Below are 65,856 nucleotides of genomic sequence, written 5' to 3'. Positions count from 1 at the left end.
TCATTGCTTTCTGCGGGAGGGCTTCTCCTTCAGATCCCCTGCGATATCAGTAGCCTCCTCCTGGTTCTCCGCAGTCATTTGCCTGCCCCTGTTTTGAGAAACGGCATTCCTGTTGAGATCCGACAGGCGCCCACTAACTTAAATTGTGGTTTTTTAATATGTGTGTGTGTGTGTAATTTTATTCACGCAGGTAAGACATATTAACCAAGAAAGCTATCTAAAGCCTTCATATGTTACCAAGTATTGTACAGGAATAATAACCCTTACAAAGTTTACGAAGAATATAATTGCAGGTTCTGACAGGAAAAAGACACTCCTCGCTGCTGCTGACAATTCCCTCCAAAGAAAGCGAGAGCCCCTAGACAACATTTTATAGGTGCAACGGGCTCAAATCTCAAGAAAGAGAAAGTTGGTAACAATATCCAGCTTAAAGAACAGAAGTAAACATGGGTTTATCTCTTCGTTTCTGGGTGTTCTAAGACCATTTTTGAAGAGAGGACACTTTGCATGCAGCGCACTGACAGGATGGACAGGAATAACAAGATCTTCTGTTCATAGACCTAAAAGAACAGTTGCCTCACCCTGCTGCCTATTATCAGACTCAAGTGCCTCAAAAAAGAGAGGTAGTGTGTGGTCATACAACAATGGAATTTCACATTAGAGTCCACTAACACACTAGCATAAATCCAGATGTGGTGACTAGAAATCTATAAAAAAAACCAGAATAATTTGATAACATTCAGTAAATGCAAACAAACAGTCAGATAAGAGCAAAACAACACAGAGAATTTATTGTTCTGTACTACACACACACACACACTTACACACTTAGTTTAGGGACATCTTTTTACAATATCTGTTTCCTTGTGATAGCCTTATGGAGAAGGTGTTGTTTCCACAATATCTGTCTGCAAATACACATTGGGTGGGGGGGGTGGACTGGACACCTAGCACTAGCTTGTGAAGCAGAATTGGCTTTTTCAAAAGAAACAGCATACCGGTACTTCTTTGAACCCTGCCAGTGTCTTCTTTGTGAGCCAACTGCAGAATTCTGTTTCTCTTTTGCCTGCTACTTTCAAGAATGTCAGCCTATTTCCTTCAGCATTACCACCCCTCCCTGCCCCAATAGGTGAGATGTATCTAATATAGCAAGTAGTCATCAAGGCAATCAATAAAGTGTCTCTATGTGAACAACAGAGGATGATATTCTACATTTTCCCTCTATGAATGTCCCCAAGAAATAAAACTCTCTTCAACAAAGACTGCTGCTTCTATATTTGATCACAATTCCAAAGACTAAATGTTTGTCGGAAGGGCTTCATCAATTAATGTTCTAAAAGCAGGAAGTGATATTTTACTCCTACCACATGGTTCCCATTTAATGCCCACATTTCTCTGAAACTCTAGCTACTGGAAATATAGCAACCACAAACAGTTGGTAGACGTAGGAAAATATCTGCACACACAAAATTGCTTTTCTTGTGGTATATAGAAAACAAATTACACCAGTTGTTATATTTATTTCAGATGAGGGGAATAAAAAAAATATGTACATAATTCAAGAAGTAAAGGAATCTTTTCATGCAGCAGAACATGTTTTATGACAATAGAGATGCAAAATTCAAGGGGAAGACAATGTCACTTTGATTCACAGAGTGGAATCCACCCCCTTTCTATAAAGAGCCTGGTATTCAAACAACCCCCTGCTGTTAGTGATAGCAAGACAGAGCTTGATAGAGACCCCAAAGGGGTTAACAGGACTCCACTTTCTGTCAACATCTGTGCATACCATGCGCTGGTCTCAACTGCCCTAGGTTAGATTAGGATATTAATTGGCCTTGACAGAGACAACAACACCAGCTTATGGATTGCTTTCATGTCCCCCCCCCCCTTTGATGTTATTTGTCCTCTCCTGTAATTAATTATTGAAACCAATTCAAATTGTTTGTATGATATATAACTCATTCCCAGGCTGAATAAAAGTTCAAAAATAAGGTACAGTTCAAGTAATTTTAAACCACTCTGTAATGACTTAACTAATCAAGAGGTATGTTTAAAAGGGTTCTGAATACATATTCTAGGAATAAAAACATGCAAACCATGCCACAGAAGACTTCACGAGAAGGAAAGCCTCTACGGTAGGTTCCAGTGTACATTCTTCAAAGTGTCTGCAGAGCTGTATGATGCTCAGTGTTGAACACTAAAATAAATGCCTCCAAGTCTCCAAATGGCTATCAATAACCCATAAAATCAGTGCAATAAGATTCTATTCATCAAATCAAGTCTATTCATTTTCTCAGTGGAATGAGTAAGGTTGAGTAAATTAAAGTTCAATTAACATCTCTTTAACATGATTAACTTAAGTACATAGGGCTTCATTCACAGATAATTAAAACATCATAAAGGAGTGTCCTTAAATATTGCCCCAAATCTATGGTTGTAGATTTTCTGGCACTTTGTCGTTCCAAAACATTACATACCATACTTCACATTTCAATAAAGCTCTTAGCAGCCTGCATGCCTTTACTCACAAAGTTTGTCAGTTTGTCCATGCAAACCATGTCCCTTGTCTCTTAACAACCAATACATAACTGAGGGAAGATTCAGCATTTTCCAGTTATAGATTATAGCTATTTTAGCTGCTGTTGAAAAGAAAGATAACCAATTCCATGTCCTTGAACAAATCTATCTTAGGTTTTAGATAAATTTCTCAAATCTGTTTCTAAAAACTTCACTTTTTTGACATTTGAAAGATACCTGCTCCAGAGTTTCTATGTCTTCAGCAAACATTGTTGAACCCCCTACAGTACATAATCTATCTGGTAAGGTATATATGTTTTAGGTAACATGAATAGCTGGAAATCTCTTTTGCACATAAGCAGGAAAAGCCACATCAACATTATCATTACAATGATGTATGTTTATCAGTTTAGGCAGGAAAATCAGACCTGTGACAATCCATCCCATTTGCAGCCCAGGCATCCTTGCACATTACCTTGAGGAAAAAGGGGTTAGTTAAAACACTTTCATGCTTCATGCTTCACATTTGGTTGACGCCTAATCTTCACTGGGATAATTTCCAGAAGGTTGCATTACACTGACAAAGTCGGCATGAAACCTGAATAAGCCACTTAAAACCGACCTATACATTTGGGGAAAGCATATAGTACCATCATCTCCAGGCAGTGGCAGTTCAAAATGAAGCATGACTGAATGGTTTGCCATGTAAAAATAAATCATTGTCCACCAGAAAATACTAGACTAGGCTCTTTTTCCATGATGCAGTTTTCGATAAACAGCGAACTACTAGAAGACCAGCAATATACCACCCCAACCTATAATCTGGCATGGTAGAGAAGGAGTGGTGCACCTTTTGAGTGGGGCCAGAAGCAAAAGTGGGTGAATCAATGGATGTACCTTTTGCCTTTGTACAGTAGGCTAGTTTACAAACACAAACACACACACACACTCCTCTGTCCTCCATTCAGGCAAGCAAGAGGCACCACCAGAGTTCAAGGACATATTCCAGTCAGGCAAAAGCACACTCAAATCCTGGAAAGCCATATTTGGCCCTGAACCTGAGGTCCCCCCCCCCATAGTACATTATCAGAAAGACTAGGTCTTGTGCTTTAAAAAAAAAAAAACCACACATGTAGATTGGCCCCTAATCTAAGATGGTAACATGCTCAATAAATACCTTAATGAGCTAACTATGGCCCAGTTTGCATGCAGTGGTAAACAACAGTTAGAAGCAAACAATGGCTTACTGCGAATGAAGGTATGGTGCATGCTGCTCGGTTGCACTTAATCTGTCTTGCCCGCTTCCAGGAGAAGGACTGTGAACTTGGCTTAGCGTTACATGCAAACCACCACTCACAGCTTGGTTCTCTCCAAACCATAAGCGGCAGCCATGTTTGTCTGGAGAGCTACAAACCACAAGTGCTAGTCTACATGTAACACTAAACCTATTGTCATGGTTTTCTTCCAGAGGAAGCAGGGCAGAACGAGTGTGATGAAGCAGCAAGCACCACACCCTGCTCATTCACAGCAAGTCATAATTAGTTTCTGACTATGGTTTGCCATCACGCACGAACAAGGCCATTAACGGCTCTTACCCATTTCAATCTCGTCCATACATTCTCAATGTTTTCTTAAGGTTTACATTTCATTTCAATTTTGATAGCTGTTCTTTTTTCCCCTCCTACCTGATCTTTGTTGTTCTTCATTCCATATTAGAGTCTTCTTAGCAAGATCTCATGCTTATGAAACAAGAGACAAGAGCCTTGGCTGGAGCAGACGAAAACTCTATTAGCCTGGATTTCTGTACCAACCATGGACCACCAGACACCTCTGTGAAGTCCACAAGCATGACATGAAGCAAAAGCCCTAACGCTGCTGTATTGCAGCTACTCAATTGCCTTTGAACTAATATTAAGTAGCATGTTGCATACAAACCATTAGAGCAAGCAGCCATAGAATAACTGTAATGAGTCTCCTCAATATAATCTCCATACCACTCTTGCTCCTCTCATTCTCTTCTGTAAGTGATTAGCCAACAGTAGGTCCCCACTATCTCTTAAAATATTATCTTCATTATTGTCCATGGCTTCAGGTCCTTAAGACTAGAATCAGCTAAGGAAATACAGTGGTACCTTGGTTGTCAAACGGCTTGGCTCCCGAACAAATCGGCTCCCAAATGCCACAAACCCGGAAGTGAGTGTTCTGGTTGCCGAATGTCCAACGTGGCTTCTGCAGCTTCCTATTGAGTGCAAGAAGGTCCTGCAGCCAATCTGAAGCCGCGCCTTGGTTTTCAAACGGTTCCAGGAGTCGAACGAACTCCCGGAATGGATTGAGTTTGACAACCAAGGTACCACTGTATTGGCACTGAATCTGCATTCTGTTAAAATAAACAATAAAGGCATTTATTTGCATTTAATAATTTATTAATCTTTCCTCTTAAATGATACATTCTTTAGCATGACTTTCAAATAGTTTTCTTGTACTTTTAGAATTACAGTATCTGAGTTCTGCAAAACATAGAAATGGTTACAGACTAAAATGCACAACTTACATAAACATTTAAATAGAACATTTGTATTCAAAAGGCATTCTACACACTACATTTTCATAAAAATATAAAAAATAGTTCAATAGTTAATTCATATTTTAACTAGACTAGGATATTTAAGATCTTCCCCCACATGTTCCCTCTTAAAAAGACTCCCATCAATAAGAAACTAAAAGGAGACTGTATCACAAATTAAGTGACTACTGCCGATTGCTAAAATTTATCACAATAGCAAGTTAGTGCACTTCTGTAACTAGCAAGAAATGTACTGCAATATGATTTTTGCTATTATGTACCCTCCATTTCAAAGTTCATACAATTATATATAACTTGTGCTATGCAAAAAAGAAATAATTCTAAATAAGTGATTGTAAATTAGAATACAATGAAAGTTGCTATATGACCAAAATTAATCAAATTTATCTTACAGTTAAGAATTACTATGCAAAAATAGCACAAGGGGAAATATTTAAAGATACTTCCTTTTTTTTTAAATCGAGCTCCAATGAAAATAAATGTTTTTTTCTTTTTTCCTCATTGAAAATACAACATTTGTATGTTATTACAATTTCTCTAGCCTCCCAAATTACCGTAGATTATGGAAGATAAAACGAAGACTTAAAACTCTGCTCATTTTAACACCCTCATCGGGGAACATTTAATTTTATGAAAAGGCACAAAGATGAAACACTTCAGTTGCAACAGTTAACACTACTCTCCATGCACAGTGCAAATGCAGCTTAAGGGATGGCCTTTAAGCTCTGAACGGGTCTTGTTAAAAAAAAAAATTAAAGCATTTGACCCTGGTCCAGAAATTGTGGTACATGCTGGAGAGAGGCATGTATGTAGTTGCATGGAAGGATCTCCACTGATAAACAGATGGTAGGCATTGTTAGCATTTGACAGTGCTGTTTACTGGGGGGGGGGGTGAAGCAGAGTGGTTTCTGGAAATTATTTCCCCTCTAACCCAGATGGAGTGACTGCGGCTTTTCTATACTGAGAATATGAACCAACCCCTTTGGATGGGGGAGAGAGATCCTTAAGCGTAGTACCTGTGTGCTGCCCACTACCATGTTAGGGTCACTGCATATCATTTTGCATATGCAGGACCACGTTCAGAAGGGCAATCTATGCACAGAAGCCTCTTTTCAACAGGCTGAAGCAATCCCGCTGGACTGGCATGAATGTATGGTCCTGATCTCCAAAATTCAGCAATACGATATTGCAACAAATACTTGAGCAGCAACTGGCAGAAAGGGGAAATGTGTTCCACTTGTGCTGAAGGCAGTATCACCCACCCATCCCTTTTAACTGTTAGTGGAGATTGAATATGGCTTTGACATATCAGCCAACTGAAATAGAAACTTTGCACCCTTTATCTTCCTATCTTGCTTTTCACATGAAGTACATTGGTATGGACATTGGTTGCTTATAACATAACAGGATGGTTCAAATAAATGTGTTTTGCTTGCTGGCATGTAAACATCAGGGTGACTGGACCTTAGCTCATATAAACATTTGATAGATTTCTTTAAAAACTAAGGGGGGGAAAGTAGCATTTCCTATTAAACAATAATCCACAAAAATACTCTTTCAATAAGCGTTACTTGCCATTTAACGGTTTATGTCCTATCAACTACTATGTAAAACACAAAAAAAAGAAATCAATTGTAAAAATCGACCTGTTAGTTTCGTTTGGCCATTAAGCATTTCAGATGCTAATCGTTCATCAACACCAGAGTCCTAACACTGCACCAGATTACTTTTCTTCTTCTTTTTCTTTGGCGGCTCATCATCCGTGCTGCTGTCTGTGCTGCTGCTGCTGCTACTGCTGGAGGAACTAGAATCTGTCTCAAAGTCAGAAGAACTGGAAGAACTACTTGAAGAGGGGGATGATGAGGAAGAGGAAGTGCTTTCATCACTGTCACTGTCATCCGAAGAGGAGGATGAGGAATCTTCGCTCTCAGATGATGACTCACTGGCTGAGCTGGCGCTGCTGCTGCTGCTGGAACTTGTGACACTTTTAGACCTGCACAAGAGTTTTAAGATGACCAGCAGATATTATTCAATGGCACTGTGCGATTCGGTGACTAGCAAAGCCTTGTAAAGCAATCTCAATCATAGAACAGCATTCATGTGTTTCCCAAAATATTCTTAGGATGAAATATTTTTTTTTCTTATTTTGTATAGCAAGGATGGGGGGGGGGTTGGTTCTCTATTTATAGATGTTTGGCTGCTATTTAAAGTAGCTGAAAACAAACACAAGGGAATATGGTATACAAGTTACCATGAATATTAAAATTAAGTGTTAGGTGAGCATTAGTCCCCAACAATTATCAAAAGCAGTGCTTTGTTTCTAAAAAAATAAATGATTAGGGATACTCTCATTTTGACTCAAGAAAATCCCCATTTTATAGTTCAAATATGGAAAAATAAATACAGTAAATGGACTAAAGTACAAAGATTCACAAAATGTTTAGGGGCATGCATACCCCTGCGTCCCCACAGGAAAAAAAAGGACTGATAAAAACCATTCCTAGTTTTGAATTCTGTAGTTGTGACACTATCAACAAAACATTATTTTAACAAAAATATTAATATAATCAATTATCTCTCTGACTGGGTTCTAGGTTCAAAAACCCAATCCCAATTGAGGGAATGGCAAGGCTATGGTTTCCTGCTATATGGATGAGCTGCAATAAGCCTTGGGCCCATATGCTACTCCTATATTTAAAGCTCCCAGGGATAAGAGTGGAAGATTTTGCTTCCACAGTTTCTGGGTATGCCAGAATGGGAAAGTGTGGTTTATTCCACCCAGAAGCAAAAGAAGCAGGGGGCGTTATTTTGAAGCCTCCACAAAGTTCTTAAAATTACATTATTTTTGTAAAAATTGGTAGCATTAAAAAAAGGATTTTATCATTAGTTGAATTCTGTATTTCCTTCAGCACAAAGGAAAAGCTGTGTGAAACAGTTTTCCAAAGTACATTGAAGTTTATTTCGTCAATGTTTATCTGTTTGTTTCTAGAGAATCCAATAACCAGCAGATATATGGCAGAGGGCCACTTACAACCTCAAGAGGCCTATGGTATTCAGAGAGGCTTGGAAATTAAAATATTGGATATAGCTTAGTATGTGAAACTACTACAGGCTAGGAAGCACATTTTTGCAGTTGAAACTCTGTAGGGAAACATTTTTTCCTTCTATCCCTTGATTTTGACAGCTACTTTTAATAAAACTATCTCACATTATCTGTCAAGTGATGCACCTCTGCTTACCACTAAAAATAGGAAGAGGTAGAGCAAAGGGAACAAAAAATAAACTGGAATAGAACACACTATGCATTATATTAAAGTAAATTAAGTAAATCCCGAATTGGAAAGTAGGTCCCACAGACACTTACTTCTCCATGTTCATAATTAGCACTGCAGCCAACAACATGCATGTCTAGTTCATTAGCCAAGATACATCATTTATCACAGAATATAGGCATTAGTGACATGGGTGGCGCTGTGATCTAAACCACTGAGCCACTTGGGCTTGCTGATCAGAAGTTCGGCGGTTTGAATCCCCACGATGGGGTGAGCTCCCGTTGCTTGGTCCCAGCTCCTGCCAACCTAGCAGTTCGAAAGCACGCCAAAAAGTGCAAGTAGATAAATAGGTACCGCTCCGGCAGGAAGGTAAACAGTGTTTCTGTGCGCTGCTCTGGTTTCACCAGTAGCGGCTTAGTCATGCTGGCCACATGACCCGGAAAAACTGTCTGCAGACAAACGGCAGCTCCCTCAGCCTATAGAGCGAGATGAGCGTCACAACCCCAGAGTCATTCGTGACTGGACTTTAATTGTCAGGGGTCCTTTACCTTTACCGTATGGGCATTAGACAGGGGCAATTGGTTGAGTTTCAGTTTTTCTCACATACCTCTTCTTCTTGCTCTTCCTGTCTGTAGTGCATTCTCCAGAGCTGGTTGAAAGTAAGGGCAGGAGAAGAGAAAGAATTGTTTTAATTAATATGCTGGATTTAAAATAATAATATATATATATTTGCAGTGTTAGAAGGGGGTGGAGAATCAAGCTCCCTAGACAAAATAAGATGAGCAAAAGGGGTAAGTGGCAATGATACAGGTATTTAAAAATTACTTTATTGAATGCTAGTGGCAGAGGTGTTTATGCAAACTGCCCAGGGAAGACATTGAAAGCCAATATATATATTAGTGAAATCCAACATTGTGCAAACAGAGAAAAAGGACTTCCCTTCCCTTCGCTTCCCTTTCCTCTCCCATCTGCCCATTGCACCCATACCTCCCCTATCTCTTGCACAGCCCCGCCTCCACTTTCTAGAGCAGATTTGGGGGTGCAGGGAGTGTTGCCGCAAGGCAAAGTTTTATTTCACAAGGATGGAAGTCCATTCCGCTCACACATGGAAAGAACTGCATACAAGCATTGGTACACAAACTAAAAATGGGGTAGCATGATTGCTGATTGGAGCCAGGGCCTTGTCCACATATACCAACTGTGCTCAGAGATATGCGCTGGTTACCAATTTGCTACCAGGCCAAGTTTAAGATGTCACAACTTGGGACCAGTTTACCTATGAGACCACCTTACCCCACCTGTGCCCTTCGGTTGGCAGAAGTGGAATTACAGGTGCCACATAATACACATTCCGTATTGGTAAGCACTCAATCATTTAGTGTGGCCCCACCTGCCCTTTGGAACTCGCTGCCTACTGAGATCAAGCAGGTGCCTTCATTGTTCTCTTTTCAGTGCCTGCTAAAAACATTATTGTTTAGGTAAGCCTATCCAGATGCTTTAAAAGTTTAGGTAATTTTAATCTGTTTTAGTATTTTTACTTTAGTATGTTTTAAAGTAGGGTTGTGAATCTTTCCTGATTTTCCTTATTTTCTTGCTTTAAGTTGCTCTGAGGTTTCTTACAATCAAGCGGCGCAAAATTTTTATGGAAATAAATAAATAAGAAGCAAAACTGAGAAAAAACCATTTGCTGGCCCCTCTCTCAAGTTGTCCCACTTAAAGGAAATAAGAAACCCGGTAGCCTGGTAACAGCAAGACTCGTCAAATTTGCTAAAAAGAACAGGGATGTAAGTGGGTATAATATATGTAGTGTAATTTGCCCGAGCTTTTATGGTGAATTTGTAATACCAGACAACGGATGCATAGACAAAGCGAAAGCGTGGGCAGTTGTTTTGAAACTGTATCAGCTAGCTGTAGCGAACCTACTTATACATGTATCTCAGTCTCAAGAGTCTGCGGTTTATTGTATACAGTACATCCATTCTAATTTGATTTGATGTTGTTTAAAAAGAGGGCGAATTTGCAGTCTTGGTTTTTACACAGTTAAACTGCTTTGAAAATATAAGCATGGAAAAATAGTTGGTTCAGTCATTTATCAGAATTACACAAGAATAATAATTTTCAGGCATGAATGTTTAGGAAATTATTCAGAGTTAAGCAATACTGCAGGAATAGCTAGTATATTAAAATGCCAGTGCTGTCAAAACATCATGCAGCTAAGATGCCACCTGTTTAAGTAAATAGCAGCACTAGTAATTCTAGGAGAATATAATATGGATGGCTGCTTTGCTGCTCTTGCCTAACATTTGTATCTTCAACAGAAAACGGCGAGGCTGTATCTTTACTATAAACAGGAAATCAGCATCATCTTCATCACCCCCATTGTAGTTTAATACATGTTTCACTGCATTTATTCTTATTATGATACTATAGCTCCTATTTCTTAGTTTACACATGATGCAGTGAAATGGCTAAGAATGTAAGCTGGATACCCCTTGGCTCAAGTATCACTTCGTCTGCAAACTCACTTGTTGGCCTCGGAAAGCTACTATTGCCTCAAACTCAGCAAATTATCTTTAGTGTAGAGATAATGACTTGCTTTACAAGGCTGTTTTAAGCAGTACTGAAATACTCTAAAATTTGCTGGGAGAGTGGGAAAATATGCACTAAACATAATGATATGAGGAAATGTTATGTTGAGAGTTAAGTGTGTGCATGCAAAAAAAAAAAAACTCTTACGAAAGTAGTATGGCAAGGTTTAGCCAATAAGAAAGTATCAATATGACAAAGGCAACAAGAAACAAAGTACTGTACAGTGGTACCTCGGTTCAATCTATTCTGGAAGACCGTTTGAGTTTCCAAAACGTTTGAAAACCGAGGTGTAAAGAGCTGTCTGCAAATTCAATTGAGAAAATTGAAAAACATGCAGCAGAAGCTGTACCACTTCCGAGGCATGTTCGAAAATGGAAGCAATGACTTCCAGCTTTTCGGTGTTCGGGTTCCGAAATGTTTGTCAATGGAGATGTTCAAGAACCGAGGTACCACTATAAAAAGACGCAAGCAAAAATGAAAGACAGGAGGGAGGGCATAAATATTATTAGGTTGGGGGCAAGGAGTAATAAAAAAATGAAAGGGAGTGTAATGAAAAGAGAAGCTTGGTCAACATGAGATGCAGAAAGGGGCAAATCCTAAACTAGCAGCAGAGTTAAGACTGGAGGAAAGATGAAGCTGTAGGAGAGGCAAACCAGAAAGAAGAACACTACAATGTTTAAGCCAGGGGGGTGGGGGGAATAAGAGAACAATTCATCCCATGTCAAGTTGCAGGATAACACCACAGTTGCATTACATGTGCAGTAGCCATTGTTCCCAGAACATGATTATCTTTCCCACTGAAATCAACAGTCAACCAATGGATTCAAGTTACAAGAAATGACATTCTGACTAAGCATCAGGAAGAACTTTCAGTGAAATAGACTCGCATGAGAGGTGGTGGACCCTCCTTCCTGTGAGGTTTTTGAGCAGAGGTTGGATGGCCATCTGCCATGGATGCTTTAGTTGAGATTCCTGCATTGCTTCCAACTCTACAATTGTATGATTCAAGGGCTCTTAAACTACAGCTTGATCACATGCACTTTTCGACAAATGGTGTACAGTCTCCTTCTCCTGTGATCTTACCTCTGTTGTAATAGTTGCTTCTCTTTTTCCTGAAGTGCTTTTTTAAACTCTGTTGTCCTTGATGGTCTATGCAGATATTTTCTTTTCCCTGTACATTCATAGGTCCAGTGTCCAAATTCCAAACACTTCTGACATCTCACATGCTGCTTGTTTGCTTCCCTATGGAAATATCCAAGAGTATTTGAAACCATATGTCTTTGATTTAAAAGCTGACTATTAACCACAGCTAAGATCAACATTCTAGAAAATAGATGGCAGTTCCAACATAAAAAACTACCAACTTTGGGCCCCTAGTAGGGGATTATATTTGTAATTCGATGAGAACAGACTGTGGCTGAACAAGAAGCTTATGACAACTGTGTAGTATAATCCACTGATAACATTACAAGTTAGAGGCTGGGTTCAACTTCCAGCAAAAATATCTCCTAAGATTCCCCTCACATCACAGCTAAGGTCATTCTAGTTAACTTGTTCCCTTATTTCCCTTACCAGCCCAAATCCTGTACTCAAGCCTTGTGCTCCTTTGATTTGCTCTGGTGTGTGCTTTGATTTTTAAAAGTCACAAATGAAATTAGATCCAATTTAGAATGAGCATGCACTAATCTCTCTGCTTCAGTTCCTGGGTGGGCACAATGCCATCTAAATGCAAGCAACACTGAAGTCCCACTGTTTCCCATGGGCAGCTCTTACTTCCACCCCAGGGGAAAGGGGGAAAATATAGAGTTTAAAGGAATCAGAAAGTTTCATTTCCAGACAATAAGGTGGCAAGGTGTCACAAGGAGCTAGCTACTGAATTGAACCAATCTACTGAGGAGGGTAATTTTAATACTTCCCAGCTTATGATCTCTGTCCTTAAATATTCATGAGTGTGCCATCCCTGTTTACTCCAAAAAAGCAGTAAATTAGTAAAAGGGGGGAAGTGCAAAGGAGGTTGAAAGCCCAATATAGACATTCCACACCTGCTACAGAAATCCTTTCATCTCTTCCCCCAACCCAGCATGAGACACAGATGTGTTACCAGCAGGAGCAGCTGTAACAAGAAAAAGGAACAGCTAGAACTACAGCATGTTCCAAAATTTGAATATTCTTCCCATTGTCATAGCAAAGATGGGTGAAAACTGATTCTAGATAGAAATGTATTTCAGTCCAATGTAGGCTGAAGGTACTCCAGGTTACACACAATTATTTAATAGAAAAAAAATGTTTACATAGTTTTACAACACAAGAAAAATGAAAAATCAATGAACAGCTGTCAAACCCTCTTTCAGTTTCCTTGAAACATTAAGGTGGTATAACATTCTGAAGTACATTCTTGAAAATAAGTTAATACGCCCAAAAGCAAACTGGACAGCAAAGGTCAAGTGTATTTACACAAGATCAAATGACAGATCGTTGCTAGATCCTAATTTTAATTTTCCTGTTCAATTTATTACACCATGTTAAACTCCTCCTTACCCTCTGCCTGCCAATTGATTTGGGGGATGGTATGAAATACAGGTTCAATACTGATGTGGATTCATAGCTTCATCTGCATTACAGGTCTCACTGGACCATGCTGGATATATAAGCTGGAGACTTGCCATGTTTGCACGGTTATCATAAGGCAAACCAAGATAGACAAGGTGCATAAAATTATAGTTGTTTCCCATTGTAGTTGGTGGGATTTGGGGTGTGCTTCTGACTGCTAAGGAGACATTGCCTACATCTTTAACTCATGCTACTCAGTTGTGTCTAGAGAGAACTGGAGGGAACTTTCAAAGGTAGTATGCCCCTGAATACCAGGTGCTGGGAATCACAGGTGGGCAAAGTGCTGTTGTGCAGTTTGCAGGCTTCCTACAGGAATTTGGTCAGCCATTGCAAGAACAGACTGTTGGACTAGATGGGCCACTGGCCTGATCCAGTAGGCTTGTCTTACATTCTTAAGATGCCCTGCTTCCCAGGAGAGAAAGAGGCGTGGGCTAGGTGCTCCCTCATATCCACAATAGTAATCACCTACTGTCTTGAGAATTGTCCTTGTCTCAAGGTCAGAGGAAATGGAGAGGTAGTGACAACAGCTCTGGTTCTGGAGGCAGGAGCTCCAAAGGCAGGGAGAGAGAACGTTTTCGGGTGCTACACTACAAAGAAAACCCACTGCCTTTGGTTGGTGGCTGTCATGATATACCTTTGATATACCTATTTCATGATACTCTGCACAACTTGTGCTTTGCTTCGTTTAAGCAGCAATCGCACTGAAAGGTGCAGTGAATGTTGCAATGACCTCATCCCTAGGCATGAAGGAATTTGGATTTGGCATAAGTGTTGGTGCTATATCTGAATTTTAAAGACCATCTCATTTCAACATTGCAGACATCCAACTGCGGGAGATGATAACAGTATCTTGAGGTTTATTTGATGTTATTCAAGTTAGTAAAGGAAATATGCTTAAGCTAAAATTATAGCTTCACTTAATGTATGCTTTGCTACTCATGCCAATGACCTAACTGGAATTTAGGTGACTGATCCACAAGCCAGTTGAACCAGAGTACATGGATTACATCAATTCTCCAACACAATCTAACTCCATTAAAAACATTTTTAAAATGATTGCGGTTTTACCATTGCCTCCAATGGTTGCTGCATTACTAACTTTTCCTCCCTTGGGACAAGGATGACTTACATTTAAGTACTCTTGTTTAGCTGGCCTGGGGATTAATCTTCTAGAACTAAAGCAAGTGTTTTTGTTGTTGTTGTTGTTTCAGAATCAACGCACAAACTTTTGACAAATTTAATTCCCATATGGGAAAGTAGTAAATATGGTTTCAAACTGTCCTTTTAGAATGCAAATAAGTGCAAGAAAGCATAAGGAACTGTTACTATGACAAAAAAAAATACCAGACAAAAGTAGGGGAAAATGTAGCCAAGAGCTATTTTCACCTCACTAGCTGTGGAGCTAGCAGTTATTGATTTTCTCCTTCCCCACCACTACACACACACCTGCCTATCACATGCAATTCACAGGACTGGTGATAATATCCAAACTGGAATAATAACTAAATACTAGTACATTTATTCACAGACTATTATTTGGTGATAATGATTACAGCTGCAAAGCAGCAACTGTATAAAGTGGAGCAAATGTATTAAAAATATAAGCTCTTCATCATGAGCAGCAAGTTGAAAGTATTTCTGAAGATAAAAATTGAGAATTCATCTGAAAAACAAATACATTTTACCCGGCCTGAGATTGTTCCTAGAAGGCACAGAGTATCTTTTTGGCTTTTTAAAAACTAAAAGCAGATTCAGGAATCTGGGCTGTGGTCCAGAAACTATTTACATGAGTGTATCTTTTCTGACTTCAAATTGATTTCAATATTATAGCAATAGGCTCCACCCCTTGATGCCTCGCAGATCTACAAAAACTGAACCAGTGAATATCTGATATTCTACTACATTTCTATTGCTGAAACTAAGCATGGATGTCACACATCTACCGGGGAATAAATAAAAACAGAACACTTAAATTGTTTCTAACTAGACAAATTTTGATGGTCTGTTATTGCAAGAAAAACCGCTAAAGGTTAAAAAAGAGAAATGAGTGAACTGAAGAGAGGTGTGCTAACTGAGGCTTTAGTTTTGTTTTCATTATGTAAATTTTAATGTTCTCAATTCCTGGAGTTGATTTACATAACATTAATTCTGTTGTAAGCAGTTATGAGCCATTAGAAAAAGTCAAGATATTTACATTCTAAATGAGTAAGTAAAAGCTACTATCATCTTTTGATATTTAGAATATTTCCACACTATCCTTCAATTTAAATTTTTTGTGCATCTAATGGTAAAAAGTTTCTAAAACACAATGGAGAACAAAGGTCAGAACGTCAACAAATTCAGCAAAACAGATGAAACTACATCTAGAACCAATTTACATTATATGTAGGAATACCATGAAACATTTGTGCTCACTCGGTGTCAGAATGACAATAGCTGGCACCATGCAAGGTTTGATAATGAGGCATTCCATAAACTATATCTCAAATATATCCCGATAAAAACTTGAAGGGCCAATCACTATACCCACACTGACGTCCTATGCACGGAAAGCTGTAACACGACTGCATTGCTGGGGGAGTGAGGCCTTGTCAACATCTAACACCTGTGCTCAGAGTCTGCACTGGTTGCCCATCTGCTGACGGGCCAAGTTCAAGGTGTTACTATTAATATATAAAGCCCTTAACAACTTGGGACCAGTTAACCTAGGAGATTGCTGTATCAGCAGAATTGGCACTTTTACCAATGCCATATAACCCACACTACTTCTGCAAGAACTTGATCATTTAGTGTAGCAGCACCAACACAAAAACTAAAAATTGCTCAGGAATGTAGAGAATATTCAACTTAAAAAGCAGAAAAGTATCCCATAGTTAACAGGTGCACTGCAGACATTTCTGCATGTTTGAAACTCTCTGCTTATTTATATCAGGCAGGCACTTTCTGTGTATTCCTTTCAGTGCCTGCTGAATACATTCTTATTTAGATAAGCCTACCCAGATGTTTAGAAAGTTTGTAGGAGTTTTGATTTGTATAGTCTAGTTTACTGCAGCTTTAACTTTCTGTGTGTTTTAAATTACAGACAATTTTTTAAAGTAATAATTTTATTGGGATTGTGTGTGGTTTTTTTTGTAAACCACTTTGAAGTCTTTTCTACAGTCAAGTGGTACATAAATTTTCTTAAATAAATAATTATTTGAGTGTGGCTTCCACATGGATAAAAGTGAGGCTCCCTACAGGACAAATACACCAAGAAGACCTCTTCCCTTTGCAGGAGTAGTGGACAAATGAGAATGGTCCATCTTGGAAACAGAGTGAGCCGCGTTTCCTGACAATGTTTGGGACCTATTTAGGAAGGGCTGGTGCTCATGTCAAAGTCATAGCAGCTTTGTATGCTGCTTTGAACATCATCACTCCAAAATGCCCATACTTATTAAACAGAGCACATTTAGCTCTCTGTTATACTAGTGAACTGGGGACAATGAAGCAGACCAAACACTGGTTTGAACACAAGTTATGGGAATTTTGGGTCAATCCAACGGACTCCAATGAACAACTAATATTAACAGCTACTCTGTACCAGTGATAGGAGTGAAGAATGAATACTTCACAACCACTGAATCCCATGTCCAGTAAAAATTTGAATGGTATGGGGCAGGTGTGGTGAGCAGGTGGTTCTCCAGATGTTGCCTAACTAGCAGTCCTGCCATCCCTGGACAATGGCCATGCCTGGGAAGGCCAATGGGAGTTGTAGTTCAGCAACACCTGGAGGGCCAAAGGTTTCCCACACCTGGTTTGGGGTCTTCTTCAGCTAGGCCCACAAGTTTACTTCAAAAAAAGCCTCAGTAGTCTCCTGCGATTTATTTGCTAAGCACTTTAAGAGTAAAATTGCTTGAACCTGTTTTGACCTAGACACCACTACTATTGCTGCAATCAGTGAATGTGTCCTAATAAATAACTGTTAATAGTTTATCAGATGAATGCCAGTTGTTGAAGGTCAACATGCTTGCAAGGATGTGGCTTACTACACATTGCTGGACACCTGATACTCATGGCTTCTAATGTCCAGTAAGAGATGGATGACCAGCTGGCTCGAGGTGGGCATTAGTGTCTCATTCTGATAGGGAGTCGTTGTGGGTGTCCTGAAGGAGAATATTGTGAAACCACTCCAAAAGAAACCCTCTTTAGACCTACAAGTGTTGTTTGCTTCACCCTGTTGTACTAAATCAAAGAGTATGACTATGGCGGATTTCCCTTCAAGCATTTCTGAAGCCGTTTGAGTGAATATGAAGCATGTGGAACCCTGGTGGAGACACCAAGCCAAAGAAAATGCCTTCAACCTTTGCTAAGCAGTCACTCTGAGGGAATCGGCTACCAACTTTGTGTGCCTAGATAATCCTTGTTAAAAACCACAGTCCTTTTCACCCTTACACAGAAGTAAGCCCCATTCAACTTAGCGGTGCTTACTTCCAAGCAGCTACACACAACTTTTCCAGCTGCACTGCACCGAAGGCAACTTACCGCAAAGCCTGTATGAACGCAGTGTGTCATTCTGTGCTAGGAGCAGGGGTGCGGGTGTGTGTGGCGAGGGAACAACCGTACGTTACAAAACACAACAAGACCACCTTCTACACAACAGCAGCTTTTGAACGGCAAAGAAGCGCTACTGGGCGAGATGACACAACCGGACCACGAAAGGCGACCAATGCCACTAAGATTCATTTGAAAGCGTGAAGCCTGACCACCTTTTCCTAGCAGGCAACATAAACAAGAAAAGGAGAAAGAAGCGCCCACCAGGCCATGGAGAGCCTCCCTTCGTGAATCTGAAGGGGATTTAAAGCCTTTCCAGACCCCCGTCTATCGCCCGCCCACAACCCTGGCGCTTCCCACAGCCGGTCATTCAGAGGCAGGTGCGAGGGAGCAGCGCCCGGGTGGCACATCCCCGCGCGGACACGAAGGGACGATCCCGCCTCGCGCCCCCCCCCCCCCCAGCTTCCTCTCGCGCTCTCATTCCATTTCTATTTCGCTTTCAGGCTGCCCCGTTCCGAGAGCTCGCGCTCGTCCTCGCGGCTGACAGGTAGCAGCAACCGGGGAGCTTCTTCGGCTGCACTCGACTCCCCGGGCAGGACGCCGCTCCCCGCGGCTGGTCCCCGGCGGCGGCGGCGGCGGCGGCGGCGCCTCCCCTTCCTCCTCCTCCTCCCCCCCACCGCCGCCTCTTTCCCCGCAGCGCGACCCCCGACCCTCGCCCGCCGTAGCAGCAGCAGCCCCTCGCACACTTACGCCTGTCTCCGAGCGATAAGGCGGTGCATGGGAGTCGCCATCTTAGCCACCGGCCGGGCACTAGCGCACGCTGCATGCCGGGAACGCCGCCCTCCCTTTATCCGCCCTATTGGACGAGCCGGGCTCAAGCAGCCCGTCGAGCGAACGCCGGGAGGGGCGGTACCATTAGGTGCGGAGCGGCGGCGGCGGCGGCGGCGAAGACGCTCTCGCTCCTCCTCCTCCTCCTCCTCTTCTTCCCCCCTCCCCACCCGCGTCTTCAGCTCTTCGCTATAAGGAGCCGGACCTGCTTTACAGCCCTTTCCTCCCAGCGTCCCTCCCTTCTCAATCTCGAAATGACGGCTGCAAATTATGTTCTTGGCGCTTTAGAAAGCTATCCGGTTTCTAAAAGACATGGGATTGGGCCGCTTTCGTTCTCCCTTACATTAAGAACTCCCTGCAAGTGGAAATCTAGCACAGCAGGGAGGACCCGAAGGAGTATACTTTCTTGCAAGTGATGTTGTTGTAGCGTGGTATCATAAATTGTGCTGCCCACCTGCAGACTTGAGTTGGACAGTCAGCTTTACAACCACTTGCCTTGCTTTAGTGGAATCCCGAAGTGGAATGACAACAATAACAACAACAACGGAGTGTCCTGTTTCAGATTGCAGGTGGTGTTCCATATAATGTCTGATTACTCCACGTTTAAAAAAATTGCAAGGAGAAAACTACCTCATCAAAGAGAAACATTTGCCATGCCCCTTTCCCTGCTGTCTAGTTTTCTACTTACAGGGCGCCCTGATTTGTTTTTAATGTCGGACAGCATCTGAAGTACTAAGTGATCCATTCTTTTCATTTACTTCAGAACTCTTTCCTCTAATTCCTGACCTCTGCTGCATATGTAAATCCAACCTGTAATATGATAAATCTATTCCTGACCTCTGCTGCATATGTAAATCCAACCTGTAATATGATAAATCTATAAAAACCAAAGTGAAGCATCACTGTGCTGCTCACAGCATAAGATCAGGCTCTTGGTACCTAATAAACACCATAGATAAGGTGTCCTGTTCAAGTGTTGGACTAGGACTGGAGATTCCTGCTCAAATCCCCACTCTGCTATGAAGCTCACAGGAAGATCGGTCCCACTATCTCAACCTAGGCTCTGTTACAAAATGGTTGTGAGGATGAAATTGGAAGAGGGAAGGAATGAATAATGTATGCTGTCCTAAGCTCCTTGGGGGAAAGGTGGACAAAAATAAAATATTTAACAAGTAGGTTTATGTGACATACATGCAAATACTGTAAACAGTGGCAGGCTATTTTGCATTGCACCCTTGGCACAGCTAACTGCTTCCTCCACCCACCCCAATTGCTAAATTCAGTTTTCAAAAATAAATGATAAAATTATTCAAAATATAAAATAAAAGTCAAATATTACCAGAAATTTGTAAGATATACCAAAAAACTAATCTTAATAAAAGTGCCCCTCAAAGGTCAGTACTCTGCACCCCTCTGAAGTCTGCACCCTAGGCAGCACCAGCCCTGACTGAAAGCCATACATACTGGACTTCATTTGCGTTCACACCCCACAGCCTAAACCTCTGCTGCACAAGAAGTTCACTGAAAGTAGACTTCCATAAGATTGCACCTCTGTGCATTGCAACCTCTGCCATCCTATCTTGCTACTACAGAATTATACAGCTTTCTTTTGCTCAAATATATTCGGCTCCCTGACACACACACTGCTTGCAATCCAGCTCACAGATTAGATACAATCACAGGTTACAAGTGTAATTGGCATCATAGGATACAGAATATACCTTCTTGCTGGTGTTAAACTTTAGCCACTAATTTAAGCTACTACGTATCTTCAAGTTGATATGGTACTGTGTTTATCTATCTATCTATCTATCTATCTATCTATCTATCTATCTATCATCATCTATCAGCCTTATATACTGTACTACCTTTTGTCCAAAATCTAAGGGGGTTGCAAGTATAAAGACAAGTAAAAACCATACAAAATGTAAAAGTTAAACATGTCTGTTTATTCAATGGGTTAGCTTAAAAGGGTTGTACAAACAGATACTGTATTCAGTTGGCCCTTAAAGTTATGCAGTGTTGGCACCAATTTAACCTTCAGAGAGAGGCATTTCTATAACTGAAATGCTATTGGGATGACAGGCATAGGATCACCCTTTACTTAACTATGTGGCTTTAAAAAAACAATGAATGTGTTTGCACACAAGTTCAATGCTGCCTGTTTCAGATTCTGCTGGGAGGTTTTCAAGCACCCATGCTGTATGGTTGCCACTTTTCATGAACAGAAGCTCTGTGTCTTTTTAAGATGCAGAAATCAATAAATGAATATTTCCCTCTGTATAGAGATGCAGTGATGGAGGGAAAGTTTCTTCTATTGACAGATGCCCATCATACTACTAATCAAAGGCACAGAGCCTTTGCTCAGAAAAATAAGCCTGGAAAGCTTATATCCCATGAGGAAGGTGAAGGCAGACCCCCCAAAATATCATAGGTTATGGCTGTGATCTGCTGCACATGGATTTAACAACAGTCCCATTTGTCTCAATTGCAAAATAAAATGTGATAGCAATTCTCGGTGTGTAATGCAGCATGGGAAAAACCAGCAGAAAAGAAAAGTAATTACATTTGAAGTAATTACATCAAATTGATGAAACAGAATAATAGTAGTTACCATGAATCAGATGACTTACTTGGGGGAAATTGTGAATAAAGTCCAAACTAGTATATGAGTTTCATTAGTTGCTTGGAGACTCTTTGGGTGACAAGCATCTAATAAGTTTAATAAATAAATATGTACTGAGCAGGGAATGTGTGCATTCAAATTATATCTGCTGCACATAAGATGGTACATCTGTAGAGAGCCTAAGTCTCCATATCTCTCTCATCCAGCAAAACTAATCCCTGTACTTCTCAGTTCTTGGGGAAGTGAGGCGTGATTAACAATACTAAGTATATGTGTGTAATATTTGGGGAATTCTTGCTTCTGCTCATATAGCGCAATTTGGACACAAAAAGTATGTTTCCAAAAAGGTGTCCTCTGGCAGATTAAAGCTTTGGCATTAACAGCCTCACTACTGTATTGATGCTCTAGTTTTCCTTCTGTGTGCACGTCATTGATAAGCCTGACCAATAGAAACTCTTTCGTCTCTTATGAGCATTCCACTTTTAACCATTCATTTCAGTCTACGGAATTATGCTGTGCAAATTAGCTGGACTAAAGTGATAATTGTTGGTTATAATACTGCTTATGACACAATGCCAGTCATGAGAAGTACATACCGGTACTGAACAGGCCAGCAGCACCAATACATTTTGCTGCCTGAGGCAAAGGACAAGCTGGTGCCTCCCTACCATTCCCCACCACCAATCCGTGTATGAAAACTGGGATCTTACATCAACTCTGGCAGTGGGATAAATGCCCTCCACTACACCTGAGGGCAGCAGGCTAGCTTAGAGGATACAGGACAGGTGAGATGGCTCATACAGCTCTGTCTTCAAACATCTCACCACTACTCCCTGACACACACCCTCCTCCATGTTTGCCACTTGAGTTGGCTGCCTTCCAGTAGGGCAGTCCTGAAAGCTCACTTTGGACTCTGGTGGAGACAACCAAAGGAGAAGACAGAAGAGGGAACGGAGAGGCAAAAGTAACAGGAGAAGTATTGCATTAATATGGAGGAGTGAAGGTCAAAGGTAAGGATGAAACGAGAACTATTAAAAATAGCATGGTGCAAAGTCATTGAGAGCTCTAAAGGTAAGGGCAGTGTTTTTCAACCACTGTTCCGCGGCACACTAGTGTGCCGTGAGATGTTGCCTGGTGTGCCGTGGGAAAAATTGAAAAATTACTTTATATATAGTCAATATAGGCACAGAGTTAAAATTTTTAACTTTTTTTAACATTTTCTAATGGTGGTGTGCCTCGTGATTTTTTTCATGAAACAAGTGTGCCTTTGCCCAAAAAAGGTTGAAAAACACTGGGTAAGGGTGCATGTATTTGTGCTGAATTCATAAATGGGCAAAGATTTAACAATATATGTAACAAGCCACATCAATAGATTTTTAAAAGCCACTACTGTACTCCGTATTTAAAAATGCTGCCACTCTTAATGTGCTACCACTAGATATTTCATAGAAAGACAAAACTGTAGTATGACAACCAGTTAGGATGTGCGCTGCAACAGCCTAACATAAAAGTATTGACATAAGAAGCTGAGATGATTCCTTATGCTAATCTGAACAACCATTTCTATGATATGAAATTCTATGAACGGCACATATGACAATAGTTTACAACAAACATTTTGGGGCAAACTTGCTTTCCAACGTTATCAGAAACTGAAGCTGGGGCAGAATTTTGTGACCCACTTAAAAGCTGGATAAGAGCTGATGTCACAAATGTTACACCTGCGTACACGGGTCTGCTCTGACTTCTTAAGCTTTCCAACAAAGCCCTATTTCAGGACTCCTTTTGTGTCATGAATCTAATGCATATTCTAATATGCTCAGAACTGAACATATATTGCTTTTTCCTAAGAAATACTAAGTAATTTTTACTGATGTTTAAACACTGGCTCAGTAAAACTATCACTTACCTGTTTCACATCAGGAATTTCTGTAGGCTTGGCATATATCAGGGGTGGCCAACTTCCAAGAGACTGTGATCTACTCACAGAGTTAAAATCTACCCCCTTTTTGGGGGTTCAGGTCAAAGTTGAGCTTTTTAAAGGAAGGAATGCCCTGTTTGGGGGGTTCAGGTAATTTTAGGGGTGCAGGACAAAGATGTTGAGCTTTTTTAGGGGAGCCAAAGTTTTTTTAGCTTCTTTGGAGGGAGCCACTGATCTGCTGGTGATCTACCACAGACGTCTAGTGATCTACCGATAGATCATGATCTACCTGTTGGACATGCCTGGCATATAATAAATGCTATTTTAATCTTTTTAAGGGAAAAAAAATACCATCCTCTTTCCTCAGCTGCCATTTAAACTAATCAAGATTTTGATTGATATTCAGGCCTCTAAATTATCACTGTTAATTACTTAATGACTCATGATTGAATCCCAAAGCAACTCCCATTTCTGAACATTTTAATTGTAATGTTGAATAACTGCTTGTGTGCTTGCACTCTTAGTGGAGCTGCTTGATAGTTCTGCTCCTTTTCAGATTTACTGCTTGATTGTTCTACTTGTTGTCTATATGATACCATGTAGTACTTATATTGTGATTACTCATATCTGCCTCTTGTTGTCCACCACTGCAACCTCTACTGCCAAATATCCAGTACAGTACTTCATTTAAGATGTGTCCTAGACAGACAGAGCAACCTAAATCATGCTTACTGGTACTGCTACCTCCCAGCCTACTCCTATGGACCCCTGTGCCAATAAGCAAAAATTGAATGTAAGAATTGTAGCATTAATGCTACTTTTAAACCAGTGTGCTGCAATGAAAGAGCAGTGTCTTACAGTATTGGTAACCTCAGCTATTAGTATTAGTGGCGTAACAGAAGGAAGCTTGTTGTTACATGAAGATGGCATAGCCAGGGGTGTGGCTGCCAGAAAAGTGGGACAACTCACACGTGATATTAAAGGTCATTGAGTCACAACAGAGGCAACACTTCAGAGGTCAACACCTATAGACACCCCCCCCCCAATAATCTAGCTGATTGTGGGTAAAAGCAAAATCTACCTGACTTTTCCTTTTAAAGCCCTGAAGGGCTACTGGTTTACTAGCTAGTTGGGGGATATATATATGCCTAGGGCTTGCCAATCAGAAGGTCGGCGGTTTGAATCCCCACGAGGGTGTAATAAGCAAAAATCTGCCCTTATTCCCTTATGGGGTACAGAAGAGCCCTTGTAGAGTCCTCCATCGGTAGGAGAATATAACAGAGGCCAACCAGAGAAGATTGAGAAGCAAAGTCTTTATTGAACTGTTGCAACAGGCAAAACAAAATAAAAAATAAAAAAAAATTCCTTCCAGCAGCACCTTAGAGACCAACTAAGTTTGTTCTTGGTATGAGCTTTCGTGTGCATGCACACGAAAACTCATACCAAGAACAAACTTAATTGGTCTCTAAGGTGCTACTGGAAGGATTTTTTATTTATTTATTTATTTTGTTTTCACTATGGCAGACCAACACTACCTACCTGTAACTGTTGCAACAGGGTCCTTCCTCTCATGCAGGAGATCAAAGAAGGAACCCAGAACAAAGGCGTGGCCGCCCTTATATAGACATTTGAATTTTTTCCTGCTGGAGTTCAAGACCACCCCCAGAAACATCATATATACGTCAACAGAAGAGGGGTGTATCCCAGAACCACCTTCCCCAATACATCATACCTACATCACAAAAGGTGGTCTCCAACAAATTTCAACAGAGATCCCTGCTCATGCCAACCTAGCAACTTAGTTCGAAAGCACGTCAAAGTGCAAGTGTAGATAAATAGGTACCGCTCCGGTGGGAAGGTAAACGGCGTTTCCGTGCGCTGCTCTGGTTCGCCAGAAGTGGCTTAATCATGCTGGCCACATGACCCAGAACCTGTACGCCAGCTCCCTCGGCCAGTAAAGCGAGATAAGCGCCGCAACCCCAGAGTCGTCCACAACTGGACCTAATGGTCAGGGGTCCCTTTACACTCTCTCACTCACTCTCTCTCTCTCATATATATATATATATATATATATATATATATATATATATATATAAAATCGCCATTGGGTGGACATTCTGTTGGCGTTATTTCAGGACAGAGGAGAACTTTAACAAGATATTGCCATATATTCTCATCCCCTCACAGGAGTGTTCCTGTTTAGGGCCCCAGCCAGCCAGCCAAGCCCACTGACAGCAGGCCATTCTATTTTACTCCACTACCCAAGTCGGTCATTTTTCTTCTCTAATCCAAACTCCACATTCTGTAGCTATTGAACATGCTCAGTCCCCAGCCCTCATTGGGTTGGTTTCTTTTTCTTCTCTTTTTGCAGGGTGCCCTCTTAGTGTTTGGTGTTTTGTTTTTTATTTCTGAAACTACAGTGCTATCATTATTATCCCCCGCTCTTGTTTCTCAAGAGGCTGTGCTTGGCTCCATTTCTCACCATGTGAATATGCTAACAAGAGGGAGTGATAGATCCTATTTGTTGCCTCCTCAAAGCTGTTTGATCTTGCCTTCAGCTCATGCCTTCCCTGTCCTTTATCCCTCTGCTGCTTCAGCCTACTTCCCTGGATTCCAATCTTATCTCAAGCCTAGCTAACAGTGATGGTTGCCTTTCCTCTGAAAACTAATGCGCACATTAGCATTAGCAATTCAAGCCCATTCCAATCTGGTTTTCACAGTCTGGCTATGGCACTGACTGTGTTTATGGCCCAGACTGATTATCTCCACCTAGAGTCTAATAAGAGGCACTGCACCCTCTTAATCCTGTTCCATCTTTACTGTGACCTTTGATACAGTTTACCATGAGATGTTGATGATGCGATGCTGTGATTTGGCAAGGAGGACCTATAGTTTGGTAATGGGTCATTGCTCATCAGGTGGTTCCCTGTGACATTCTCCAGAATGTCATGGTCTCTGCCTACTGCATGAGGCACGTGTCTTTCGGTACCTCTTTATAGGGCAGGGAGGGAAAACTGGATTCCACCAGCAAGCCACATCTTTATCTACTCCACGCCATGTCCCACAGGCCAAGTTTGACAGGTGGGTGGGGCCCTCTACCTGTCAATCACCTGAAGTTGCCATGACTTGTTTTTGCCCACATGGTTTGAAATTGAATTGTATGGCTCAGGGCACAATGCTTTGCAAGCTTCAGTGATTACTTTGTATATTGAGCATGCAAAGTGTGGCGCTTTGCAGGCACTAAAGATCTGGTGATCTTGGGTTTTTGCAAAGCCCTTGCACAGCACTTTTGCATGCCTCAACGATCAGCTGGTCATCAACACTTTCAAAACACTGTGTGTGCAGCTTTGTGGGTGCCACGAATCAGCTGGTGGCTGATGTCTGCAACCCCCCCCCCTTTCGGCTCAGTTGTGGGGGTGTAGCTTTGCCAAAACAGGCTCACAGGCCAAATGAGGAGGAGTGGCAGGTCATTATGAGACCCACTGTTGTTCTAGGGCTAGCCTTGATAGTGATGACCTTCTTAACTTTGGGTGATTTAGCACCCAAATTAATGTGCTTGCTTATTTATGGAAGATAAAACAGTTTAAGCATAAAAAGCGGCCTTTGAGGTTTAGCATGCCCTTCCAAAAATATAGAGAGTAAAAAAGTTTAATAAGACCTTATGCAGGCCACCCACTCACATTGCCCAGATCAGCATGTAGTCATAGGAAGGGAGAAGGCTGAAGATGGGGGATGACCTTATATGGAAATGTGGGGCAGAGCTTTAAGGATCCAGCTTAGCTGGTGGGGAGGAGAGTGAGAGAAAGAATCAGAAAGAGGACGAGTTCACATTCAACCTACTGGCTTTCCTGCTTTCATCATAACTGAAAGAGAGCAAGATTAGGGGACTAAGGAAGTTGGAAAGAAGCCATAGATCTATGGGGTGCTCTGTGGCCAGAATCAAGAATCAGAGCATTACAGCACAAGATAAGAAGGGGGCATTTTGTGACAAGTCTAGCTAAGAAAGGCCCACAAATATGTACAGTTCCTCTGGTGATACGGTGGGTAAAGCAGGGTTGGGGGAGGTGCAGAGAGGGTGTAATGAAGATTAGGAAAACACTAATGCAGCTGTCGTTCCTAACAGTGGAAATCACTATGCCCATCCCTTGCAAAAATTTATAGCTGCAATGGTACTGGGCAAGGGCTCTGGTAAAGATGCTTATTATAAATGGGGTGTGTGAGAGGGCACTTCCTTCTCTCTCCCTGCGGCCTGCAGTGGTAACAAGATGGCCAAACGAACCAAGAAGGTTGGGATTGTGGGTAAATATGGTACCCGATACGGAGCTTCTCTGAGGAAAATGGTAAAGAAGATTGAAATTAGCCAGCATGCTAAATATACTTGTTCCTTCTGTGGCAAGACCAAAATGAAGAGGAAAGCTGTGGGTATCTGGCACTGTGGCTCTTGTGTGAAAACAGTAGCTGGTGGCGCCTGGACATACAACACCACTTCAGCAGTGACGGTGAAATCTGCCATCAGAAGCCTGAAGGAGTTAAAACACCAGTAGAAGCATATTTTTGTTCCACTGTTACTCTTCCTCCACAGTTCATGTCCTTATTGTCAATTAAAAGTGGTTGTGAACATTGGGGGGGGGGATAAATAAAATAAAATAAATGGTGTGTGTGAACATTGCTGATAAACGATAATGCCTTTAATATTCTTTTGCTTCTAGACACCATATATGTGACAGAGAAAGCTGATAAAAAGCATAGGAGTGCTGACCCCTGAGGCAGCATAGATTTTCACTGTATATAGGCTGCTTTGGGAACCTATTTGGCTGAAGAGTGGAGGGACAGCTACTCTAAATATTTGTTTGTTTGTGTGGAAGCTATATCACACCTTTCTGCTATAGAGTGTCACAAACACCCAGCGCTTAATAACCAGTTAGCACCTAACCCAGAAAGTCCTTAGTGCAGCACGCCCAAGTGTGCTGTCACAGTTCATGTGGACTTGGGCTGCTGTCGCTAGCATGAAGGCCTGGGAAGCAGAAGCCAAGATCACACTGGAGAATATTCCAGCTGTGACCATCCCACAGGACCACCCTTGGGGGCTATGGGGATAGGTGCTGTTGCCCCTCTGCAATATGTGCTCATCGTCTCTGCCATTCATTTAAAGCTATGGGTGATTGACCTGTGCCTCTCTTCTCATGACGGTTAGCAGAGAGGAAGCCTCTCCCACATTACTCATCACAGCTATTTCCAGGGTAGCATGGGTTTACGCTGCCCCACCCACCAAGGCTGAGAGACACCATTCATCTCATGGCCTTGCCACTGGAGGTCCTTACAGCTTATAGTCCTGCTAGTTCTCCTTCCTCTCCCTCATTATTGCTAGCAGGACAACCATCTCACAAACTGGGATGCTATAGGGTGAAGGGAGAGGGAGAAAAACTACTCTCTAGCCACTTTCTCCATACCACTCTACCCAGTATAGGCTGTGGGTTGGGCCAGTTAAAGTCCAGAAGGTCAGTTTCATGGAAGCAGGCAGAGAAAAATAACGACATCTATGGTTGGTGGCAACCATGATGTGAACATGAAGGAGCTTGTTTTGCGTGCTTCCCTGACCTCTCAGCCCAGGTCTTTATTGCCCCCTCGTGGTGAGAGCTGGTACTCAGCAGAAGAGAATGAACTACTGTACAGTAATTCAAGTTTTTAGTGGCTCAAGTAAAAAAGTCTCCCCCGCCCATCAGATTGTGTCAGAACCTCAACCAGTGTTTTGATGCCCCTCATTAGCATAGCTGTGAATGGAGGTGCCTAAGTTAAATGAAGGAAATGTGAAAGTAGAATGTGTGCTATACATGAATGAGACAGTCTTCTTCTTCTTCTTCTTCTTCTTCTTCTTCTTCTTCTTCTTCTTCTTCCCTTCATCTGAAGATCACAAGACAGTTCACAACATAAAATACAAAATAAGCAAACAAAATACATAATAAAATAAAAACAAGAACCAATAACCCCCCCCCCTTGCAAAGGCACATTTAAAAGGTCATAGATTTGTTTAAGCAGCCAAAAAACCCAATGGGATGGTGGATTGAATCCTGATACTGTACTTTCAAAGGAGAAGAGCAGGAAAGACTTGCAGCTAGGGGGATGTGTAAATACTTTTATTGTTCTTTGGAAAAGAGGGTTGTTAAAAGGCGTTGGGAACTGGAATGATTGACTGGGGTGGGTGACAGTTTCATGTTTCTGCATGCCAACCACTCCTCTTTCATGACGTTTTGATGATGATGTGAGTGATGTATTATGGGAAAGCTGGGAAAGTTTCAAAAGTCTGTGCAGCCCCATGCTCTTGGTTCTTTCTCTTTTTGCATTTGAACCTTTGTTGCAACAAATAATGACCAGGTCTACTGACCGCTGATTGGCTTCTGTAACTTGGCTGGAGACTCCTTCTTTGCTGACCAGAGAGACCTGCGGGGAGTGGCACCCCGACGAGCTAGGTTGCGGAATAAGACCTGCACCCCCATATAGAGAAATGTTTTCACCTTGTGCCTAAAGATAAGTAATGAAGGCACCAGTTGGGCTTATTTGGGGAGAGCATTCCACAAACAAGGACCCACTACAGAAAAGGCCCATTCTCATATTGTCACCTTCTGGACTTCTTGTGGAGAAGGCACCCAAATAAGGGCCTCAGATGATGATTGCAGGGTCCAGATTGGTTCATATGAGGAGAGGCAAACCTTGAGGAATTGTGGTCCTGGGCCATTTAAGGGGTGATGAATATTATTTTTTTTCAAACAAAGCACTATATTGCCTCATGGGGAACCTTCCATGGGTCCCTCTCATGACCTCATGGTTACTAGATCCAAACATGGAACGTAATATCTTTTGCTAGGTTGTACACCAAGCTTTATGAAAAATCCACACAGAACTCCCCTTTATTTTATATACGATTCTGCAACATAATATAAGAAAGTGAGGGAGTTGGTAGAATATAGAAAGGATTATCCAGGTGTAGCAAACATATTGATTAGGACCAAGCTGTTTCAGTACTCAAGGGTCAACAAATCTTCTGTTGGTTTTTGTTCTAATTATCATTTCTCAGGCCTTCTGTTTCATGCCCTGTGAACCTGATACTACTGATTCATTTTAATGTAATGTTCCCATGGAAACATGCTGTTGCCTGTCTGTTTCCTTAGTAAATGCTTGCATGGTGAGTGTCCCAAGCATTGGACTACAAAGATCTGCGGTAAGCTATTTTTAGATGCTGAACTCACATTTCAGTGAACATGGCGTATCTCTGTGTGGCAACAGTTCACAAACAACACTGCCAGAATGTGGTGTTTGTGGATGTAAGAAGGATATTACTGAGGTGCTTAATAATAATAATACTAATAATAATAATAATAACAACAACAATAACAATTTTATTGTTTATACCCCAGCCACTCTGGATGGATTTGCAGAAACATACACCATTCAACAAATCATTGGAATGTATTTCATGTTTTATTTACATCTACAAGTGTTTCTCTTGTGCAATAAATCTCAATCTCTAGTGACTCTGAAGCCTACCTCAATGTGTGAAGTGGGTAAGTAAACATTGGCAAAGGAGTAGTGAATCATTCAACTGTCTATGCTGTACTAATCCTAATCCAGTTGGTGTTGTTATAGTAATCTGCCAACATGACTCCCAAGGATATTCCTTTTATAGCTCAGAGGCACCTCTGTCATTCCCTTTAACAGAAAACTCAGTCAATGCCTGCTGGGCCCAACATCAGCACCCAGCATACTCAATAAGCTTTTGGGATACACCTGCCACAGCACCTTGCTTGGACTCCCATAACTACCCCACCCCAGCATTGTGGTGTTTCACACCACTGCAACCACTGTCATCTAGGTGAGTACATTAATGGGTTCCTCCTTCCTCTTGAGTAGTCTCATGTAAATGGAAGCCTCCGGCAGCTAGCTGTGCACCTTGCTGGTGGCCCTGAAGATCTTGGATAACTTGTCATCTGCTCCACTCCCATGGCCCTGCTATTAACAAGCCCAGGCAACGTGTTTGTCCTCTGGTCAGAAGGCACTGCAGGAACAGTGGGCTCTTTAGGATTGATGGTGATGCTGAGTTTTGCTGGGAGCCCTGTTCCTCCCAGAAGACCTCAGGCTCAGGATGGTAGATGCCAGCAGAAATGGAGTCCAATGGGACTTCTGAGAAATGAGAGGTTAGCATGTTCACAGAAGGTTTTTTTTTTTTTTTTTAAGAAACCAATAACAACCAAGAGTGGGCACCGCCCCCCCAAAAGCTGCCCAGAGTGAGGACTGATCATGCTCAGTGGTCACTGGGAGCTGCAGAATGTTGAGTATCCATTGGGGGCAGGGGGGAGAGGGACTTGGGCTGTTTGCATGCCTTACAGATTATAGCTGTCAGGCAGCCTTGCAAGAATGTCACTGTCAAATGGCAGGCCAAACTGATGGAATATGCAAGACTGACGGGGAAGATCAGAAACCAGGAAGACCAAGTATTTTTTAAAAGATTGGAATAACTTTTTAATATATGTAAAAGACCACTGCAGACACCTGAAATCATTGGCAGGAATACAGTGAAACTTGTAAAGTGAAATGAACTTTGGTTACTATGGTTACATAATAGATGGATAACGGTAAGAAGATTCAGGGGAAAAAGAATAAATCTTTAGAAACGGAACCCATGGAGGGAGGGGAGGAGGTCTGAAGGTTCGAAGGAAACTTTTTTATTTTTATGTTTTGGAATGGAGATGGTCAGTGGTTTTTTATTTTAGAAAATGTTTAGGGGTACTCTATTTTGACTCAAGAAAATCACCATTGTATAGTTCAAATCAGGAAAAATAAATACAGTAAATGGGCAAAAGTACAAAGATTCACAAAATGTTTAGGGGTATGCGTACCCCTGTGTACCCCCCCCCAGAAAAGCAACAACACTGGATATGTTATTGTGTATAACTTTATGTAAAAATAATTTAATTAAAAAAAATATAGTCAGCCTTATGGTAATGTGAGTCATACCAGTCAGGTATGGTTTAGTAATTCCGCTCATATTCAATAAAAAGCAGTGTACCAAGAGGAAAAAAGAAGAAGAAAAAGAATGTCACTGTCAAAACCACACCCACCGAAACCTGAGGGATAAAAGTGCAAAAAAGAACCCACAACTTCACAACCAGATTCTTTTCTGGTGCTGTTTCAGATCTTTCATAAAAGTTGAACTATCTGTGTTAGGACAAAATAAGTGACTGGAAGGAGGGGTCGGCATGGGATACTTTCAAAAAGATAATGATGTTGTTTGGAGCCCTGTGAAAACCCCCATAATGAACCATAAAGAAGGCACTAAAAAAACCCTGCTTGGAAGCACCCTTGGATTATTGACAATAAAATAAAAAAAGCCACTGAACTTATAACCAGGCCTTTAAAACAGAGAAGTTTTATGGACCATGTAAATAATCAAAATACAAATTTCCTACAAATATTTGGAAACTTGTACTGGTGGAAAGTGGCTTACATACAACTTTCAGTTCCACAGACAGTTGGGATGTTCTGAGAGCTGTGCAACCTTATCTGCAGACGAATTGAATGTGGCCTCTGAGAAACATGATATTCCTGAGTGCAGGAGACTACAAACGCCACTTGTGCATGCACACCCCAGAATAGCACTATGAGCAATATGTTACATGACATGCTATGGCTGCGTGCAATGACATCAGGATTGATTGACACAAATAGTAGATATGGTTTATATTCAGGTCACATCTATTTTAACACTCAGGCATCTATCAGTTGTTTTCAGGCCATGTCACAACATACAAGGCCAGGACATCTGGACATAAGCCAGGATATAAAGGCAGGCAGGTGTGAAGTGTATTCCTGCACTATTCCACTTTTTCACAAAGTAAGTAAAGGGAACAGGAGAAGGAGTTAATAATACCCTTATGCTCTAATTCTATAAGTGGGAATAAGTGCCATTTAGCTCAATGTGACTGACCTCCAAGCCGATATGTCTAGGATCACACTGTTAATCAGATACAGTACTTTGTTAAGTAACCCATTTGGTCCTACTCAGAGTAGACACATGGAAATCAACAGACCAACATTACTTATATCCATGATTTTCATTGGCTACAACAATAATGCTGGGAACTCTTTCTGATAATGAAATATAATTGAACGGAAAGGGTGACTTATTAATGAGAGATGGATATGCGCTGGAAAAGAAAGGGTCTCTTTCTCTGGTTTATAAATTTATATCCCAGTCATACAGAAGGCAGAGTTTTCACAACAGAGCCTGGGAACCCCTCTGATGCAACATAGATATAGATAGCTGGGCATCTGATGAGGCCCAAGGCTGATACCCAGAGCCACCTCCTCCTTGCTGTTTCTGCCTGTTCACTGCTGTCTCCAAGGCTTTAGTGGGGCTGAGCCAAGCAGTGATCTCAACAAGTAGGACCAGCACCCTCATGTGCCCTGCCCTCTCCTTCTGGGCAGTGGTATGGATTGAGCCCAGAGGGAGACAGTAATGCCAATGGCAAGAAGGAGGGAACAGACTCAGGGATGGGAGCCAGCTGAGGACATCTTGCCCAAGGCTGCCGTCTCCAAACTGTGGAGCTGCTACTGGTGGTGCAAAGGATGGCACTCGCGTTATGCTGGCATTAGCCCTGACATAACAGCCGCTGGGATAGTTGGACCATAACAGGATTAGCCTGCCATAGCCATGTTCTTTTGATGGAGATTTTCCTTGCCATATATAACTATCAATATATATATTTTTTCTAGTAGGGAGAGCTTCACTGAGGTGTCAAGTGACATGTAAAACAGGTGTGAGGAGACAGTTGTAGGCTATTATATCAGCAGGAAAAATCTTGTGATGCATGTGGGCCGCTGTATCCCATCCCCATCATGTTCTGGCAAGGGATCTCTTCAAAAGGAAAGTGAAAAAAGACAGAAATACACATGACGTCAATGTTAGCTTTCACAGTGACTTTGGTTTATTTTGCCCTGTAAATTACAGACTTCCCCATTATCATCATTACATTTATACTCCCCTTTTCCTCCCAGGAGCTCAGGGTGGAGCACACAGTTCACCTCCTTCTCCGTTTTATCCTCACAACAACCTTGTGAGGTAGGTTAGGCCGAGAGAGTGTGACTGCCCCAAGGTCACCTAGTGTCACGAGAACAATTCTGTTCCTTTAATACTCAATCAACTGCTGGAGATATTTAGCATTTAAGTCATATGACCTCAATAATGATACTTATCCTTTTTATTTCACTTACCCTAAGTGCTCACATGCAACCTCTACAGCAGCTTTATAAGGTAGGTTTGGTTCATTTCGCCAGTATAACAGGAGCCGAGAATGAGGGAGATAACACTTGTGTAAGTGCCTGGAAAGCATGAATCTGACCAGATTTCAATTTGCCTTCAGTGGTAACCCACTGGTTACCACTGAATCAGAGCGAACGTCAATCCACAAAAATAAACCCTGATTTACGTTTGCTCTGATTCAGCAGTAAACAGCAGGTTTTCCCTGGGGGAAAGTGGCAGGACAAGCCGATGTGCGGATGAGCCCCAAGGCTACCTACCGGTATGTCATTAAATCAGGGGCTTTCAGCTCACCATTGTGCTTTTACCCAATATAAAACACCAAGTATTGCATTAGAATGTGGTCTCAGGGCCTTTACGGTCTGCATTATTGCAAGTGTCTTTAACACAATAGCAGAGCGTTAATGATAGATTTATTTTGATTTCTTTTTTGTTGATGCTTCTCCAATGCTTACCACACCATTGCTATCTGGAGGGGTTATAACCAGTGCTTCCCCCCCCCAGGGGAAAAAATGCCAGAGCTCACCAGGTTCATGGTGACCTGCCTTCTACCACTGCCACCCCTTTTCACAGGGGGTGCGTCACAGAGCTCCTCAAAATGTCCGCCACCTGATGAGCCACACAGTCAGCCACCTGTCCTTCCCTTCCCCTCATAGCGGCTACAGCACACTGTACCTACACTGCCACCCAGCCATGCATGCGCACGCTCACGAGGTTGTTGGTTTTTTTTTGGGGGGGGAGGTGCCAGTACTGTGTACCCAGCAGCGAACGGAGCCGCTTGGCTGCCCAGGGTGCCAAGTGCGGAGGCACTCCCTGGGGGTGGGGCGCCGCTTCGCAGGGTGCGTGCGTCGTGACGTCACGATGCACGATGCATGGGCGTGACGCCCCTTGCTGGCCGACCCCTCGCCTCCGCGACTGCCTAGGGCCCGCCAGCAGCAGGAATGGAGAACTTTGCAAAGCGCCGGCCGGCCGAGCGAGCGAGCGAGCCCAGCCCAGCCCCGCCGCGTTGAGCAAGGATTTTGCCAGGCAGCGGGGCTCGGCTTGCTTGCTCAGCCGGTGCTTTGTGAAGTTCTCCCTTCCTGCTGCTGGAACCTGGGCGGAGCCGGAGGCGAGGGGCGGGCCAGCGAGGGGCGTCATGCCAGCCACAAGAGTGACGTCTTGCTGGCCCGCCCCTCACCTCCGTGACTCCACCCAGGGCCCGCCAGCAGCAGGAAAGGAGAACTTCGCAAAAGGCCGGCCGAGCGAGCGAGTGAGCGAGCGAGCCCAGCCCAGCCCTGCCGCGCCGAGTGAGGTTTTTGCTGGGCGGCAGCGCTTGGCTTGGGAGTTGCCAGTCGCGGGGGCGGGACCCCGAGTGTCACCCCCTCCAGGGTGGAACCCAGGGCGGTCCGCCCCCAATGCCCTGTCCTTGCTCCGCCCCTGTGTGTACCACTAAGTAACCACCAGAAAAAAGCACTATAACACAACAAAAGCAGCAACCCCTTCTACACACAAAAACACCAGAAGATTTGTGGCATGAAAAGTTATATGATTTCAGCACGAAGTTACAAGCTATTCACTGATGGGAAATGAAGCAGTATTACTGCTGCAAAGCCTCTGCAGACACAAACAGTATTGGAATCAGGATCGTGTATGACTACTCTAATAGCGTAATGAGAAAAAATTGTTGTGAATGAACAATAAAAAAGATGTTGAGGGGCACTCAAGCTCTTCTGACTGCAACCCTTCCACCTGGCTGCTGATAAAGAGGTAGGGCTGGGGGTTCACTCGATTGGCACAACTCAGAGACCAGCTTCCACTCAACTCTTATCCTCCATGAACTATTTCCATTCAACCTGGTCATTATAAGAACTATGTAACTTTAAGAATTAATACTGACTCAGTTTGCATAACTTTTCTCTTCCAGCCTCATTCCTTTTCCCCTTTGTGTCACTCTTACTAGACTGTAAGTCTGAAGACAGGGGTTGCCTTGTTTTTTAAATCACAGTACAGCACTTAGTAAATTTTAGTCACTTCATAAACAAGGTACCATAATAATATTTACTTACTGCAGAAATTCTGATCCTCCCCACCTCCCTACGCAGGGTCATGAGAATGTACCATATCCACTTTATTTATGCAGCCTGAATTTGCTGGAACGCAAAATACTGACAGTCTGGCAGCTGCCTATGACACTTGGGGACAAAATATTTTGGTTTTAAGCCCTGTAAAATGTGGCTTTCTCACAACAAAGGCATGACTAAAAGATATTTGACTCCCATGCTGCAGTTGAGGAATTATTCTCTCCCCCACTTCCAGTTTCAGTGGAAAGCAGACCAAATTCTATTTGTCCAAAGCCTAATGGATAAAGCAAAGTGAATGTCAAAAGTTAAGCCTACAGCAGGTCCTGAAGTTTTGATCTAATAGATGTCAGGCAAAGATTCAGCTGGTGCACCGCTACCCACACCTGGCCGAGGGGAAGAACTACAGGGAAGTAAATTAGCCCACCCAGACCTAGTGATTTGTCAGTTTTTTTTTTTAATTTATCAACAAGGCCTAGCACTTTATTTCTTGCCATTACTACCAGTATTTGCCTTTGCTCCTCTGCTCTTGTTCTCAAGAAAGGAAGTTCAGGCATAGGGCTCTGACCTATGTCTTCTGACCCACAGATGCAAATAATTCATTCATCTTCTCTGTAATCCCATTTTCACCCTTGGCCATATCTTTGACTTCCTTCTTATCTAAAGGTCCAATCTCCTGCCTAGTTGATCTCTTACTACTAGTGTAATAATAATAAAAAACATGTTGCAGTTCTTTATGTTTTTAGCAATGTGCTCCAGTTTCTGCTTGCATTTCTTTTGCTGAAGTGTGTTCTTTTTTTCTTCTTCATTTGGACAAGACTTGGGAGTCCTATATCACCACTCACAGCAATTCTGTGGAGCAGTGTGGCCCTATTGGGATTTCTGGTTTCTTGGACTCTTATGCCCTTTTTGCAATACCACCTTCAGAATGCCCTTCCCATGTCCCACTGCTTCTTTCCATTTTACCATGTTTAATTACGCTTCCTGCTGTATATTTATGCTCTCCTCTTAACACCCAACACTCCAGCTTGCCCACCTGGGCTTGGAGACTGCTGGCATTAGCATATAAACATAGGTTATCTCTCCAAATGTCTTCCACACATGTTTTACCTTACAATGCTTTGGGTATCATACGAAGATGAGACCTCCTGCATGTGACACCTGCCGTGCTTCTCCAGGCTAAGATTATCCTGGTCCGTATATGGGCTAGATCATGACAGCTAGATCATAATACATCCTTCTCCTACTGCTAAATTGTTGGAGAACTGCTCCGTGTAGTGTGGGTTCTGCTCCCTTTGACACATTAATGTTGCTAGGCAGACATCTAAATGATGGCTGCCTTTTATTCAGACCCAGGGACCTGCTCACACCATGAAATCATAATCTGTAGCCCTTCCTGCTTGTTAGTGGTAAAGTGGGTGACAACCAGAGAAGGATGTTTTCAGCTGAGTTTCCTTCCATGGGATGCCTTTCAGAGACTTGTCTGGCACCATCTTTGCTTTCTTTTAGGTACAGCACAAAACCTAGTTTACCCTCCCAGGTTTTCAATATATTTTAGGCATTTTAAAATATTGCTGATTGTGCTGCTTTATCTGCTGGCCGTTTTTATTGGGTGGTTGTTTTTTGCTTTTGTTATATTAACACTGTCAATGTGGAAGAATATTTCTTAAATGAATTTCCAAGGTAGGGTTCAGATCTGAATCATTTGCCATACAAGTGCTCTCCAGCACACTTGTGAGGCAAAGGCTAGCAGTGGGAAACATTTTTCAGCCTTGGGACCACATTCCCTTCTGTTCAACCTGTTCAACCTTCTGAGCTCCGAATGTCAGCAGTGGGCGTGGCCAGGGCCAAAAGTGGGTGGAGGAAGACATGTTATACAGTAGGCTAGTTTCCATACACCCCCCTTTTTAGCCTCCATCCAGACAAGCCACTTTCCAGCCAGGCCCAAAACACCTGGGAATGCAAAGCAGGGTCAGTGAAGGGTGTGGCCTGGGTCAGATAAAGAGGCTGGAGGCCCGATTCCTTCTTTCCTTCCCGCCCCCCCCCCTCCAGTAGACAAACTGTGAGTGTTTTAGGCTGAAGGGATGGCGCCGTCTGGGAGAAGCACGGTCGGAGTCTGGGTGCTGGCGATTTCGGAGGAAGGTGCGAACTATGCTCCAGTCAGAGACCTGTCAATTGATTGGTTGGTTGTAAATTGCTTTGGGTTGTCCCAAGATAACACGACTAACAAATTACATAAAATAAAATAAAATACCGACTAAGAAGTAGCTGCCATGTACAGTAGTATTGAATTAGTTCAGTCCTGTTTACACTGAACTTCTCCAGGCTTCAGGAAGAGGCAGCACCAGGCATCGAACTCGGCGTACAAGACCTTCTGCATACAAATCTCAAACCCCCACCACTGAGCTACGGTGTCCCGGCGCGCCCCAGTCTGCGCAGCGAGTGATGATAGGAGCGTGCGCAAGAGCTGCTTGGGGAGGGGGCTTTCGGAGTGTCCCACCCCCTTCCGCCTGCCTTACCCTGGCACCCTCCCACAGCAGTGCTTCGCCCATGCCCCTAGGGGGGCGGAGCTACAGAGATTATAGACTACGTACGTGCGTGCGTTGCGTGTGAGAGGAGGACTGCGCGCGCACGCGGGAACCCGCAGAAGAGGGAGTCTCGCGAGACGGTTTCCCGCCTCCCCTTCCTCTGGACGGGACAGGATCTTTCGAGATCTCTCTCTCTCTCTCTTTCTCTCCCCGGCTGCCTCTTGTAGCGCCCGCCCTCCGGCCCTCCCTTCCCCCTCCTCGCGAGGAGGCAGCCACAGCCGCGCGCGCCGCTGCCGCCGCCACTCATTTAAAACCGCCCGAGCGGCCGCTCTCTGAAGCGAACCGAGAGGCTGAGGAAGACGGGACCTGCGCCTGCCCCTGGCCTTCCCGGCCGGCACTCGCAGCGAACTTCCTCCCTTCCCTCGGGGCCCCTTCAGGCCGCCTCGCTCCGTCTCCGCGCGGCCCGCCGCCGCCGCCTTCGCCCCCTTTCCCCGCCGCCCTCCTCAGGCTCAGCATGTCGGTGGTGGGCATTGACGTGGGCTTCCAGAGCTGCTATGTGGCCGTGGCCCGAGCGGGAGGCATCGAGACCATCGCCAACGAGTACAGCGACCGCTGCACCCCGTGAGTAACGGCGGGGAGGGAGGGCGGGCGAGTGTGTCGGGGGGACGGACGACGAATGGCTTCCTTAGGGGGCGGCGGCGTGGGAGAGGCTCCGGGGAGGGAAGCAGCGCAGTTGCGGCTAACTTGTCACGCCGGATCATCCCAAGGAGCCAAATATGCGGGGCCTGGAGGAAAGGGCCAGCTCTCATCCAGATTCCCCCTTGCCTTCCCCTCCCCGCCCTCCTTTGTTGAGGTGGGAGAGTCTTTGCACAGGGTCTTTGCGACACCTTCCCCCCCCCTCAAAGAAAAAAGGGAAGAAAGCGGAGGCTGAAGGTTTAATCTATGAGTAAGACGAGCCCCTGCGCCGAGGAGGAGGAAGCAAGTGCCTTTCTCTTCCCCACCTCTCTCCTTCCCCACGTGCGTGCGCTCAGGGAGAAATATGGTGCATTAATGGTTCGAGGCTACCAGCCGGGGGAAGCTGCACTACCGCTTTGCGCAGAGGGGGCCAACCGGGAGGAGGCGGGACCGTTAATCTCGTGCTCTGCATTCGTGGGGTTGCAAAATGCAGCCCATGTCGAAGAGTCATTCTTCGAAGAGGCATTCGTTGTTTGTTTCTGGAATATATTCCTGTGTTCCTCCCATACTGTCCTTTGCTATTCTTGTGTGTCTACTTTAAATACATGAAACCACCTGTGAGTTGATAATTGACCTGCTTTCGGATTTGTAAATTCTTCCCATAAGGATGACTTTCTCAAATTCTCTGCATGGTGCTGACTTTTGGGTCCTTCTGGTGTCAGCTGTGACAGCAGAAGCCAAAATTTCTGCCTTATGTATTTGGGTGAAGAGCTGAAAGGCTTGTGTTAAAAACCACAATTAAGCTCTCCCAAAAAAGGTGAGGCAGCAAAACACATGCATTGTTGGGAAATAAAATTGCAAATGTTGCTGAAGCCAGCAGTTCTCAGCTGGTATGAATTCTGAGTTTGCTTGTTTGGTCGCCTTCTCTTGTTGTATTTTTGGGATAGTTTTCTTATGCACCACACACAAACTTCTAAATCAAATAGCAGTATGACATTACAGTGCTTTTTTTTAATCAAAAACTGACCAGCGTGTCACATAGTTGTGGCAAACTTGATTTTCAGAGTGGTCCCAATAAAGGCGTGTCCAATTATGGTATTTTAATGGACCCACATGGCTCCCTTTCTTTTTATTGTCTGGTGAGCTTTGAATATATCAAAACCAACCATGGTCAAAAATGCCTGTATTCCTTTGAGAGGAAGGGTAAGATATAAATTGATGCAGAATTCGGCAACCAGGTTGTTAACTGGGGCAAGACAGTTTGAGCATATTACACCAATCATGCCCTGACTTTACTGGCTGCCATTGAGTTTCTGGGCCCAATTCAAAATGCTGGTTTTGACCTATAAAGCCATAAATGGCTCAGGACAACAATACCTCAAAGACCACCTCTCCCCATATGAATGGGTCTGTATCCAGTGGTCATCATCTGAGGCATTCTTCATTTGCCTCCCCCATGAGAAGTCCATTGGGTGATACATGAGTACAGTGGCTCCCCATTTGTGGAATGTTCTGGGGGAAGTTCTCCTGGTGCCTTCATTATACATCTTTAGGTGCCAGGCAAGAACATTCTTCTTCAACCAGGCCTTTTGCTGACATCCTATATCCTTCAAAGGTGTGAAGGGGAAAGTGTTTCTGGCAGTGTTTGAAATGCCCATTGTTCTAGGTGCATTTTGCAAAAGGGAATTTCATTAATGTGAGCAGTTTTTGAGCTCTGAGAGCAGTACTGTGCCCAAGATTTCAGATTAAAACTGCCACTGCTGGAAAAAAAGGAGGACATTTTTCTGCCTCCCCACTTCCAGCTACTCTGAGGACTGGAGAAGGGACCCTCATAAGAATATTAGGGAGGCGGGCTTTGTTTTTTGCAGTCTTCAGATGAGGACTAGATCATGTGAAAAATGAATGTAAGATTTTAGCTGCAGTTCATTCATTATCAGCTTTGTATTCTTGTTATATAAAAAGTGCCCCTAGACATTCTGTTGTGGCGCCCATAACCTTGGGTTTAAGGTGCCATTTAGCTTTCATATCTCAGTTTCTAACACTGGTTGCTGGTTTGTTTTGTTTTTATTATGTATTTTATGTTTTTAAATAGGTCAGTATTAATCCTATATTGCAGATATTAGTTGTGAGTGAGTTAGTGAGAATTGACTTGCCTACCTAGTAAGCCTGCAATTGAGGTGAATTTTGAAATTGTGACTGTGGATCTAAAAATGTGGTTTTTTTATCCCATGGGAGGCCAGTTCTACATGGAAGCTAAACTTTCAGAATGTCAAATAGATTGTCTTAACTACAGTACTTAGTGAACCAGGAACAGGTATATAGGCAACTCCCCGTTTGCGCAGGGATTATGATTCTGAGTCACTACATGTGTCAGCCAGCGTTTGAAATTAGCCAGGTAGCTATTGGCCACTTGCTACCAAGTGAAGATGCCTGGGTGCCACGATGGCACATGACCTGGCATCTCCACCATCTGGGGGTGCATGTCTAGGGATCATTGGAACTTGACAGTTTTCACACACTAATACCACATCCTGTAGAATTCTGTTAGTTATATTTATCTGCACAATCATAATAAATTTCAGGAACCAAAATGCTTTTTCTGTGCAGCCTGAGAGGGAGTAGTGAACAACATTATAGTTAATTTTTGTCGCTTGTCTTCACTTACCCCACCCCACTACCCTGCTCACAGTTTTGAAGAACATTCGTACGTTATAAATGGTCAGTGTCATCATTAAGAAAAAGAGGTAGAAATAAGCCAATGTTTATGTGAACTGTCCCTGGATAAAGTGACTTTTCTTCAAGTTTTCAAAGTTCTTAACCTAGCTCAAGGTTGTCATCTCAACTTAGCCAGATGTTTAACTGATAATCACAGTCAGTCCATCATTTGAAAATGCTCCCAATTGGCAACTAGACATTCCATTTTGGCAACTGTAACTTTGGTTTAAGGAGCCATTTGGCCCCTAGCTTATATATATACAGTATATGAATTTTTAACGCTGCACCTGAGCCTCAAGTGACAGCGAAGGATCCAGGAGTACCCCAAGCTACGCACCCACTCCTTCAGAGGGGGCATAACCCCATCAAGAGCAGGCAACCTCAAATCCATCTGGTCTAGGGAACCACCCGCTAACAGTGCCTTGGTCTTATTAGGATTGAGCTTCAGTTTGTTGGTCTCATTGTAGTGGAAATGATGTATCAAGTAACCTAAGAACTTTAAAAGTCTTGTATTCATTTACTTATTTCTGAGACTTGTATCCTATCATTCAGGGTCTGATAGGTAATCTTTTGAATTCCTAACACTTAAATTGTGGTGAGGAATGGCCTAAATTTCAAGCGAAACAAGGAGAAAGACAAGCCACGTGCAATTTGCTTGAAACAAACTATTCTTAAAGTAGGGGAAAATGTTAACATCTGATAAGTTGTGATTTATGAACAGTTGAGAGCAATATAGTGTTACCTTAGTTTCTGGGTGATGTCAAGGTTTTTTATGGTTTCTGTTTTTATTGCTTTTTATAGTGCACTTGAGGCACTGCTAATGTTGCATAGTTAATTTGAGTTTGCTACCAAGATGGAGATTGTTGTCTGCCAGGAATTGCTGTTACCAAAATGATGGCACTATGGCGCTACTTTCAAGAGTAGTGATGCTCATTGGAATCTCAAAGCTTGTAGTAATGAACTTTCTTGCTCTTGTAACCCAAACTTGGGTTGCTAGGAATACTTACTGTATTTTTTGCTCCATAAGACACACTTTTTCCTCCTAAAAAGTAAGGGGAAATGTCTATGCGTCTTATAGAGCGAATGCATGGTCCCTGGAGCCAAATTGCCCAGGAGCGAAAGGCAGATCCTGCTTTTTCTGTTTTAGGAAGAGCTAAAGGCTGACAAGAGGGAAAGAGAATATTGAAAGAAACCCGCTCAACAGCTGATTGCAAGAGATTGGGGAGGGAGATAAGCTCCCTTCTTGCCCCGCCCAGGCCCCTTGCACAGTAATTCCTTTGCGAGGGCTGAGGATCCTGGGAAATTGAGTTTTTCAGCCATTTGGGGCTTTCTGTTACTTTTCCTCTTGCTTTCTATTACTTGCTGGTGCTTACTGGTTTGCTTTCTTCTTGCTTCCTATTACCTACTGGTGCTTACTGGTTTGTACTGTTTCGCTTTCCTCTTGCTTCCTATTACTTGCTGGTGCATACTGGTTTCTACTGGTGCTTACTGGTCTGTACTGGTTTGTACTGGTGCTTACTGGTTTGTACTGGTTTGCTTTCCTCTTGCTTCCTATTACCTGCTGGTGCTTACTGGTCTGTACTGGTGCTTACTGGTTTGTAAGCAATGCTTTTCCCCCTTTGCAAAAGCTGCACAAATCTAAGCTGATCCTCAAAAATCTGAGCTGATCCTCAAAAAAGCATAGCTTTTCCCTTTGCAAAAAAAGCTGCAAAACTTTGAGCTGATTCTTTAAAAAAAAGGGGTTTTAGAGGAGGAAAACCAGAATTTTCCCCCCTTGTTTCCTCCTCTAAAAGCGAGGTGCGTCCTATGGCGCGAAAAATACGGGTAGCTCCAGTGTTTAGGCACAGTTTCAATCTAGGACGGGGGTCAGCAACCTGCGGCTCCGGAGCCACATGCGGCTCTTTTACATGGCTGCCGCGGCTCTGGGACTCTGGGGCAGATACGCCCGCCCACTTCTCCAGCTGGCCAGCGGAAGCGACCGCCCTCCAGCTGGCCGGCGGCCCGCCCTCCGGAGGCTGAGGGCGCTGCTCAGGGGCGTATCCAGGATCACCTGGCCTTGAACAGCGGGGCAGCGGGGCTCGGAGGCAGTGGGGACGCAGTAGAGGTGGCGCAGCTCAGCTGAGGGCTCTGGCGGGGAGCGCGCCTGAGGCGCGCGCGCTCCTTCGGGAAGAGATGGAGCTGGGCGAGCGGGAGGGGGAACTTTGAAGACCCCGTCTCCGCCTCCGAAGCAGGCGTCCATGGGAGAGGCCGCCCCCCCAAGCCTGCCTGGCGGGACCAACCCTGCCCAGCTCCGGGAGTCTTCCTAGCGTGGGAGGCGGCCTCAGGGCGGACAGGGGAGCTCTGGGGTTGGCAGCTATGTGGGACCCCGCGGCATCCAGAGGCACCTGGGAGACAGGACAGGATGGGGGCAGGAAGGGGGCCTTCAGACGCGTGCCCGCACGGGCACTGGAGGCCAGGACTCCTCGGCTGGGTCGTGGGACCGCGGGGGCGGGCTGGCTGCAGTTCCTCTCGGAAGGCTGCTGGCTGCTGCGTTGAGGCGACGACGAGGTAGGCAGCTGTGGGCTGGGCCAGGGGCGGCGGGTGGCAGACGAGGGCGAGGGGGGAAGCCCTCTTTTTAAAAATGGTCGAGGAAGCGGCGCCTGTTTCCCTGCCGCTGCCTCCTTCACTCCTGGTTCCGCTCGCAGCATCAGACCGCGCTCTCGCGGGCGCGTGTCTCTCTAAGCCCCGGAGCAAGGCCGGGACGTTTTGCAGTTTTTCCTCTGTCCTGAGTGTGTGTTAGGGGAGCCTTGACAAAGCACCTGTTGGCGTGGAAGAGAGGAGTCCTAACTTGGATCTGTGTTCATGTGCAAAATCTATCGCCATTGTCATTAAGGGGGCAGGGAACTCCCCTAAAAAGGTTTGAACACTACGAACTACTACAGCCACCTTTATGCAAGTCAGCACAAACATCACAGGCTTCTCTGGTGCAATTCTGTGCTTTATTTAGCAAGAGAGGCGGTTGGAAGAGGTGAACATAGCCTCTGGTCTGAAATATTAAGAGTAAAAGACACTAAGACTATTGTAAAAGCCAGCAGTCTTCAATTAGACATGGGACAAACATTTAACACAAGTGTGCAGTTGAGGACTCTTTTTTTTTTTTTTTAAACAAATCAAATATTTGTATGCTGTTGCAACCCACCTTGGACCAGGCTGTGACCTGGTAGTGGTCCCCAGGGTGGATAAAAATGAATGATTTTTTTAAAAAATAAATAGATTATTTTTTTATTTAAATCAGATTTTTTTTATTTAAATCAGATTTTTTTTTTATTTAAATCGGATTTTTAAAAATAAAATGCAGTGTTATATTTGTTTTAAATGTCGCAATGGTTTTGCGGCTCCCAGGTTTTTTTCCCCCTTCGGAAACGGGTCCAAGTGGCTCTTTTGGTCTTAAAGGTTGCAGACCCCTGATCTAGGATCTCCTTTTGTGAGATACTGTATCCGTCTCATTACACTGCTTAAAGGGGTTTGGATGTGTCTCATTGTGTCCACATCATACCCTCTGACCACAGTTTGCATGGTGGTCTCTGCGATTAGGGCTGTCGTGTGTTACTAGACCCTTAGTAGGCTAGTAAAAAAATGCTGGTTTCTTTATGGGCTTATTTACAAGGTTAATGTGCTACAGGCTTCTCCCCACTTACACATACTGTCATTGATTTGTGCACGACTACCTATATGCACAGTGCCAGGAAATAATTAAATGATTTGATTCAAACCTGGAAATGGTGGAAGAGAGCTGGAGAGTTCTCATGACTCATGAGGAGAACCCTTCCCGGAAACCCCAAAGAGGAGGTACAGTGGGGCTTTGTTTACACTGCTCAGCCTCCCCTCCTAACAGCTGATGTGTGGGGTAGTGCAGCAGCAAGGCCTGCTAGCCCCAGAGCTTCAATTCCAGTTGTGGATATTTTTAGATACAGTATTTTTGGTATGGATTGAAGAGAGACAGATAGGGTTTTTTAAGGGTGTTTAGAGGGTGCTCCCCACGCAATTTCACTTATGTGGGGAGTCGTCTGTATTTGTCTAGAAGGAATCTTTACACACCCTGTCCAGATGCACGACTGTTGTTGTTGTTGTTCAGTCGTTCAGTCGTGTCTGACTCTTCGTGACCCCATGGTCCAGAGCACGCCAGGCACGCCTATCCTTCACTGCCTCTCGCAGTTTGAACAAACTCATGTTAGTAGCTTCGAGAACACTGTCCAACCATCTCATCCTCTGTCGTCCCCTTCTCCTTGTGCCCTCCATCTTTCCCAACATCAGGGTCTTTTCCACGACTGGTGCAGTTTTAATGTCATCATGGCCTTTGCTGTTAGTCTGACATTGTAGGTTTACCCTGAGAAACTGGTTGGTAGAGAAACTCATCTCTTTTGTAAAGACTAGCATTAGTTTGTAAAACTTGCCATGTACAGTTGTACCTCGGGTTAAGAACTTTGCCCCAGGATGAGAACGGAAATCACGCACCGGCGGTGCGGTGGCAGCAGGAGGCCCCATTAGCGAAAGCGCGCCTCAGGTTAAGAACAGTTTCGGGTTAAGAGCGGACCTCCGGAACGAATTAAGTGTGTAACCCAAGGTACCACTGTACAAGAAAAGTACATTTTGAATATGTTAGTAAATATGTAGTGATGAAGTAAAAATGGTTAGAAACATATTAACTAAAGGAATGTCATCAATACCAGAAAAAAAATTCATGGGCTCAAAATGCATGTAAACAGAACAGACTTGCTGTTTTACATCTAAGAGTTTTTTTAACAATTACTGAGTCATGCAAGTTAAAAATAAAAAGTGCTTTGTTTGCTTGGAACACAGGGGGAATTCTGGCAAGTGAAGTGCATTCATGGCAATAAGTTACATGGTTGTCATTAAAATTGATGACAAAACACCCTGCCAGTTTGGAAGAAGTTGTGCATAGGTTAGTTCAAAGGTGACATAAGATCAGATCTCATCAGATAGTGATTTATCCATGACAACTGAGTTATTGTCAGCTCTTCCACCCACAGCCCACCTCTCACTGATCTACTACAGCAGTGTTTTTCAACCTTTTTTGGGCAAAGGCACACTTGTTTCATGAAAAAAATCACGAGGCACACCACCATTAGAAAATGTTAAAAAATTTAACTCTGTGCCTATATTGACTATATATAAAGTAATTTTTCAATTTTTCCCACGGCACACCAGGCAACATCTCACGGCACACTAGTGTGCCGTGGAACAGTGGTTGAAAAACACTGTACTACAGAACACTGGATTCGTGTATCCTGCTGTATGCATTAGGCCTGATATAATTTGGGACAGGCCCATGAAATCCCAAGCCACTCCAGATATAGTGGCCTCCCTTGGCATGTACCGGTATATTGAAGTACCCCAAGGCTTGGCCAGGGAGACTGTTAGCAGCAACATAGGTGGTGTCCTTAACAGAATCTCAGTCCTATTAACATATCCTTGCCTGACACACCCACTGCCATAGACATATTTTGCTTCGTGTTACCTGTATAATTACATCTCCTTGTAATGGCTTGTAATTAATTTCCCTTTGAAATGAACCCCCAATTCGGTGGACCTAACTAACATGATTTTGACTTTAAGAGCCAATCACTAAAATAGCATAAAAAGCAATATAAATAAGTATGGTACCATTGTTCAAGAATATGCAGATAGTAGCCTAAATGTTTACCCATGAAAAGTGTTGCACCCTGGGAATCGCTCAGTTGAACGATACAAGTAAATTTCCTTTATTTTGAATATTTGTATCATAATAATGCTATATCTAGTTTAGGGGGGATGAGTGGATTTACTACTTCTGTACCATTGAACATAGTATTATATTAAAATGCAGTGTGTGTAAAATCAGGGTTTATTGCCTTAATCTGATTGATATATTCTAGAGGGCCATTAATCTGTGTACTTGATAGTTTAGAAACAACAGCCAGCACAGTCTTGCTATTTTGCAAAGTTATTTTTCAGTATTCTTGTGATTTCAATGTTTGAAATAGTTTAATGAAGCAACATCTATCTACACAGGAACCAATAGTGTTGATATTACCTTGGCTTCACCAGATGAGGCTTTTCTTTCCCTGTTAATTCAGCACTCCCCCAATCCTCAGGAGTAGATTTTTGGGTAACCCTTGAGAATGGTGTGGGGGAATCCACCCTTGTGCAAACAGAAGGGAAACTTAGGATCCAAACTGATAGTGCAATGAATAATCATTATAATATGCTTGCTTTAGCAGTCAAAGTTCATCCCTAAGATAAAGGAGACAATAACAGCTTAGAAGAAAGTTGTGGGTGGGTTGTGCTGATATTTTAATTCAGAATAAAGGCATTCATAACAAGTAGATGTCAAGGAAATAAACAACTATCTGATTTTTAGAAGACATCTGAAGGCAGCCCTGTATCGGGAAGTTTTTAATGTTTGATGTTGTAGTATGTTTCAAAATATGCTGTGAGCTGCTCAGAGTGGCTGAGGAAACCCAGCCAGATGGGTGGGTATTAATAATAATAATAATAATAATAATAATAAATAAATAATATAATATTAGTGGCTGTATTCCATAGAAGTGATCTATTGGTGGCAATTTTAACTTTATCTAGCTGATAGAAAACTTCTTACAAAAGATCTGGTATTAAAGCAGATATTTGTAAATGTATCCCTTTGATTATAATGTTTTCACATCAGGATAAATTGATTTATTTCAACCTGTGTCTTACAATTGAACACGTTTTTCTCATTGTAGGTCATGTATCTCCTTTGGACCCAAGAATCGTTCAATTGGAGCTGCAGCTAAAAGCCAAGTAAGGATTTATTTATTTATTTGGTATTTGGAAATAATTAATAGAATCACCAATATAATAACTAGGATAGTAGTAAAAAACAAAAACATAACACAAAAATAGTGAAAGCAGAATTTCATAATGCAGTTTTATTAAATAGTCTCCTGGCTGTATTGATTTGACTTCTTAATGTGCGTGTATGCCCTCTGTACTGTATAGCTGTGTTGCATGTCATGATAAACTGACTGGTGCTGATGGAAGTTGGAGCCTAAAATACCTGGAAGACACCAGGTTGTTGAAGACTGATATACAAGATAAATTAAAGAATGTGGCTGCACTTGTTAGGGCAGTGCTAGGGGCCAGAGTTGCTCTGGGAGCTTAATTTGTTGTTGAGCCCTTTCCCCATTGAGAAACACTAGTTGTGGCTACAAACTTTTGGCAGATGATTTAGCCTGCTTTCTGAGCTAAAGCAGGTGAATGAAATATCTGTTCCCACCAGTGCTGGAGCATAGTGCCCAGTTCTGTGATCAAACTGTGTTATGTACTAGAGAATTCAGATAGAATAAATCTCATGATTTTACTGATAGAAAACTAAATGTAAATGTAAATTTCCTGAGGAGTTATCAGGAAAGTGTAAGGGTAGTATCTTTTATATGCCACTTCCAGTAGATTTTGAAAGGGTTATTGCTGGGCTTCTGATTGCTTTTGTGCACATACCTTAATCCCCCCCCAAATGCACTTGTTTGTTTATATATAACATGAAAGAACAAAGATTCATCAGGAAGTATTAGAAATCTTCTATGTTAGAAGATGAAACTAAACTTTCCTGGTTTTTTTTTGGTTTTTTTTAGGTAATTTCAAATGCAAAGAATACCGTACAAGGTTTTAAAAGATTTCATGGCCGTGCATTTTCGGATCCCTTTGTTCAAGATGAAAAAGCAAAGCTTGCGTATGAACTTGTCCAGCTTCCCTCACACTCAGCTGGCATCAAGGTGAGTTGGTATGTATGTGTGCATTCAGACACACATACAAATATGCACATTATAGTGCCCCCTCCACGCGATGATGTTTGATAGAAGTAAAAACAGTAGAATCCTTTTGGAAAATATCAAAAAACAGATATAGATGTGGTTTACTTCCTTTAGATATTACTCTTATCAACACTAGAAATGCTTAGGGCTTTCTTGAATGTTGCAACATTAAAATGTGTTTGCTTTGTTTTATATTTCCACTAAGGTTATGTATATGGAAGAAGAACGAAATTTCACCATAGAGCAGATGACAGGAATGCTGCTCACTAAACTAAAAGAAACTGCAGAGAACGCGCTTAAGAAACCTGTAGTTGACTGTGTTGTATCTGTAAGTAGACAATATTTGCCTTATTTCTGTATGAATCTTTGGTAAATGAAAATAGTATAATGGAATTTCAATCCAATTGAATGGACACTTTGTCCATCTGAATTTGATTAACATGAAAGTCTCTTAACTCGATTCCTAAAATAACAGGAATTAAAATCTAGTTTTCTATAAGTTGCAACCAGATTTCTTCATGCTACTTAAGAGTACAATTACGCAAATATTTGATCTAGCGAACCATTGTTTAAGTTATCACATCTTGTCTAACATTATTGATAAGAGTTCATCTGAGACTGTCATCAATGTTGAACAAGATGACTCACCTTCATTATGTAACAGTAATAGTAGGGGAAGGAAGATGTCATTTACAAGTTTACATTTGGTCTGCAGCTATGGCAGGGGCAGTTGAATTGCAGCTGGAGCTTCTGGGAATAAAAATGCATTTTGTCCTTTCAAAGCTATGTGGAGGGCTGCAGGCTCTCTGCTTTTCTGGTGTTAGGCGCTCCCAGCAAGAGCAAAGCCAAAGATAGCCTTTAATTTTCCAGCTTAGAGCTGGAAGGGGGATGTTATGCTATGGAATTCATATACCCCAAGTTTAAGTTTGGAATTACAGAAGTGCAGCATGTAGTCAAGTACAAAGCTGACATGGAAGGAGGGTCCTCGTCCAAATGTTTGGCTTCCAAGAGCTGCCAAACTCTGTAAAACTTTGCTTAATATTGCAGCTTCAGTCGATATTATTATGGAAACCAGCCAGTGTGATTTCACCCTGTAGTAAAGAAGTGGGTTTGTTTGGGGTTTTTTAAAGTTAAGTATTGGTATGTTAATGTTAAAAGAGGCGACAAGTGTTTTACTAATGAAAAAGTGTTATTATTTATTAAATTTGTATACTGTCCTTCATCTGAAGATCACAGGACAGTTCATAACATAAAAATACAAACTGAGAACAGAAAATACATAATAAAACAAACAAACCAATAATCCCCCTCCCTTAAACACATTATAATGTGTTACTGTTACTGAAAAACTTTTTGTTAGACTTTGTTTTGGAAAATTAGTTGCTGTAAAAAATAAGTTTTTGTCTCTTTTCAGGTTCCTTGTTTCTATACAGATGCAGAGCGGAGATCTGTGATGGATGCTACACAAATTGCTGGACTCAACTGCTTGCGATTAATTAATGAAACTACAGCAGGTAACTACTGAACTGTAATGAATACAGAGTGGTGTCTGTTCCCATAAAGCTTAATCATTTAGGTTCTTTTGTATTGGGTTTGAAGGGGTCACCTGCTTTATTGTTGGTGTTGAAGGGTGAAATCAGGTTTATTCAGACTTGTTCAGACACTGTCTGAATACTTTTATTTTTTTACTTGGGGCTGGCTCACACATGAATGAAAATCACTTGCTTACTCAACTTTTTATAGCTATTTCTGTAGAAAGGTTTTGAGTGGGCACTGGGTGAAATGAAAGTTCTGTCTGGTAATAAAGCTTTGATGGCTTATTCATACATGGTCATCACTTGATGACAGTCAATGCAAGGTGAGCATTTGTATGCAAACTTGTTCTCTGGATGCCCCAGAAGCATGTAAGAAATGCTTAGATTAAAAGGTTTGAGGAAAACGAATGCTTCTATTTTGTAGTTTTATTGGGAACTTTGCAAAGCAATTAATATTAAGACTTGTTTGAGAAAAATAAAGAAGCATCCAAAATCCCAAGGGAATCTTTATGGAAGCATCTAATGAGTTTATAGGGTACGGATGGGGAACCTGTCTCCCTCCAGATGTTTCTGGACTACAACTCACCATCATCCATGACCGTTGACCATACTTGCTGGGGTTTATGGGAGTTACAGTTCAACAGTATCTGGAGGGCCACAGGTTCTCCACCTCTGTTAAATAGCATTTGTGCTTTGATGGCTTAGCTTTCTAATAATTTACAGCCATATGAAGTTTTATTTAATTGTTGCAGCTACTTAATTGGGAAAAATAAAAATGTATCTAGCTAAGAATGAAAATGTATTTCACTCATAGTGAACTGAATTCTCTCTAGTTGCTCTGGCATATGGGATCTATAAACAAGATCTGCCTGCATTAGAAGAGAAGCCAAGAAACGTGGTGTTTGTTGACATAGGCCATTCAGCATATCAAGTTTCAGTATGTGCATTCAACAAGGGAAAATTAAAGGTAAGTAAAGCTATGCACTTATTTTAATAATAGAATATATTGATTTTCTGGTATACAAAATGTTAGTCAAGAAGCATTGCTGTGTCAAGATAACAAACTAGGTCATTAAAGACATGTAATGTTCTAGTAGTTGCTGCTCTGTCATCACTTCTGCAAAAGAACACAAAAGTGTGATGGATCAGGCCAGTATTCCATCTAGTTCAGTATCTTGTTCTCATAGTGGTCAAGCAGATACCTATGGGAAGCACAACAGCACTTTCCCCTCCTGCGGTTTCCAACAACTGGTATTCAGAAACATATGGTCTCCAGCAGTGGCATGTATTCTGCTTAAAAGAAAACTCATGAAAGGTGTTAAGTATTTTTTTTTTTGTAGATAATGCATTCTCCATAGATGAAGTCAGTCCAGTTTTTTCACTGTGCCTCTTATGTTATCTCATCTTTCTTGTAAAGATGTTTGGATTGACTCCAGTGTCAGAAACGCACTGTTTGCACAGACAGTCATAAAGTACTCCTCTTAAAAGTGGCAGTGAGAGAGGGTTCAGCAGCTGGTGTTCAAGCTAAGCTTCCTTCTCCTTTCCCCCCAGTTGTTACCAGAGCACTACTCAATAACCATATTGCCCTGAGAGGAGATACCTAGTTCTCCACATGTTTTGTTCCTAGTTGTTTGTCTTTGCTGTTCTATTATGATTTTTATTGATTTTTTATTGATGCTTATTGCTTTTATAATTTATGTAATCCAGCGGTTTACAACCTTTTTGAATCTACAGCTCCCTTGACCAACTACATTGTTTCTGTGGCACCCCTGTGGGGCTCAGGAGCCCAGTTGTGTCACCCCTTGCTTGCAGAGCTGGAAGCTTCTCACCTTTTTTCCAAACACCTTCCCTTGTAGCGTGTTCCCTCAGCACCCCTGACCATCATTCAAGGCACCCCAGGGTGCCACAGCACACTAGCTGAAGAAAACCACTGATCTAAACCATTTGTGAGGTTCACCTGAGAAGTGGTGGATAAATAACAAATATGTAATGTCCCATTGCTGTTCAAACGTCATATTCTTATTCCAAATAAATTTCATCAAAAATATGTAACAGACTTTGCACACAACAATGTGTAGGCAACTGTTTTGTTGCCTTGTCAGAACAACTCAGTAGCAGTTCGTATATAGAAGGCTATATATTCCCTTCAGGGGTTCACCTGTAAAAAAAATAACAGCTGATTGGATGCCTAACTTCTGAGCCTTCAGTGACTCACATTTAGTTTAGCTATCATTTCAAAGAATGTTGGTTTTGAAAGGCCTCCGAGTCTGGGTGAAACTTGGATGCCTTCACTGAAGACGTTCTATGAAATAATGGTAGCCACATTAAATGAATGAATGGCAACTTTGAGTTGTATGCAGTGAAGCCATCACTCTTGAACAACGACTTCCACTTGCACAACGAAACTTCTCCATCACTTCTCCCTGTGCCATCAAAATCTGTTCTGGGGGTTTCCCCAACTAACAGAAGCAGATTTGGTGGGGAGGAGAGGGAGGGGAAATTCCATTGTGCAATTGGAAGTCCTTGTGTGAGTGGGTTCACTTGGCTGAATATGACTGTGGTTGGCCAGGTTGCATGCTGACAAAGACGACATGGAAGTGGGTAGGCTGGTGTAAAGCTTTCCACATGCTGGTAATTTTCTCGCACACCTGAGCGTCCTGTTAGTGGTCTGTAAATAGTAGGAATGTTGTATAACTGATTGTGCACAATGTTCTGTGTTACAATAAACAATAACAATTATTGTGATAGTTTGTAAACCAGGCACTGATTTGAGTGAAATGCCAGTTTGAGCTAATCAAATCATTAGTGACTTAGAATATTGAAAAGTAATCTTATTTAACTGAGATACTTTATGCCTTCTTTTGTAAAGGTTCTTGCAACAGCATTTGACACAGTACTTGGTGGCAGGAAATTTGATGAAGTATTAGTAAATTATTTTTGTGAAGAATTTGGGAAAAAATATAAACTAGACATAAAGTCCAAAATTCGTGCACTGTTGAGATTATCTCAGGAATGTGAGAAACTGAAGAAGTTGATGAGTGCAAATGCTTCTGATCTGCCACTGAACATAGAATGCTTCATGAACGATATTGATGTCTCTGGAACTATGAACAGGTAACTTATTTTAATAAATATAGGATAATACAATAAAAATAAATATAGGATAATAGCCAATGTTGGTAATAGTAAGAGAGATCGTTATTAGAATCAATAGATTTAAGTAACTTAAGATAATTGATTTCAGTAAATGGGTGTACTTGAGTATGACATACCATACTGTCCCGAATATAAGCCACACTTTCCCCCCAAATTCTGACTGTGAAAAGTTAAAGTGCGGCTTATATTCGCGACCTTACGGTATGCAGCAAGGAGCGCGACGAAGCAGTGCCTGCCCTGCATGTAGTTCCTGGTCCTCTTCCCCCAAAGCCAGGAAGGGGAAAGGCTGCCGGCAACGCAGAACTTCTCCCTGCCCCCAGTATGCAGCGAGGAAGAGAGCGGCTTATATTTGGGCCAATACGATAATCAATCACCAATAACTGTAAAATTCTTAACATTCTGCTACTTTTAAATACACGTGGTACCCCTTTAAGTGCAACTTTGTAAATTTTGGAGAGGCAGGATTTAAGAGGCTGCAAGAAACTTAACTATTTTATTTTCTGCTTTGTTTTAAAGTATAATTTCATATTTTAACTCGCCCACAGGAGCAAATTCTTAGAGATGTGTGATGACCTCTTGGCTAGAGTTGAACCACCACTTCGCAGTGTTTTGGAGCAAGCTAGTAAGTGCCACTTTAGCTCAAAGATTAAAATAAACGGGAAAAGATTACACAAAGAGTAGTATAATATATGGAGGATTGGTACATTGAGTGTTCTATAATAAAAGCAGTAATCTTTGTTTTAGATGTCTTGTTAGCTTTTTGCTAGGCTGGCTTTGTATCCTCAAGGTAACGTTGTGGTTAACTCATTTTAGAAAAATAATACATATATTAAGTATTTTTTTGTTTATAGGATTCTTTTATGTTAGAACAAGAGTAAACTTAATATAGACCAATTGTTCTTCCTCTGAACTGTTGGAACAATAACTATCTTAGCCATGAAGATACTTTAATTAGTCATGAAGTCCACTTTCATTGGCAACTGCTGCCCAGTTTACAGTATGTGAACAGAGACTTTCTTGGTGCTAATGAGTGGATCCATTTGGGATATTTCAGAGATGTTCATGTTCCACTAGGGAACATATTTTCTTTGGAGAGACAGTAAAGTTAACTTGATTTGTGTGTATCAAGTATAGCCACAATTCAAAAATGCACTTGTAACTCACATTTCATCTGGTCAGATTTTTCCAGCTCAAATGAGTTTAGACTTTGAATGTCTCAAGTGTCTTTTCTCTTCACAGAGTTAAAGAAGGAGGATATCTATGCAGTAGAAATAGTAGGAGGGTCTACAAGAATACCTGCTATAAAAGAGCGTGTCAGTAAATTTTTTGGTAAAGAGGTCAGTACAACTCTGAATGCTGATGAAGCTGTCACCCGAGGTGCTGCCCTGCAGGTAAGAGCAACTGTTGGAATATTGTAGACCTTTATTCAGTGTTGATTTGATCCTAGTTTCTTGAATGTTGAGACCACCGGGTATAGGGCGGTATATTAATTCTAATAATAATAAATGTTGGAAGAAATATTATACATTTAATTGAAAGGTAATACATTTATTTCCTACCTCATCACATGTGTTGTGTGTGTGGTTTGCTTGTTTTTAAAGGATGTGCTGCTCAGGACACTCTACATGCTTTTTCTGAAGCTGAAATCAGGCAACTTTTTGGATTTTCTAGGAATCCAATGTATCTCAATAGTTAGTTAGACTAATTTTTTGGGAATGCAATACAAATAAAATCTACTTGAAAGTTATTTTAAAATCCTAGCTTAAAGAGGTCCACTGGACCGCAATAACAGATAGAGACATTGTCAAATCAAATTATATTATATTATATGGCACCAGTCCTTTTATATTACAGCTGACCTATGCTTTGATATTGCACAACTTATTTTAATGTTTTTTTCCCTTTTCAGTGTGCTATTCTATCCCCAGCTTTTAAAGTGAGAGAGTTTTCTATCACAGATTTAGTGCCATATCCTATTTCTTTGAAATGGAATTCTCCAGCAGAAGAAGGACTAAGGTAAATATTTAACACTTTAAAGAGCTTCTGAAGGACTAGCTACTACTGGGAGTCATACCTAATTCTATACTAGTTTATGTAGATGTGCATATGGAATATTTGAATACAAAAACTTCAATCTCAGTTGTTTGGCTTATAATGAAATGTGCATTTTCTGGGTCCACTAAACATAGCTGCTCCTGTCTGAAATGGCAGCGTAGCATGTTCTTAAATAGATTATATAAAGATGTACGCTCAAAACAATCTCCCTTCCTATAGTGATTGTGAAGTCTTCCCAAAGAATCATGCTGCACCATTTTCCAAGGTCCTGACATTCTACAGAAAAGAACCTTTCACGTTGGAAGCTTATTATAGTTGTCCTAAGGAATTGCCTTACCCAAATCCTGCCATAGGTATGTATGCATAAGAAAGTAATGTTGACTTTGTAATATAACTGGAGTGAGAGCCTAATTGCCAGTTTCCCTCTAATTCTGTTGGTGAGATTCTTTTAATATTACTGCAGCTTCCATTGTGCTTAGGATTTGAGTGTGCTAATGTAAATATTAATTTGGTGTAAAGATGCCTACTAAATGGAAAGGCAAGAGCTATGTAAAGATGAGTTTTGGAACCAGTTTTGTACTCTGTTGGGGATGGGTGGGTGTTGAGTGCATACCAAAATCAAGCTTCTCATTCAAATCACAAAACTTTATGCTACTACAGTACTAAAATAGAACCAAATGCTTGCTGTTAAGAACCACCTTAAAATTACTGAATTTACTTTTAATAAAGTTACTGTCTTACTTTCCTGTTTAGCTCAATTTTTAGTTCAGAAGGTAATTGCCCAGAAGGATGGAACCAGTTCAAAAGTTAAAGTTAAAGTCCGAGTAAACATCCATGGCATTTTCAGTGTTTCAAGTGCATCACTTGTAGAAGTTCATAAATCCGAAGAAAGTGAAGAGCCTATGGAAACAGATCAGCATGCAAAAGAGGAAGAGGTAACTTCTATTAATTGTCATATGCCTAGCTTTTAGCAGTATAGTCGTACCTCCGCTTACGTATCCCTCCACTTACGTAAACTTTGGGATACGCAAGCGGCAAACCCGGGTTTTTGCTGCATGTGCAGAAGCGGTTCCTCTGGTTGCGGAAACCTCAAGATCCGACCGGGGCTCCAGAATGGATCCTGTCCGCAACCAGAGGTACCACTGTATCTTACCACTGATACGGGTTGTCCAGAATAATGAACTTTGCAAACACAGGATTCTGTTGCTGAAGCTCAGCATGTGGTGACTTGAAAACATTACTTTTAACAAGGAATGCTGAAGTTGCTGACAATTAACTTTGACTGCATCTTCACATGTTCAGTGAAATAGACTATGCAAAAAAAAAATTCTTTAATGCAGCTGTCCCAACAACATAAATACATTTAGGTAAATATATAGGAAACTAGAATGTACCCACAGGGATGAGGAACCTGTTGCCCTCCAGATGTTGCTGGACTGCAGCCTTGATTATCTCTAACCATTGGCGCTGATGGGAATTGGAGTCCAGTAAAAGCCCATGTTCTCCCCATCCCTGATGTTTTAAGTACATTTTTTTTTAGAAAAACAAACAAACCTCAAGTTACTTGTAAATAGAAAACAAGCTTTTGAGCCTTTTAAGCTAAGCAGCAATCTGGATTTCTATACTCATAGCCTCCTCTTTGGCGTGTCTCCCTTCCTCCAGCTCCAATAGTCTTTAAAAGCCAGAACGTATGTTATTGTCATACGTGTTGTGCTCTTGCTGAACATTACTGTTAGGGGCTATGTGCTGCCTCTTAGCTTTAAAGCGCTTAGAGGATTTGCTGAGATAGGACTTTGACAAATGAGAGAGCCTTTGCAGTATGAGAAGTGAGTTCCTCCATTTGCTCTGAAATTGAGAGCTGTCTACTTTTCTGCCTTTCTTTAGTAATGGAAGTGTAGAAAGAAATGCACTACAAGGACGTGAAAGAAATTCAGTTGACTTTCTGTCAGCCATATTTAGTAAGATCTGTTTCCTTGATCTATATTCAAAGCTGTATTCACTAATTTCAGAAGATGCAAATAGACCAGGAAGAACAACAGAAGGAGCAACAGAAGACTGAGGAACACCAGCAACAAGCACAAGCTGAAAACAAGACTGAGGCTGAAGAAATGGAGGTAAAAGTGGTGTGTTAAACTAAAATGTGTTGACCAATAGCCTCCCTATCTTTGTGAGAAAGTTGGAACATAAGCTAGACTAAACAGGCATTTTCTCTGTTTACATATTGCTTCAATGATAAAAAAATACTTGAGTTCTTAGTGAAAATGCTGATGCCCAACATAGAAAAGCTTCAATAAAAAGAACTTGTGGTGAATGTGGGACTTGAAACAAATGTCTATAAGCCACCAGATTTGTCACGGTTTCTTTTTCTGTTTTGAATTCTGTTTCAATGCAGACAACTCAAACTGGATCAAAAGAGAAGAAAACAGATCAACCTCCTCAAGCTAAAAAGGCTAAAGTAAAGACTACGACCGTTGACCTTCCTATTGAGAATCAGTTGGTGTGGCAGATAGGAAAGGATATGTTGAACCTATTTATTGAGAATGAGGTAAGCACTAATGTCAGTGGAGAAAAGTTTTTTACAAATTACTGGTGGTTGATGCTGAGGTGAGGGGATTATGTAATAAATCACAAAGGCACAAAGTAACCTTATTTTAATTGAACCAAAAATGTAATAAATATGTTTCTGGCAGGGTAAAATGATCATGCAAGATAAACTGGAGAAGGAACGGAATGATGCCAAGAATGCTGTGGAGGAATATGTTTATGAAATGAGAGACAAACTCTGTGGCGTGTATGAGAAATTTGTTTGTGAAGAGGTAAGTGCTGCTAAAAACAAGTGCTATGTAAGTTAGGACCTGACCTGTTCATCCAGTATCAGCATTGGTGCCTTACATAGTCCACTAATCAGAGAACGTTCTTTATAAATCATTGATGGGGAAACCTCTGCCATATTGGCTTAATTTCCCCCAACATGGGTCCTAATTTGGCCTATGAGGTGGTTCTACCAAGTTATGCCTACCTGCTGCATACAGGATGTCATGTGAGCTGAAGATTCATGTCACTTTAGTTACGCTGAAAGGCATTATTTGTTAAATAACTTCCACAATTTGCTTTATTTACATTTTTTCTAGGATCGTAATAGTTTCACTCTCAAGTTGGAAGACACAGAAAACTGGCTATATGAAGAGGGTGAAGACCAGCCAAAACAGGTTTACATTGATAAATTGACAGAAATGAAAGTAAGTGGGACTTCAAAAACTGTCAAACTTGACTTAGCTGAAACCTGACACACAAGGGTCTGTCTGCAATACATGAGAGAATGTTGCTTGCACATTGTAGTTACCTTTGGTGATTATATAGTCTCTTCCAGGTTGGCCAGATTGTATACAACATACTTACCAACATTTTAGGAGGGCAGTTCAGGGCACCCCCACCCCGCCGCCCCCTTCCTCGCCTGCTCCCATCCCACCTACCTTTCTCCAGTCGTCATCCTCCGCAGCACCCAGCCTGCACCATGTCAGCAGAAGCAGTGCAAGCCTGGCCGACCTTCCAGCAGGCCACATCCAGCCTGCACTGCATCTCTTGATACGACACAGACCCTAGCACCCATCTTGGGATTGGCAACAGAAGCCAGGGCGGCTTCTGCCAATCCGTCATGTGCCAAATAAATCGGGACACTTGAGGGGTCTGATACAGTAAACCTGCAACTTACACACATTTAACTTGTGTGCATTAAGCTTTGTGTGCATGGTCAAAGACACAAGGTTGGGTTCAGTGAGGGGGGTTCTGGGGGAAATGACATTAGCAATCCCACCCGCAATGGGTTTTGTCTATATGCGATTTTGGCTTTAGGCACGATCTGCAGAACATAACCCCTGGGTAAATTGCGGGCTTTCTGTATAAATGTTAAATTTAAACATGTATATTATACGCTTGTAAAGCAATCACAACAAGCATCTTGAATCACCAGCTTTGCTTACAATATATTATATTTAGACCTTTTTTTCAACGTTGCTACTACAGTTCTCTGCAGTCAAGACATAAGCTGCTTTTAAAATTAATATGTTGTGTCGATCTTCAGTCCGAGTGTAACTCATCTTACAAGTATGGTTCAGATCAATAACTGTCTTGGTAAACTTCTCTTCAATTCAGGCTGTGGGACAGCCTATTCAGGCACGATTTCAAGAATCTGAAGAAAGACCAAAAGCCTTTGAAGAACTTGGAAAACAAATCCAACTCTATATGAAAGCTGTTCTTGCTTTTAAAGCAAAGGTATCTTTATCTTTTATATGGCAAGTTAGTATTACAAAATTGTCTTAAATATTTTCAGTAGAAATCCTTTTTCCTTTTCAGGGCCATATAGGATAAGTTTTCAGGTGATGGCAACTATGCTTGGAAATTGTAGACTCTTCCCATAGCAAACAAGCAGATTTTACAACTTATCCTCCCTCTTAAATTGATATGTTTTAATCAGTACAGCATGATATAGTACTCTTCTGTTAAGTTTGTTTGTTTAGTAGACCACCAGTCTTCATTCATTCAAATTATTTTGTCAGACTGAGGCTAAAGTTTTTTTTTATGATTTACCAAAAGGAGGAAGTGTAGAATAGCATTACTCTACAAAGTCACATTTCACTACTTAAAATTTTAGGATGAACAGTACGACCACTTAGATCCTGCAGAAGTGGCCAAGGTGGAGAAGAGTGCAAATGACGCAATGGAATGGATGAACAACAAACTCAACCTTCAGAACAAGCGAAGCCTGTCTTTGGACCCTGTTATCACAGCTAAGGAAATTGAAGCAAAAACAAAAGTAAGTAATAATTTTGAAACTGCAGGGGAATGATCAAGTTAAGAACCTAGGGAGCTGCTGCCTTATATGAAATCAGATCATTGGTCACGTTTAGCTCAGAACTGTGTGTACACAGATTCTCTCAAGCATTTTGGATGGCAGTATTTCCCATCTTTACCTGGAGAAGCTGGGGCATTTGATATGCAAAGCAGGTTCTTTACCACTGAGCTACAGTCACTCCTCATAAATTGAGTTAAACTAGTGTTGCACAATGCCTTTAATTAGTATATTGATATTCTTGAATTTTCTACAACTGGGAGAATTGCAGAAGTTATTGTACATTGTGATTCAGTTCGTCCATTCACGTATACAAGGGATGTTCAAAGTCTGTCTCGGGAGATTAATCCGGCCCGCCAGTAGGTTTAATCCAACCCCTGTGGCAGTTTAATTCCTGGGGTAAAATCCTAAAAAAAACCCAACAGCTTCAATTCTAAAAAAAAAAGCTCAGAAACTTTGGGGTAAAATCATAAAAAGCTCAACAACCTTGCTTGGCCCTTTGGTCGGCCCTCACGACCCTTCATCAAACCTGGCCCTCTTTGAAAAAAGTTTGGACACCACTGGCATATACAGTGGTACCCCTGGTTATGAACTCTGCTAACCTGGAAGTAGCTGCTCCTGGTTGCGAACTTTGCCCCAGGATACGAATGGAAATTGCGCACTGGAGGGGTGTGTGCAGCAGGAGGCCCCATTAGTGAAAGCGTGCCTCATGATAGAACGGTTTCAGCTTAAGAACGGACCTCCAGAACAAATTAAGTTTGTAACCAGAGGTACCACTGTATTTTCCAACTGTTTTCTTAACCTTATGTTATGGTTTATTTATAGACCACTTTTTATCCCAAAGGCCTCCAAAGCGGTGAACAATGTATTCATATCCTGCCCACTGCAAACATACAGCTGCTCCAGCTTCTCACCTAGGAGCAAGCTAATGTACAACTATGTTATTATTTAACAAATTCATAAACTACTTCAGAGCATGAAGTTATCAAAGTACAGTGGTACCTCGGGTTACAGACACTTCAGGTTACAGACTCCACTAACCCAGAAATAGTACCTCGGGTTAAGAACTTTGCTTCAGGATGAGAACAGAAATCGCAGTGCGGCGGCAGCGGGAGGCCCCATTAGCTAAAGTGGTACCTCAGGTTAAGAACGGACCTCCAGAACGAAATAAGTTCTTAACCCAAGGTACCACTGTAGTGTAGAAGATAAAAATGGAATAAAGGCCAAAACCACAAGCTCTAAGAGCAATAAAAAGTGTAACAAACTAAAACAATAAAACCATCTCTGCAGACATACAATTAATAATCTGTAAAAGAAACCAGGCTTCCCTGCCTCCCCGCTCCCCCCCAAAAATGTATTGCTGTGGAAAGTTGTTGGGTGTCACCGGCAGTTTGCTGGCAGAACCTTCCAGCCACTTCAGGCTGTTTTTCTCCAGGCTAGGGAAGCTAATGTTGGTATCTAGCTGCCAGGCATGGTCCTGCTACTGCTACATTTTGGAGAGCAACCTTAACATAACTTAATTTCCTGGTGTGATGTGTTCTGGTTCCTTTCATTTTAGGAACTGATCAGTATGTGTAATCCTATAATCAACAAACCTAAACCCAAGGTGGAACTTCCAAAAGAGGATCAAAAGCCAGCAGAACAGAATGGTCCAGTAGAAGGCCAGGGGGATGGCTTCGGAGTGTCTCAGACTACGGAACAGAGTACTGATTCAACAGCCCAAACATCTACAGAAAAGAAACTTCCTGAAATGGACATTGATTGAATCCCAGTTCCTTGTTTATATTAGAAACTACAATAAAGCTTTAAGTTTGTCAACTTTATTATGTTCTGAGTATAAACGGGGAGCCAAGTGAGAGCTGCAGCTTCTCACACTAACTCTTTTTAGATCAGATTGGTCAGTATAAAGCATCTTGATTCTTGGGTAGCTTAATTATTTGGTCAGATAGGTTCTTTCTTTTGCCATGACTTTAAAAGCCCACCAGTAACCACTTAGATTTGCAAAAACAGTCACAGGTGATCATTTTAAAAGCGTGAGTATAACAGGAAGATAATTTTGTTCTAATCTGCCACTAGGTTTCTGTTGTGAATTGCAGCAGCTGCATTTATAAGTATTGATAGACAAGTGCCAGGAGTGTTTGCAGTTCTGGTTTTATTGCACAACAGTAATATAGCAAAATACAAGTTTGTGATCTGTCTACAATTACGGAGGCAATAATGGCATGTTTCCTAGCTGGAAGTATAATTCATTTCACATTGTGCCATTGATAGTTATGTGAGGTATATGGCGCCATGGATCAGATTACATGTTTGTGCTAAATACAAAGAATTGAAAAGGCTGGAGTGTTTTTTCCAGTTCATGTCCGCACTCCATTATTGATGTCCTGGGCATTGTATCAGATTGTTTATCTGATATGCAAAGTAGCAAATATATACCTAAACCTGCTATTAGATATGCAAAAATGTATACTCATGGTAAAGTCGCCCCAGCTATATGAAATGCTGTATAAATTTCTGTCTCTAGTTGAAGTAGTTGCTTATGCGGGGGGAAAGAGGATACTGCTTGCTGTCCACACTTCTGGATAATTCTGATTGTTAACCCTGAAGAGGATATTTGCTTCCTTCATTTTGGAAGTGCTTAGCTTTATCTTCTGGGCAAAACAAGAAGTCTGACAGTTTCTCTCATGTGCTCCTCTACACTTTGGCTGTTTTGCTTCTAGTATTGATAATTGTCATATAAACTTGTATGTGTTGAAATAGGAATGGATACATCCATACACATTGCAAGAAATAAATGCACTGGATTGTACTGGATTTTTTAAACCCGTTTATTGGTGAAAGACACAGGTTTGACTCGGCAATCTGCCAACGAAAGGGGGTGAGCAGAAGCCCACTTTTCTGTTCCCTGAAGTTCGGAGAATCCTGTAAGTGGTGTAGGGGGTATTGCAGAAAAGTGAGCAGGTGCAGGGTCCTTTGGTCCTCTAGGAGGGGGAGATAATTTTGGGAAGCTGTAGGGACTGGCAACAGGAGGCAGGGGAAGAAATGTCAGCTTCTGCTTGCCTGCCTCTATTGCCAAATCTCTTAATTATTTTTTTTATCTCAAGAGACCTATGAGTTGAGTCCAGTCTTTTTGCAAATACCATAGCTTCTTGTAAAGCAAGAAAACACTACCACACAACTGAGGTGGATTGTTTTAAGAAAGTGACATTCTTTAATCAGTCAAGTCATACCTTAAAATCACACATGGATTAAACAATCTGTTCCATTAGTTTAGACTAAACTGGTACTCTGCTCCATCCAGCAAAGTATTGTGTGCTAGTATCAAAGTGGTTCTTTAACATGCAGGAATACATTTTTTACCTCTGAAAATATCCAACTTTTAGTTAAAACAAAAATCATTGATTATGGGCTTAGAGAAGACTCCAGAGATCACCCTGAGTCTAAATGACAACTCAGAATATTATTGCTGTTTTTTTCTACCTGTTCATCAACTGCTGCCTGTAATTGACTGGGCAACCCTTCTACTGAAATAAAAGCTTTAGGTCTATGATGTGCCATTGTTTTGTCAGCTTTTATTTCATCGGGGGACGGGGAATAGTGCAAGTTTCCTTACATCTGAAAAAAACCTTTGCTTTTCTCCATGCATGAAATAATGAAATCAGT

The 65,856-nt window shown here is 42.0% G+C and overlaps 3 protein-coding genes across 3 annotated transcripts; 2 read left to right on the top strand and 1 right to left on the bottom strand.

Moving 5' to 3' along the window:
* Window positions 1-6,338: 6,338 nt before the first annotated feature.
* On the bottom strand, window positions 6,339-19,005 carry ZCCHC10 (zinc finger CCHC-type containing 10). Its single transcript, XM_033140037.1, has 4 exons — window positions 18,856-19,005; window positions 12,049-12,207; window positions 8,984-9,025; window positions 6,339-7,097 (listed from the first exon to the last, which is right to left on the bottom strand). Exons 1-4 carry the CDS (start codon window positions 18,894-18,896, stop codon window positions 6,812-6,814), a joined length of 528 nt encoding a protein of 175 aa, XP_032995928.1. The 5' UTR covers window positions 18,897-19,005; the 3' UTR covers window positions 6,339-6,811.
* Window positions 19,006-27,698: 8,693 nt separating this feature from the next.
* Window positions 27,699-28,103, top strand: LOC117042921 (60S ribosomal protein L37a-like). The gene has a single exon (XM_033142552.1). It carries the CDS (start codon window positions 27,746-27,748, stop codon window positions 28,022-28,024), a length of 279 nt encoding a protein of 92 aa, XP_032998443.1. The 5' UTR covers window positions 27,699-27,745; the 3' UTR covers window positions 28,025-28,103.
* An 11,739-nt stretch (window positions 28,104-39,842) lies between these two features.
* On the top strand, window positions 39,843-65,002 carry HSPA4 (heat shock protein family A (Hsp70) member 4). The gene is made up of 19 exons (XM_033140036.1): window positions 39,843-39,997; window positions 49,531-49,588; window positions 50,419-50,559; window positions 50,804-50,926; window positions 52,013-52,112; window positions 52,967-53,100; window positions 55,003-55,247; window positions 55,835-55,911; window positions 56,529-56,680; window positions 57,199-57,305; window positions 57,564-57,697; window positions 58,098-58,279; window positions 59,354-59,458; window positions 59,737-59,889; window positions 60,035-60,160; window positions 60,476-60,583; window positions 61,497-61,616; window positions 61,996-62,157; window positions 63,752-65,002. The coding sequence occupies exons 1-19, from the start codon at window positions 39,891-39,893 to the stop codon at window positions 63,956-63,958; spliced, it is 2,541 nt and encodes an 846-aa protein (XP_032995927.1). The 5' UTR covers window positions 39,843-39,890; the 3' UTR covers window positions 63,959-65,002.
* Window positions 65,003-65,856: the final 854 nt, after the last annotated feature.

This window comes from Lacerta agilis, chromosome 2 (assembly GCF_009819535.1).
Source record: "Lacerta agilis isolate rLacAgi1 chromosome 2, rLacAgi1.pri, whole genome shotgun sequence".
NCBI classification, from domain to species: domain Eukaryota; kingdom Metazoa; phylum Chordata; class Lepidosauria; order Squamata; family Lacertidae; genus Lacerta; species Lacerta agilis.
Note: the sequence above shows the minus strand (reverse complement) of the source record. Positions and strands in the feature narration are given on the sequence as shown.

Excerpts from the sequence above, each read along its gene's own strand:
- HSPA4 (XM_033140036.1), top strand. The coding sequence starts at position 39,891 with ATGTCGGTGGTGGGCATTGACGTGGGCTTCCAGAGCTGCTATGTGGCC. Across the intron at positions 50,560-50,803 it reads CACACTCAGCTGGCATCAAG|GTTATGTATATGGAAGAAGA; the intron begins GTGAGTTGGTAT and ends ATTTCCACTAAG. Across the intron at positions 59,890-60,034 it reads ACCTATTTATTGAGAATGAG|GGTAAAATGATCATGCAAGA; the intron begins GTAAGCACTAAT and ends TGTTTCTGGCAG.
- LOC117042921 (XM_033142552.1), top strand. The coding sequence starts at position 27,746 with ATGGCCAAACGAACCAAGAAGGTTGGGATTGTGGGTAAATATGGTACC.
- ZCCHC10 (XM_033140037.1), bottom strand. The coding sequence starts at position 18,896 with ATGGCGACTCCCATGCACCGCCTTATCGCTCGGAGACAGGC. Across the intron at positions 12,208-18,855 it reads CTTATCGCTCGGAGACAGGC|GGAAGCAAACAAGCAGCATG; the intron begins GTAAGTGTGCGA and ends ATATTTCCATAG. Across the intron at positions 7,098-8,983 it reads AGGAAGAGCAAGAAGAAGAG|GTCTAAAAGTGTCACAAGTT; the intron begins GTATGTGAGAAA and ends ACTCTTGTGCAG.